General features: G+C 42.1%; 1 protein-coding gene across 1 annotated transcript; it reads right to left on the bottom strand.

Moving 5' to 3' along the window:
* Positions 1 to 34,344: 34,344 nt before the first annotated feature.
* Positions 34,345 to 41,592, bottom strand: LOC134481943 (uncharacterized). The gene is made up of 5 exons (XM_063274762.1): positions 41,370 to 41,592; positions 40,467 to 40,629; positions 39,179 to 39,310; positions 38,544 to 38,720; positions 34,345 to 34,935 (listed from the first exon to the last, which is right to left on the bottom strand). The coding sequence occupies exons 1-5, from the start codon at positions 41,518 to 41,520 to the stop codon at positions 34,851 to 34,853; spliced, it is 708 nt and encodes a 235-aa protein (XP_063130832.1). The 5' UTR covers positions 41,521 to 41,592; the 3' UTR covers positions 34,345 to 34,850.
* Positions 41,593 to 71,389: the final 29,797 nt, after the last annotated feature.

Here is a 71,389-nt window from a genome sequence, read left to right as displayed (position 1 = left end):
AGTTGCATCCAGAATACTCCAGGCCACCTCCCTCCCCACCCACCACTTGTTTGGGCGGCCTTAAAGAGTTGAGTAAAATCAAGCTGGTAACCAACCATGGTTGAAGGATCCCTGTGAATGTATTTGCTCTCATGAACGCGCCATGAGAAGACTCATCAATCTGCTCCGGCAGTCCCGGGCCTATTGTACCAACACAGAATGCCTTCGGGAATTGCCAGGGCCCTCCGGTGACAGTGGCATCAGCATCACTGTGATCTTGATGGCCTGGATGGTGATCGCTGTGCTCCTCTTTCTACTGAGGCCTCCTAACCTGAGAGGCTTCAGCCTTCCTGGAAAGCCCTCCAGTCCTCACAGTGGACAGGTCCCGCCAGCCCCTCCTGTGGGCTAACATCCTGGTGTGGGAAGCAGCGATTGTTTGACACCCTGCACGACCGAACGACTGCAGAGAACATGGCACTACCTGTCTCTCCTTTTCCATCTGCAGTTTGGATGGTATTGTTTTCATGAGCTTCTAGAAGTTTCACTTGCCAACTGCCTTTGTTTCCTGTGTTGCCACAGTCCTTATTTACAGTATACCCGAGTAAATGATTTCTTTGAAAAATCGAGGGCTGTGTTGGTTGGCCTAAGCTTAAACTTTCCACTCGTTCTCCCTGGAACCCTGACCAGAGCGTCTGTGGTGGTTTCTGGCCCAACTGAAGGAAACTTAAGGTTTCTGCATTTAAGTATTTTAAGTGGTTTGGATAGATTTTAATTCTTTTCATAAGGTATTTATTCTGGTTGTCTGGTATGAGTGACAGAGCCATGCCGTAGTCACTTTACTGTGGCAGTTTACCTGTGGGTGGCAGTTTTCTGTAGTCCTTGACAGTGATGCTTTAGATCATTTTTCTTACAAAGTCCAGCTGGCTTATATGGCTAGAATAGGAAAATCGATTTGGTTGTTTAATGATTATTTTTAATTCCCATTAAAAATTTCTGATGTTAATACTTTAAATAAACATGATTGATTAATATTTTTAAAAGAGGTAAAACACTCAGAGACCTAGAAAACCATGGATGGGTTCCTCTTTAGTCAACTGGAGCCACAAAAATGTCAGAATCACACAGTCAATCAGAATTCACCTGAAACCAGACACTACAGACATGGTCTCATTTACATAGAAAGAAGTGGCTGATGGGAAAGGATAAGCAAAGTTGCTCACCATGACCTTGAAAGGACTCTTCACAACTGGGCATAGTGACTCAAAGTGCCAATTTCAATACTTGGAATAAAGAAGTGGGTAGATTCCTGTAGGATCAAGGCCACCCTGTTTCACCCAGCAAGTCCATTATGTTCAGTTCTGTCAGATTGTACTGAGAGGTCCCGTTTTTCCTTTTTTTTTTTATATTTAATTTTTACTTGTGTGAGTACATTGTAGATATCTTCAAACACACCAGAAGAGGGCGTCAGGTCCCATTGCAGATGGCTGTAGGTAGCCATGTGGTTGTTGAGATTTGAACTCAGAATCTCTGAGAGAGCAGTTGGTACTCTTAATCCCTGAACCATCTCTCCAACCCCTGACAGATCCCGTGGCAACATACTAAAACTCTTTATACATTCCTTCAAAGGGTTAATATTTCCAGGCTTGAATGACAATGGTGCATTATAACTTAGATGAAGTATTTCATAAGTGACACTGGTCTTAGATATTGAAGAGGTGAGTAAAGGATCAGAAATAGAAGGACGCCGCAGGCCACTAGATATCTATGCAGGATAGCAGTAGATGTAGTTGCACTTTTTACATTAAAACACACAGAGCTTTCCAAACCTATTTACTTTTATTTTAGTTTGTTTAAGATTTATGACGTATACAGCATTCTGCCTGCATGCATGCTTGCAGGCCAGAAGAGGGCGCCAAATCTCACTATAGATGGTTGTGAGCCACTGTGTGGTTACTGGGAATTGAACTCCGACCTCTGGAACAGTAGCCAGTATTAACTGTGGAACCACCTCTCCGGCACCATTACTTCTATTCTAATCTGCCTGGTGTCTCCAGTAATTTTCTCATGAATGTTCTCTTGGCATGATAAAGTTTGATCTTAACCTATGCGCTCAATAGGGACACACATCTGCAATGACATGTTCATTTTGAGTTTTGTATTTTGTAATCGAAGATCTTTTTGTTTGTATTTAGCATGGAACTATCTATGTAAACAAGGATGTTCTCCTCCCTGCCTCTGCCCTCCTGCTTGAACTCTTGAACTAACAGTGGACCACCACCATGAAAGGCACTTTCTTCTTTGTGTCCTAAATCCACAAAAAAGCAATTAAGTGCCTACTAGGGCATTATGAATATGCTATCACCTTAGATGGTTCACAGCATGGCGTATAGATTAACAACTTGTAGCTGGCCATTTCGAGGCATTGTTCCATTGGACTAGACAGAAGACTCTGGCATGAATTTTCTAATGGCGCTAAGTGCCCTTTCATTTTTCTGAAAGTCCTTTGGACTTATGCCAGAATGAGGGATGTGCACAAATCTCACTGGAAATTAAGTGTCCGTTTCCTTTAAAGCTGAGGTTGGGTTTCTTTTGAGAGAGGAGTGCTTGTGACTGGGATGATTCAGGAATCCTCCAGCCAAGGCAACTGTGGGAGAAGACATCCCTCAGGTGCACTAAATTCTCACTTCCACAAGGTGGCACCCCATACCTAGCAATCCATATCCTCATGTCTTCAGGACAAACACATAAGGGCCATTGGCCAGAAGGGGTCAGAACAACACGACTCTTCTGTTCCCCTTTTATTGAGAACTAAGTGGTGATCACCCTTATAGACAGCAGACTGCGGTGGTCAGAATGGAGGAAGGTGATAATTTAAGGCCTGTCACTAGTAGCAATTAAAGGTTGACATTTTTATCTGCAGATAGTATAACATTTATGAAACATTTATGAAAATTCCAAGGATATAATCATTAAGGAAAATTTTCAAGCTGATTGCCCATTAACTATTATATATCAAATGTATAAAAAAATCAAAGAAAAGCTATTGCTAAGGAGTACTGATCAAAAAGACTGCATGTTTTTATTTTTTCATTTTAATTTGGTTTCAAACGGTGTGTGTGTGTTCCTACATTTTAAACTGATGTGAACAATGAGAAACTGTCCAGAGGGATAAAAAGAAATGATAGAAGAGGTGAGGAAAGGAAGGACAATGGCATTGAGAGGCAGAGATAGGCACAATATATGGTATATGCATATATGAAAATTAGACACACACACACAGACAGACACACACACACACACATATCCACTGGCAAAGAAAACTTTGAAAATTCATAAGCATTTGACTTTAGAGGCACAAGGATCAGGAGTTGGGAATGAGGTCACCCCAACATTCACTCACCTCAGAAAACCCAAGAACCGAGATTGAGCAAAGCTAATGAGTCCGATTAATGTGAGGCAAATTTAAGAAAAAAGAATTTTAATTTGCAAGTATGCATGGCATAAACCACAACAAATATTAGGTTAGAAATATCAAATTGCTGGTCCTTTATATTAGTTGAAAGAAAGAAAGTAACAAAGAAACAAAAAAGAGAGAAAAGAAACTAAATGACAAACTTATGAAGGGAAGTAGAAGCCATCAAAATTAAGACAGGGAATGAAAGAAAATGGGCTGGGGTGCCATGCTTGAAGGAGGAAAAGACTTTAGACTCTCTGCTCTGATGAAGCTGACTAAGGCGGTGTCTGCAGGTCCTTCACAGGTGCTTTTGCGCTGCCTGCTCGGCTTGCGCACAGTTGTTTGTCCTCTTGTATCCTGTGCGGATTCCAGGTAAGGCGGGCAGTGGGAGAGCCAGGTCTCCAGCTAACTGGCTAAGCTGCTGTGCTTCAGAGCACAGGGTGCTTTGTTGCAGCTTGAGCAGGAGCTCCTGAGTCTGCACAGCCGCTGCCACAATGTTTCCACCACACTCCTGCTTTCCTCCCCTGAGAAATCACCTCCTGAGTCATGTTTGCTGCTTGCTGTGTACTGAACTGCTGCCAAAGGAAAACAAGCTCGTTTCCCCACATCCTAATAACTTTTCTCTTCCATTAACTATGATGTGGGCTACTTATTAAAAGTAGTTTGCAAAAAACTTTGCCTCCATCCTGCAGTAGAAATAAGGAAAAAGCAAGCAGGTCCTTTTGTACAGAATACTTTATCAGAGGTCTTAAGCTCCTCAGGCTTCCTCAAAGAAGCTCTGAAGGCAATTTTAGGAAGTATCTAATAATATCCTATGTGATAAAAGAAGAGAGGCACTTGGGTCAACTAAAATCCAACTTTATTAGTCTGCTCTCTTAGTCTTCGGTGCATCTATCCAGGCTCTTCTGGCTTTTAGAGTCTCTAGCGAGAAGTAATGTGTGATTCTCATAGGAGGACTGACTGTGTATGTGAACAGTCCTTTTTCCCTTACAGCTTTTATTACACTTATTTGTTCTCCATGTTTACTGTCTTAGGTAATATATGCCCAGGGGAAATTCTTTTGGACAGTCTATTTCATACTGTGTGCTCCTTTTACTTTGATAAGTCTCTCATTTAAGCTAAGGACATTTTCTTCTATGATTTTGTTGAGAATGGTTTTTTTTTTGTTTTGTTTTTGTTTTATTTGCCTTTGCCCCGAGTGTATTTTCATCCGTCCTATATACTTTATTCTCTTCATCATTCTATTATTATATTTGTTATTTTGCAGATAAATCCTATTTCTTGGATGTTTTCTTCCAGGATTGACTTCCTTCCTTCCTTTCTTCCTTTACTTTTCCTTTATTCCTTTCCCCCCTCCACTCTTTTCCTCCCTTTGGATTTAAGATTCCCTCTATCTACGTATCCATTCCTTCTATCATCTCTTCAATGCCTGAGGTTCTCTATTCCAGCTGTTGGAGTCTGTTATTAAGGTCTGCCTCTGAGAGACTATTTGAGTTCCTACATTTTACTCATCCACATCTCTCTGTTTAGGGTTCCTTCATTCATTTCCTTCCACAGTTAGTGTTTTCACACATTTCTTTATTTTTCTCTTTAAAGACCTCTTTCATATTTGCAAATGCAGTTTTACAGTCTTTTTTATTCCTGTTCTTCGGTCATGTTGACATATTCAGGGCCTTCTGTGATAGTGTTGATGGTTCTAATAAAGATTTTGATGTCATGGCTGTTACTGGTTGTGTTTCTATGCTGGTCTGTAGGTATCTGGGCTTGGGAAGATTGTAATTCTAGGTGCTGGATCTGGTTTTGTGTGGTGGAAAGTATTTGATCCCAACCATCGATTTCTGCCCATCCTTTGTCCATTTAGTTTCTGGATAAAAGGTTTATGATAATCCTTAATTAGCACAAGAACTGGGCAGATAGCTATCCTCTATACTATTATGCATATTTCTCCAATAATTCCATTGTATAATTTGCCATGTGTTTTGTCTAGGTTGCTTTTCACTCCAATTAGCCCACTCACATGGCCATTATTTAAAGATTCTTACCTCATTGTGACTTCTCCTCTGTTTACATTCTTGTTTCTACCCCTGTCTGTAATGGTCTCCTCCCACCCCAAATCTGGGATCACCAGGGAACACCTGTCTTAATTCTGCACAGCTTTTGACTATAGGCATTTTTATTTACAATTCTGAAATAACTTGGTGATAAGGTCACTTAAGAGTATGCATTGGTGTTTTCTTTCTTTCATTTGTTGTTGCTGTTTTTAATATGTCTTTGTCTGGTTGGTTGGTTGGTTGATTGGTTGGTTGGTTGGTTGGTTGGTTTTTGAGACAGCATTTCTCTACTGTATTAGCATTTTCAAAAGCCAGTTGCTTGATTAAGATATCTGCGGTTAGAGAAAGGCCTGAATGTTAGTATTCTGCTAGCAGCCTTCTGATGAAGATATAGAACTCACAAGTCCTACTGGACCATACTTGCTTAGAGGGTGACACGCCCCCACCTTAAAGATATTGGACTAAACATCTTAACCTGTAAGCCAGCTACAATTAAATGTTGTCCTTTATAAGGCTTTCACTGGTCATGCTATATGTTCACAGCAGTAAAACTCTAACTTCACCGTCCTCTGAAGGATCATTTACCCAATGTAGGGGACTGCCAGGGCGTTGAGACAGGCATGAAGATCTGAGTTCAAGGTCAATCTACACAGGAAGATCCAGGACAGGCAAGCTGAGGCAGGCAAGGAGTGGAAAACAGGAAGCTAGTGATAATGGAATAGAACAAGGTGAGCAATTCCAGCACCTCTGAGCAGCAGAAGTCAGCAGCTTTACCCACAAAGCCCTGACTTTAGTGTACAGAATAGAAGGGACTACTGGACAATTGGTGCTGGTTCACTGGAGCTAAGAAATTAGTGCTGATTAAAATGAGACCAGCATCAAAGTGGTAAAATCTTACGGGGAGTGCTTTTTGAGAGCACAAAGAAGCTGTGTTATAGAAAGAGCCAAGGCTGAACCTGGTGCTACAGCTCTCCTTGGTAAAGTCTAACAGTCACCCAGTTGGTACTGGTTTTGAAGACACGAAAGGGTCATGAAGAGGAGGTGAGGCTTGACACTGTGAGATGCCATGGGAGGCCATTAGTGAAGGTGATGACTCCATTTTTCTTGATGGCCCAGGACTTAAGAGGTCATGCAAAGAATCTGGGACTGGGCACCATGAAAAGAGCCGATGGAAGGCTCTGGTGAAGCTTAGTTGCAGTGAAAGACCCCAGTACATTGGAAATTCCAGTGCCACTGGATGATCACCAAGAACAGAAGCATCAGTGGTATGGATCAACCTGAGGTTAGAGTGCTACAGAGGGCAGAGCTGGAGATGTGACCCCAACTCTTCGGAGGAGCCCAGATCATGTGTGGGTCCCAGATATTGAAGGAAGAAGCTGGAACATTGAAGTCGCCTTGGAGACATAAGGATGTTTGAGACGCCAGAGCCATGGACTCTCTACTGAGGAAAGCTGCTAACACGGAGTGCAACCAGCACAGCAGGAAACTTTTCTTGCAATCAACAAAGATCAAAAGGGAGTTGGAGATATGAAGACCACGTTGACATCAGACATGGAGATGCAGAGTTTAAAGTTTACCCAGCTGGGTTCCTGTCTAGCGTGGGTGTTACAGCTAAGTGCTTGGATCGATCTCAGATGAGACGTTCAACTTTACACTGAACATTTTTAAGACTGCTATGAACTATGGGGATTCTGGAAGTTGACCTAATGGATTTTGCATTGTGCTATGTTTAGATGTGGCCCCCATAGTCTCATAGGTTTGATGAAGCCTCTGGAAGCCTCAGAGTGGAATGAGAAGGTTTGTATATGCTTGGCCCAGGGAGTGGTACTATTATGAGGTACGGCTCCTTTGGAGTAGGTATTTGCTTGTTGGGTCAGGTGTTTCGCTGTGGGTCTGGGCTTTAAGACCCTCATCCTAGCTGCCTGAAACTGAGTATTCTGCTAGGAAACATCACATGAAGATGTAGAACTCTCAGCTCCTACGGCACCATATCTGCTTAGATGCTGCCAGGCATCTTGATGATAAAGAACTGAAAATCTGAACCTTTAAGCCAGCTCCAATTAAATGCTGTCCTTTATAACATTTGTCTTAGTCATGGTATCTGTTCTCGGCAGTGAAACCCTAACTTAAAACTTCACATAGATGCCTGGAAGTTTAGATAATTAGCAAGCTTACCCCATAAATGTGTCCCTACATATCTCAAGAAACCCTTTGTTCAGGTATGATCCATTGCAACTAGTAAGGAACACGATGAAGGACAAACGTCCATGGTAGGGGCTGGAGAGATGGCTCATCATTTGAGAATTTGTTTCTCAAAAGACCTGCAGGGCACCTAACAATCCTCTGTCACTTAAGTTCCAGGTGAAACACAGTGACCTCTTCTGGCCTTTGGGGAATAGCACGCACAGACTTACAGAAGGCAAAACACTCATAAATGTAAAATAAATCAACGACAACAACAAACAAAAACAAAAGCACCCAAAGGAGGGAAAAACAAAGGAGAAAACTCATAGGGCACCTTTGCCTGGATATTTTGTCCAGCTTTTAAAGAAATCTAGAAACTGAATTGTAAACTATGTGGTCTGCTTGACTTGAAATCCCAAATGGAACATAGTACATTGTCAAGAACAAATGTCATCATCCTAATCAAGAACAAGAAAACAACCAACCATGAAAACCCTATCCCCTGAAAGGTCTTGCAATTTATTATCTCTTCTGTGCAGTTACAATTGATATCATGTTTGAAGGAAACCAAAAGCAAGCAATTCTGTTGCATGACTCCTTCTATACTCCCTATAATATTGTTTTACTTCCTGGGAGATACTACAGAAAGCCTGATGAATATTCCATTAATATGTTCAACACTCTCATCCACAAAAGAGTATATTTTAGCGTTGGCTAAATATTTGATAAGGATACAGCATTGATAATTTTTTCATCATGAAGTTGGTATTCAGAGTTGGACACACAATCTACACTGAAAGTACAATTTTCTTTGTATCTCAGTCTGACTGGGAAGTAATTATGATGCCCAATCCCTGTGAGAATGCAGAGATCCATCTCTGCCTGAGAGCTGTGGGATTTCAGATGGTTACATCACACTTCAATAAAGAAGGTTCTTAAGAGTGACGAGTTCGAGATCACTGTTTGATTCACAAGGATACATTCGATTTACTCAAAAGTAACAGGACACAAGGATCCAATATCTGCGGTGTAGATGGTCTTGCTGGCCTCCTCACAGAACCTCTTTCCCTCCTCACAGGATGCTTGCAGTTCAGTCTGCTCCACCAGCAGTTTTCTGTTCTCATTCATCAGAATCCTTACATTCTTCTTCAATTCATTGCATTCATTCAGGAGGTGGAAGTTTCTGATGCTGAATCAAAAACAAATAATGGTAAATCCCAGGCAGTTTCTATTTGCCTGCCACTCCTGCAAGTACAATCATCCCTTCAAGGGCCCCATCCCCAGGCATCTCCAGACTAGAGCCACAGTTTGCGTGTTAGCACCAATTAGAGGAAGGTCAAATCCCGAGTCTGCACTCCATGGGAATCAAAGTACTTCAGAAAATCCTGACACTAGAGGGTATGTGCACATCAAAGAAGAGGAAATGGTGCATATGGGTGCTTCTGTGTTCATGGTATTCTACAACCATTGGCAGGTAGAGGGCCAATCCCCTCTGAGGGCTGATAGAAGACCCAGCAGCTATACAATCTTCCCATGTGTTTCTCATGGACCACAGATCTTTTTTCAAAGTCATAGCTGGACAGAAGTATTCCCCGCCTAGTGCTGGGGTCTCCTTTCTGTCAGTGACTCACCGGTAGGAATTGTTCTCTTGTGTGAGCTCCTTGTACTTCTCCATGGCATCACTTATCCAGTTGGTCATCTTGTGCATATCCATCGTTCTCATCTCATGTTGGGATTTAAGCATTGGCAATTCAACACTCAGCCTGTGTTAGAACATGACCCAAGGAACAAATAACTGTCTGAACTCATGATTTCAGAATTAGATGAAGTGTAAATAAAAAATAGCCAATAAAAAATTCAAATTCAAGGAATGGGGGCTAGGGAAGAAAGTGGAAAACTCAAAGACCACAGCAAAAACACAACAGTGAGACTCAAACCATCACTCTCCCATAGAAAATATTTCACTTCAAATCAGCTCACATTTGTTTTGAAATAAGGGCTCCTTAAAAGGCTGGTGAGGTATGGTCCTATAAAAACCCTCTGTATAGGAGGGGGAAAGCCTGAGAGCTGCATGTTTGGGAATATCAAGTGCCAAGAATTTATTGCCACAGTGACCTTTTCTAGGTCACAATAAAACATCCTTGGATAGTTAAAAAAAGAAAAGAAAGTTCAAAGCAGGAAAATAAATAAATAAATAAATAAATAAATAAATAAATAAATAAATAAATAAGTGAAATCAGAGTGTTCTCTGGACTACCTACGCCCATTTATATAACACAAACTTGCTTCTTCCAATGGTGCTGGTTAAACTAATTATCCTGGGCATTGGACGGCAGAGCCAGGGGACCAAATGGAGGGAGCTGACCTTCAAGATCTGGCCAGGTAAGCATGAAGGAATTGAATAGTTGTGTAAGAAGTATTAGATGATTCCTCCAGTCTGTGCCATAGCCTTGGGTCCAACAGAAAGATGTGATGACATTTCTCTTGTTTTGAAAGCAGGGATTCTCAATCCTTGTTACATGACTCCCAGAGGCCGTAACTACTTTTTACAAGGAAGAGGATTCATAACACCTCCTCCCCTCATGAGAGTCCTATGTGCCAGCACGGTAAACAGAAGGAGCAAAGTGCTCTGTTGATCAATGACGGCCTCCACGGACTCATCACTATCATGACCTGCAAACTGTTCATCAAACAAATCCTCAGACCCAATCAAAGGTCCCAGACTCCCTGATCCTGAGCAAAACACACACAAATACTTTCACATCCATCCATACATACCAACCCATATACAAACATAATTAGAATGCCAACTTTATCATAGTGGTGCCATAGAATCAGTGTATAACAACCAAAATCAGAGTAAGAGTGTGGACATTCAGGCATTTCATTCACACACTTAGATGCAGCAAGTGTGACCAGGTCCTTCCAGCTGTTGAAAAAAATCCAATCCAACTCAAAGGAGCTCAGGGTCAAGTACAAGAGAGGTTGACCCTAAACACACAGCACCTAGCTTATCTCACAGGCCAGCACCCGCCAAGGCTCCTTAAAGTCCAGGATGAGAGATGAAACACTTTCTTGATGTCTCTTGGCTTAACAGAGAGAGCACAAGACAGTCAATAGGTTACAGGGCATAATGACTACCTGTAGTTCAAACCATCATTGACATAAAGGTCCAGGATTCGAGAAAGTTCATCCCGCTCGAATTTACACTTCTGGATTTCAAGTTTTAGTTCCTCCAATTTCTTTATACGCTTTTCATGGTTACTGATGAAATTTTCTGATGATGCCTTCTGAATAAACCCTGTAGATAGATAAACACAAGTGAATGTACATATTGGATAGCCCATGGGTAGAAAAGACCATTCTGAGTCTCAAAATGGAGGTTGAGGGAGAGGAAAGGCTGGAGACTTGTTGAATCCCTGAAAGAGAAGAAAAGCTATCTTTAATGTGGACTCTTAAGCTATTTCCCTCTTCCCAACCTCCATTGCCATACATAAGCCTCACTCACTATTACATGATCCCTCATACTGAAAGATAGAATCTACCTCAGACATAAAGATTTGGGACATTGTCAGCAGATATCAGACGTGGAGCAGGTAAATCCTGGAGTTCACAGCACCATCAAACCCTAATCGTGTGTTCAAGCTTAAAGTATCTGCGACCTCAATTCATGACTAGGGGGTTCATCCTTCCTTGTTGTTGTCACCACAGACTTAGTAACCTACAGGAATCTAGAGGATGAAGTGCTTCAACTCCCAACCATGAATGGGCACATTGTTATCCTCATAGGGCTTCCTCCTGCCATTCCTTGGCAGTAGAAATTAAAAAGCTCATAGAAAAGAAACTGCAGGCCTGCCAATTCCTGGCTCTCTGTCAAATTAATCATCAGGACTCTTGACTCTTGATCTGCCATTGACAAATTCCAAGGCTCCTGCTTGTAAGGCCGACTCCTGAAAGGCTCAGCTCAAACCTACCTCCTGGAGGAAGTTCCCCAACTCTACCCAGTACTCACTGTGCCTTCCCCAGAATGATTTCATTCTTCCGTACTTACAAGACAGAAGGCCAGCTTTCTTCTGCCTCAGTCTGGTCTCTCCTTGTTCTCCCCTCTCCTTCTGAACTAGCTTGAGCAGCTGGTGAAACATGCCTGTTTGTGAACCCAAAAGGCACTGAAGTAATTCCACAGGCAGTTGGTGTCACCACAACACTGGTGACGTCACAGAAGATTCTAGTGCTCTCTTAGATACAAGAGATTGTCCAAGGAAGACGTTACTGATGATGTCACTGGGAAGTTCTATGGCCTCCATGCTACCCAGCTCTCCCAAAAGCAACCAATTTCTATGGGGCCCTTTTCTGCAGCCTCTCCTGTGACCCAGGGAATATCCTTTGGCAACTTCTCCTCCAGAGTTAGATATTTCTCTCTGCTTCATCGGATGTCATCAATGCTTTTGATGGGGAGAGTTGGTTACAACCCTGAATTGCATAAGATATTTTTGTTAGTATCTAAATCTCTAGGGACCATAAATGAGGACGATTTCTATCAATAATAAATCTACACCTGAGACGATGCACATACATACAGTCTAATTCCCAAAGTTTTCCTGGTTCCTAGAGGCCAATATATTTCTCCTATAATTTTAATTTTATAAAACCTGAATAATATTTGCTTACTGTGCATTCCTTAATAGCCAGGACTATTTCCACATACACGTCCATGTAGTTCACAAAGTCAATGTTAATAATCCTACTTTTTGCAATAAAAACTCCCTTTTCTTCGGAATATAGGGGATCAACTACAGGGCAAATATAAAATCATAAATTTATGTCCCTTCTTTTACATATTAAGTAGGACATCATTCCTTTCTCAAATACACTCAGACAATTAAATTGGTCATCAGTGAGTAAAGGTCAACCTGGACTGCGTGATCCTACATTGTAGCCCGACAGCCATCACTTCTCCAATATCTGTCTTCCTTAATTTCCAAGTCCAGGCACGAGGATATCGGGGGTTGCCACTTGATACTTTACTCCTAGCAAACATAAGAATCAGCAGGACAGGCAGGGAGTCGAATGGCCTGAGGTCAGGTTAAACCTCAATTTTAGTGGGTCCATAAGTTCAGGGGAAAGTCCATTTGGCATTGTCATGTGTGGCTTCTGTGTTCTTATCCTATGTGTGCTCAGTCTGTGCTATGACGCCTCCTAACCTCACAGATGTAAGAGTGAAAATCACGTCTGTCTTTTCTGGGAAGGGCTCTGCCTCTGACTCCCACCTGGAGTTGGACAACATCGCTATACAAAGCTCAAAACAGAGGAGTGGAGATGATGGACGCCTCAGAAGTTTAGGGTCATTTCTTCCAAATAAGGCACGTATTTTTCCAATGTAATTTTTCCTTTGTTCTTTCACCCATGGTAGCTGGCTTCTTTCCTGGCCTGAAGTATACTGGAGTCCAATCTTTTGGATGACTGAAGCATCTTTTTTTGAGATGACAGGCCCACCAAGGGGCCTGCTGCATACAGGCTCCTATCACCAAGGAAGTTGTTGCTACAGAATCATAGCATGGTCGTAGCAGCACATGTTCTCTCACAGTCTTCTCTGCTGCAATTGCTAAAAGAATAATTGGGTTGTTTGTTTTTTAATATTTTATTGGAAATACCTACAATGCTGGTCAGAGTTGATACATCCTTTAATCCCAGCACCCATAAAGTTTTTTTTTCTTTTTTCTCTTCATTTTTTGCAATTGTTGTTAGAATTCCTGTTGTTTTCTTTGGTAATTCCCTCTATTTGCTCTGTACCTAGAATGTTAAGTCCACACTCTTCATGGCCCTATTCTTCATGGTAAAGATTTTGCTCATACCACCCACACCACACATGATCACATTATTTACTTTCAAAGAAGGAAAACAGGCATGAAGAAGAGAGTTAACGTGTATGGTCTCAGGTAATCAACACATCATGAGTGCAGGATGGCATCCTAGGGTTTTGGATTACCCAAGCTTCTGGTTTTGAGATTGACAGGCCTCTGCAGAAGTCTCCAGTTGAGTAGCAGAGAGTCTGGAAAGGCTGAAATAATGGCTTCCCACGCATGGAAAAGGCTGCCCTTCAGTGCCTCTGCAGCCTGAGCAGAGGTCTGCCAAGAGCACAAGGGCACTTGACCAGAGCTGGTAAGGGACTGCCTTTTGGATGATCCGTGAGACCTGGATGAACAGAGGCCTCCAGAGTCCTGATAAAGGGAAGGAGAGTCACATAGATGTGCTGGAAACAATCGATCTTTGGGCTGCAAGTCATGCATTTATCTTTGCTGTGTAAATAGTATTTGTAAGTGACAAAGGCATCCTACTTTATCATGTCTAGTCACTCTAGTTGTTAAAATGTTCGCTAGTGTAAACATAGTAGAGTTACTACAACATTACACTGTGTCCCATTTTGTTAAAGAACTTTATTTTATTTTTTATTTATACATATTTTACTTATTCACATTGCATGCTGCACACTGCCCCCCGACACCCGGTTACTCTCTCCCACAATCCTTCCACAAATCTCCTAGTATATTCTTCTCTGGGTGTATGAGGGCCAGCTATCACAGTAGATCCCTTCTTCCACCAAAGCCAATTTACCCATCCTGGGGCAGGTGCTGAGGATGCTGGTAATGGACGCCTTGGGCTTTCTTCATGCTCCAATTTGCTGGCTTTGGGAAGTTCATGCAGATCTGTCTGTGAACTTGGTACTTCATATAGACAGCACACAAGAAGCACTGATTTGGATAATGTTCTTGAGAGTATATTTCAACAAACTTACCCCCACTAATATTCTAACAATGACAATGGTAATGGGACACTATACATCTATTCCAGGAGTTTCCATTTCTGAGAGCAGCAGAATAGAAGCCCACAAATTGGCAAAGCTAAGTGAGGTCACACAGGAGACCTAAGAGCACACTGCTGCTTTCCTAAAGTGTATCCTAGAGGCTTATGATATCTATACACCCACAGATCCATATGCACTGGGCACCAGGCTAATTCATTGCTTTTGTCACTCAGTTTGCCACTAATATTAGGAATCCCAAATGTCAGAGAAATTTGGAGGTATGAATAAGTCCCAGGGGCTGGAGTAAGCTCAAAAAGTTGTGACAACAAAGCACTGATTAAGAATCAGAGAAACAAGATGCTCACCAAGACCATAGTCGTATCCCATTAAGAAAATATGAATAATAAGCCACCAGGTGAAAATATAAAGTAGGAGGTCAGAGCCCTAGAAGGTCTATCCTTTGCCCTCAGGGAAGCAGCCATTCTTTCACCCATACCAGGCCCTATGCCACACAGAGACTTCCCCCAACAACTCACTGACCTTTCTCAAAGACCTATCTGGGCTTCTCCCTGTAGAATAGGACATGCAGAGTCCTTGAGGACCCGCCAAGAGGTCTCCTCCACACAGGCTCCTTGTGGGCAAAGGAAAATGTTCCTGCAGAATCTGCCATGGCAGCAGGAGTTTCAACCAGACTGCTCTTCCTTCCAGCATACTGGATGCAGGCCTGAGGCAGTGGGGTATCTTGGAAAAGAAGAAGCACACACTACCTCACAGCTCCCTCTGCTGGCGACTGCTAGAACTGTGATAGGACGTGTGTGTGTGTTTATTAGAAGCATCTACAAAGCTGATGAAAGTTGGCACACGCCTTAATCCCAGCATACAAAATTTATTTTAATCGTTGATGTTCTTTTTTTGTTTGGTTTTTGTTTTATACCCCCCCCAGCTAATTGTTCTATTCCTAGAATATTAAGCACATGCTCTGGAGGGACCTATTCATGTTAGGCGATGCTTTTATTCTTACCAACCACTCCACAGATGATCCCATTATTTACTTTCAAATAAGAAAACATTCATAGAGAAGTGAGTTAACCAGTATGCTCTCACAGAAGAAACACATCACAACTATGGAATGGCACACAATCTTTTGCATTTGTTATGACTTTTTAAATTTTTTTATTCTTTATTTGTTTTTAGTTACATTCAAATGTTATAGCCTTTCTCTGTTTCATGCCCATATCCCCCTACCCCATCCCCCTCACCCTGTTTCTCTGAGGGTGTTCTCCCACCCACCCAACCCTTCCTGCCACCCTGCCCTGACATTCTCCTACACTGGGGCATGTAGCCTTCACAGGACCAAGGGCCTCTTCTCTCATTGATGCCCAACAAGACAATCATTTTCTACACATGCTGCTGGAGCCCTGGGTCTGTCCATGTGTACCATTTGAATGGTGGTTTAGTCTCTTGGATCTGTAGTTGGTTGGTATTATTGTTGTTATGGGGTTGCAAAACCCTTCAGCTCCTTCAATCCTTTCTCTGCCTCCTCCATTGTTCTCAGTTCAATGGTTGACTTCAAACATCCGTCTCTGTATTTGTTATGCTCTGGCAGTGCCTTTCAGAAGACAGCTATATCAGGCTCCTGTCAGCTCACACTTCTTGGTATCACCAATATTGTCTGAGGTTGGTGGATGTATATAGACTGGATCCCCAGTTAGGGCAGTCCCTGGGTAGCCTTTCCTCCAGTCTCTGCTCCAGACTTCATCTCCACACTTCCTCCTGTGAGTATTTTTGTTCCCCCTTCTGAGAAGGACTGAAGCTTCCACACTTTGGTCATCCTTCTTGAGCTTCATGTGGTCTGTGGATTGCATCTTGGGTAATCTGAGATCTTGGGCTAATGTCCACTTATCAGTGAGTGCATACCATGTGTGTTTTCTTGTGATTGGGTTTCCTCACTCAGGATGATATTTTCTAGTTCCTTCCATTGCTGTAAGATTTCCATGAAGTCATTGTTCTTAATAGCTGAGTAGTACTTCACTGTGTAGATGTACCCCATTTTCTGTATCCATTCCTCTGTTGAAGGGCATCTGCGTTTTTCCCAACTTCTGGCTGTTATGAATACGGCTGCTATGAACTTAGTGGACCATGTGCCTTCATTGTATGTTGGAGCATCTTTTGTGTATATGCCCAGGAGAGGTATAGCTGGGTCCTCAGGCAGTGCAACGTTCAATTTTTGAAGAAACTCCAGACTGATTTCCAGAGAGGTTGTCCAGTTTGCAATCCTACCAACAGTGGAGGAGTGTTCCTCTTTCTCCGCATTCTCGCCAGCATCTGCTAACACCTGAGTTTTTGGTCTTAGCCATTCTGACTGGTGTGAAGTGGAATCTCAGGGTTGTTTTGATTTGCATTTCCCTGATGACTGAGGACTTTGAACATAACAGAAGGCATTTTAAGAAATGATGCTACCCTAACTGGTGGTCTGCATGTAGTTGAGTGCCAATGGATCCATTTCTATCTCTTTCTACAAAGTTCAAGTACAAGTGAATCAAGGAAATCCACATAAAACCAAACATGCAGAAGCTAATAGAAGGGAAAGTGTCACAAAGTGCCTAGAACACTTTTGCACAGGAGAAAGTTGTCAGAACAGAATACCAAAGAGTCAGGTTCTAAGATCAACAGTAAATGTATAAAATCTCAACAATCTGAAAACTTTCTTTAAAGCAAAGGACACTGCCAATAGGACAAATCAGCAAGCTACAGATTCAGAAAAGAGTTTTACCAACCCTACATCTGAGAGAGTGCCAACATTCCAAATATACACAGTACTCAAATAGGTAAACTCCCAGCCAACCAAATAACCCGACTTTTAAACTGGGATAGAGAGCTAAACCAAGAATTCTCACCTGAGGATCTCAGTGCCTGAGAAACTCATCAAGAAATGTTCGACATCCTTAGTTATCAGAAAAAGGCAAATCAAAACGAATCTGAGATCCTTCATTACACCAATCAGAATGGCTAAGATAGAAAACTGAGGCAGTAGCAGAGTGGGCTGGGATGTAGAGAAAGTGGAACACTCCTCCATTGTTGGTGTGATTACTAGATGTATAGCCACTCTGGATATCAATGTGGAGGATCAGGAAACATTGCAAATAGCTTTACCTGAAGACCCAGCTTTACCACTCACTTCAGCGCATATACTCAAACCTGATCCACATATGACATGGACGTGTGGTTGAATATGTTCATAGCAGCCTTACTTATATTAGTCAAATGCTGGAAAGAACTACGATAGACCTCAACTCAACTGAGGAATGAATGTAGAAAGTGCGCTCTATTTAAACAGAGGAACAGTACTCGGGTATCAAAAATGAATACACCAGGACCTTTGTAGGCAAAGGGATGGAACTGGAAAATAGTGAAGTAGCAGAGATCGAAAAGGACATAACATGGTATGTATTTAGTGACAAATGGATGTTAGCCCAAAAGTTCAGAAGACCCACTATACAAATCATTGATCACATGAAGGGTAACATGTCAGAAGGCCAAATTGTGCATGCTTGAAACCCACTTAGAAGGGGGAACAACATAATCATGGGAGGCAGAGGGATTGAGGGACCTAGGTAGAGGCAGGGAAGGATGGACAAGGGGCGGGGGGAGTAGCAACAATGAAAAGAGACAAGAGAGAAACCCAGAGGAAAAGTGGAATCAATGACAATAAGCATCAGTGATGGGTGGTGAACTTGGGTAACCCAAATGAAAAATGAAGAAGTCAAAATGTCCTCATTTACAGATGACCTGATTCTATTTTAAAAACTCTAAAAATATATGACCGTCTCTTAAGACTGATAAATACATTCATAAAAGCACAATACAATGTGAACACACAAAATTTCTTATCCTTCCTTTATGCCAATCCAATTCATACCATGAGAAAATCTGGGAAAAATTCCCCTCAAAATCATCTGAAAATATAAAATAAAATGATGTGGATTAAAATATTTAATGCAAAGACAACTATGAATTAGCTAGAAGTGATGCTAAACAGACAAGTTGTCTCTAAAAAATTAAATTTCTTAAAGCTGAAAATACATTCATTAAAGTAGTAGAATGCAAAATAACACACAAAACTCATTATCTTTCCTGTATACCAAAAACAAACCATGGGAAAGAAATCAGGGAAATATTCTACTCAAAATAGTCTTAAAATATATAACAAAACACCCTGGATAAGCACACTTATAAAGCATACTATTAGTAAGAAGACATAGGAAGTACCCACGATCCATCCTGAATACATATAAGAACTTTCCAGCTGATGTTCTGAAAGACATTAAAGACTGGAATAAATCAAAGCTTTTATATCTTTATGGATAAGTAGATAATATAATAAGGTCAGTTTTTGATGAATTAATAAAATTAATACAATAAATAGTGACTAGAAAATTTTACTACAATAAATCACCCACTTTTATGAAACGCATGAATTTGAATATAAATATTCTACTATGGGAAAAAGGACAACTTTTAAAGTACAAAGAGCTAACATGTTTAGAAAGATAATTTTAAAGAAAAAAAAAGAGGAAGGAAAAATTGTCATGAGAAAAAAGTGTGATAGTTACTTAAGCAGTGTCATGCGGTTGGCAGAGCGAATATTTCAACAGATTAGAGTGTCCAGGAACTGTGTGTATTGATTTAAAAACCTTCAGGAGGAGGGATTATCAGAGCAGATCTCAAGAAAATTCCGAATGTTCAAATTAGTTTCTTATTGTTATAGGAAACATAAAAATGCCAATGTGGGAAAGTGAAGGTTTTATTCACCCCATAAATTACAGTTCATCATCAATGGAATACGAGATAAGAACACAAGGCAGGCTCTCGCCGCAGAGAGCCCTTGGGCAGCACCCCGCGAGCAAACTTGAGCCTCGGGACCACAGGTAAGACCAACTTGTCTGCTGCAAGAGAGCTGCCTGGTGAGATCGGGACACACAGAGGCAGAGTTCATCTAGGACCTGGCACGTCCTGTGTTTGCCGGAGGTCCCACGCCCGCGGATCCCGGCCCGAGCAGCTCTCTGCTCCCAGACCCTGTGGGAAAGAGACCTCACCACCTGGTCAGGTGGGCACTCCTAAGGCTGCAGAGTGGAAGAGACCACCAACACTGCCCACCCCTGCCCACATCCCTGGCCCAAGAGGAAACTGTATAAGGCCTCTGGGCTCCCGTGGGGGAGGGCCCAGGAGCGGCAGGACCCCTGCCTGAGACACTGCCGGAACCTGAAGGAAACAGACCGGATAAACAGTTCTCTGCACCCAAATCCCGTGGGAGGGAGAGCTAAACCCTCAGAGAGGCAGACAGGCCTGGGAAACCAGAAGAGACTGCACCATGCATACACATCTCGGACGCCAGAGGAAAACACCAAAGGCCATCTGGAACCCTGGTGCACTGAAGCTCCCGGAAGGGGCGGCGCATATCTTCCTGGTTGCTGCCGCCACAGAGAGCCCGTGGGCAGCACCCCACGAGCGAACTTGAGCCTCGTGACCACAGGTAAGACCAACCTTTCTGCTGCAAGTGACCTGCCTGGTGAACTCAAGACACAGGCCCACAGGAACAGCTGAAGACCTGTAGAGAGGAAAAACTACACGCCCGAAAGCAGAACACTCTGTCCCCATAACTGACTGAAAGAGAGGAAAACAGGTCTACAGCACTCCTGACACACAGGCTTATAGGACAGTCTAGCCACTCTCAGAAATAGCAGAACAAAGTAACACTAGAGATAATCTGATGGCGAGAGGCAAGCACAGGAACCCAAGCAACAGAAACCAAGACTACATGGCATCATCGGAGTCCAATTCTCCTACCAAAACAAACATGGAATATCCAAACACACCAGAAAAGCAAGATCTAGTTTCAAAATCGTATTTGATCATGATGCTGGAGGACTTCAAGAAAGACATGAAGAACTCCCTTAGGGAAACACAGGAAAACATTAATAAACAAGTAGAAGCCTACAGAGAGGAATCGCAAAAATCCCTGAAAGAATTCCAGGAAAACACAATCAAACAGTTGAAGGAACTAAAAATGGAAATAGAAGCAATCAAGAAAGAACACATGGAAACAACCCTGGATATAGAAAACCAAAAGAAGAGACAAGGAGCTGTAGATACAAGCCTCACCAACAGAATACAAGAGATGGAAGAGAGAATCTCAGGAGCAGAAGATTCCATAGAAATCATTGACTCAACTGTCAAAGATAATGTAAAGCGGAAAAAGCTACTGGTCCAAAACATACAGGAAATCCAGGACTCAATGAGAAGATCAAACCTAAGGTTAATAGGTATAGAAGAGAGTGAAGACTCCCAGCTCAAAGGACCAGTAAATATCTTCAACAAAATCATAGAAGAAAACTTCCCTAACCTAAAAAAAGAGATACCCATAGGCATACAAGAAGCCTACAGAACTCCAAATAGATTGGACCAGAAAAGAAACACCTCCCGTCACATAATAGTCAAAACACCAAACGCACAAAATAAAGAAAGAATATTAAAAGCAGTAAGGGAAAAAGGTCAAGTAACATATAAAGGCAGACCTATCAGAATCACAGCAGATTTCTCGCCAGAAACTATGAAGGCCAGAAGATCCTGGACTGATGTCATACAGACTCTAAGAGAAAACAAATGCCAGCCCAGGTTATTGTATCCTGCAAAACTCTCAATTAACATAGATGGAGAAACTAAGATATTCCATGACAAAACCAAATTTACACAATATCTTTCTACAAATCCAGCACTACAAAGGATAATAAATGGTAAAGCCCAACATGATGAGGCAAGCTATACCCTAGAAGAAGCAAGAAACTAATCGTCTTGGCAACAAAACAAAGAGAATGAAAGCACACAAACATAACCTCACATCCAAATATGAATATAACGGGAAGCAATAATCACTATTCCTTAATATCTCTCAACATCAATGGCCTCAACTCCCCAATAAAAAGACATAGATTAACAAACTGGATACGCAACGAGGACCCTGCATTCTGCTGCCTACAGGAAACACACCTCAGAGACAAAGACAGACACTACCTCAGAGTGAAAGGCTGGAAAACAACTTTCCAAGCAAATGGTCAGAAGAAGCAAGCTGGAGTAGCCATTCTAATATCAAATAAAATCAATTTCCAACTAAAAGTCATCAAAAAAGATAAGGAAGGACACTTCATATTCATCAAAGGAAAAATCCAATAAGATGAACTCTCAATCCTAAATATCTATGCCCCAAATACAAGGGCACCTACATATGTAAAAGAAACCTTACTACAGCTCAAAACACACATTGGACCTCACACAATAATAGTGGGAGATTTCAACACCCCACTCTCATCAATGGACAGATCATGAAAACAGAAATTAAACAGTGATGTCGACAGACTAAGAGAAGTCATGAGCCAAATGGACTTAACGGATATTTATAGAACATTCTATCCTAAAGCAAAAGGATATACCTTCTTCTCAGCTCCTCATGGTACTTTCTCCAAAATTGACCATATAATTGGTCAAAAAACGAGCCTCAACAGGTACAGAAAGATAGAAATAATCCCATGCGTGCTATCGGACCACCACGTCCTAAAACTGGTCTTCAATAACAATCAAGGAAGAATGTCCACATATACTTGGAAATTGAACAATGCTCTACTCAATGATAACCTGGTCAAGGAAGAAATAAAGAAAGAAATTAAAAACTTTTTAGAATTTAATGAAAACGAAGGTACAACATACCCAAACTTATGGGACACAATGAAAGCTGTGCTAAGAGGAAAACTCATAGCGCTGAGTGCCTGCAGAAATAAACAGGAAAGAGCATATGTCAGCAGCTTGACAGCACACCTAAAAGCTCTAGAACAAAAAGAAGCAAATACACCCAGGAGGAGTAGAAAGCAGGAAATAATCAAACTCAGAGCTGAAATCAACCAAGTAGAAACAAAAAGGACCATAGAAAGAATCAACAAAACCAAAAGTTGGTTCTTTGAGAAAATCAACAAGATAGATAAACCCTTAGCCAGACTAAAGAGAGGACACAGAGAGTGCGTCCAAATTAACAAAATCAGAAATGAAAAGGGAGACATAACAACAGATTCAGAGGAAATTCAAAAAATCATCAGATCTTACTATAAAAACCTATATTCAACAAAACTTGAAAATCTTCAGGAAATGGACAATTTCCTAGACAGATACCAGGTACCGAAGTTAAATCAGGAACAGATAAACCAGTTAAACAACCCCATAACTCCTAAGGAAATAGAAGAAGTCATTAAAGGTCTCCCAACCAAAAAGAGCCCAGGTCCAGACGGGTTTAGTGCAGAAATCTATCAAACCTTCATAGAAGATCTCATACCAATATTATCCAAACTATTCCACAAAATTGAAACAGATGGATCACTACCGAATACCTTCGACGAAGCCACAATTACTCTTATACCTAAACCACACAAAGACACAACAAAGAAAGAGAACTTCAGACCAATTTCCCTTATGAATATCGACGCAAAAATACTCAACAAAATTCTGGCAAACCGAATTCAAGAGCACATCAAAACAATCATCCACCATGACCAAGTAGGCTTCATCCCAGGCATGCAGGGATGGTTTAATATACAGAAAACCGTCAACGTGATCCATTATATAAACAAACTGAAAGAACAAAACCACATGATCATTTCATTAGATGCTGAGAAAGCATTTGACAAAATTCAACACCCCTTCATGATAAAAGTCCTGGAAAGAATAGGAATTCAAGGCCCATACCTGAACATGGTAAAAGCCATACACAGCAAACCAGTTGCTAACATTAAACTAAATGGAGAGAAACTTGAAGCAATCCCACTAAAATCAGGGACTAGACAAGGCTGCCCACTCTCTCCCTACTTATTCAATATAGTTCTTGAAGTTCTAGCCAGAGCTATCAGACAACAAAAGGATGTCAAGGGGATACAGATCGGAAAAGAAGAAGTCAAAATATCACTATTTGCAGATGATATGATAGTATATTTAAGTGATCCCAAAAGTTCCACCAGAGAACTACTAAAGCTGATAAACAACTTCAGCAAAGTGGCTGGGTATAAAATTAACTCAAATAAATCAGTTGCCTTCCTCTATACAAAAGAGAAACAAGCTGAGAAAGAAATTAGGGAAACGACACCCTTCATAATAGACCCAAATAATATAAAGTACCTCGGAGTGACTTTAACAAAGCAAGTAAAAGATCTGTACAATAAGAACTTCAAGACACTGAAGAAGGAAATTGAAGAAGACCTCAGAAGATGGAAAGATCTCCCATGCTCATGGATTGGCAGGATTAATATAGTAAAAATGGCCATTTTACCAAAAGCGATCTACAGATTCAATGCAATCCCCATCAAAATACCAATCCAATTCTTCAAAGAGTTAGACAGAACAATTTGCAAATTCATCTGGAATAACAAAAAACCGAGGATAGCTAAAGCTATCCTCAACAATAAAAGGACTTCAGGGGGAATCACTATCCCTGAACTCAAGCAGTATTACAGAGCAATAGTGATAAAAACTGCATGGTATTGGTACAGAGACAGACAGATAGACCAATGGAATAGAATTGAAGACCCAGAAATGAACCCACACACATATGGTCACTTGATTTTTGACAAAGGAGCCAAAACCATCCAATGGAAAAACGATAGCATTTTCAGCAAATGGTGCTGGTTCAACTGGAGGGCAACATGTAGAAGAATGCAGATCGATCCATCCTTATCACCCTGTACAAAGCTTAAGTCCAAGTGGATCAAGGACCTCCACATCAAACCGGACACACTCAAACTAATAGAAGAAAAACTAGGGAAGCATCTGGAACACATGGGCACTGGAAAAAATTTCCTGAACAAAACACCAATGGCTTACGCTCTAAGATCAAGAATTGACAAATGGGATCTCATAAAACTGCAAAGCTTCTGTAAGGCAAAGGACACAGTGGTTAGGACAAATCGGCAACCAACAGATTGGGAAAAGATCTTTACCAATCCTACAACAGATAGAGGCCTTATATCCAAAATATACAAAGAACTCAAGAAGTTAGACCGCAGGGAAACAAATAACCCTATTAAAAAATGGGGCTCAGAGCTAAACAAAGAATTCACAGCTGAGGAATGCCGAATGGCGGAGAAACACCTAAAGAAATGTTCAACATCTTTAGTCATAAGGGAAATGCAAATCAAAACAACCCTGAGATTTCACCTCACACCAGTGAGAATGGCTAAGATCAAAAACTCAGGGGACAACAGATGCTGGCGAGGATGTGGAGAAAGAGGAACACTCCTCCATTGTTGGTGGGATTGCAAACTGGTACAACCATTCTGGAAATCAGTCTGGAGGATCCTCAGAAAAATGGACATTGAACTGCCTGAGGATCCACCTATACCTCTCTTGGGCATATACCCAAAAGATGCCCCAACATATAAAAATGACACGTGCTCCACTATGTTCATTGCAGCCTTATTTATAATAGCCAGAAGCTGGAAAGAACCCAGATGCCCTTCAACAGATGAATGGATACAGAAAATGTGGTACATCTACACAATGGAATATTACTCAGCTATCAAAAACAACGACTTTATGAAATTCGTAGGCAAATGGTTGGAACTGGAAAATATCATCCTGAGTGAGCTAACCCAAACACAGAAAGACATACATGGTATGCACTCACTGATAAGTGGCTATTAGCCCAAATGCTTGAATTACCCTAAATGCCTAGAACAAATGAAACTCAAGACAGATGATCAAAATGTGAATGCTTCACTCCTTCTTTAAAAGGGGAACAAGAATGCCCTTGGCAGGGAAGAGAGAGGCAAAGATTAAAACAGACACAGAAGGAACACCATTCAGAGCCTGCCCCACATGTGGCCCATACATATACAGCCATCCAATTAGACAAGATGAATGCAACAAAAAAGTGCAGGCTTACAGGAGCCGGATGTAGATCGCTCCTGAGAGACACAGCCAGAATACAGCAAATACAGGGGCGAATGCCAGCAGCAAACCACTGAACTGAGAACGGGACCCCTGTTAAAGGAATCAGAGAAAGAACTCGAAGAGCTTGAAGGAGCTCGATACCCCTTATGAACAACAATGCCAATCAACCAGAGCTTCCAGGGACTAAGCCACTACCTAAAGACTATACATGGACTGACCCTGGACTCTGACCTCACAGGTAGCAATGAATATTCTAGTAAGATCACCAGTGGAAGGGGAAGCCCTTGGTCCTGCTAAGACTGAACCCCCAGTGAACGTGTGTGTTGGGGGGAGGGCAGTAATGGGGGGAGGGTGGGGAGAGGAACACCCATAAAGAAGGGGAGGGGGAGGGATTAGGGGGATGTTTGCCTGGAAACCGGGGAAAGGGAAATGTAAATAAGAAACACTCAAGTTAATAAAAAGCTCTCTTTGTTAAAAAAAAAAAAAAAAGAACACAAGGCAGCAGCTTGACAACAGATAGGAACTCTGATTATTCATCTGCTCAGCTACCTTTCTCTATGACCTCTCCTCCCCTTACTAGGGCTGGTACCACCCACAGTGGGCTAAGTCCCCATACATCAATTGCCATCAAGAAAATGCCAAAGCCACAGCCTGCTAGCCATTCTGATGGCGTCAATTGCTCAAGACTGCATCATTTAGACAGCTACAATTAGCCATCACAGCAAGGTATAAAAGGAAAATACAAACCTTAGCCTATTCCAGAGAAAAGTAACACTTCATGAATAGAATTTGAGGTCACAAGTGAAGTTTCATGTGAGGAAGAAATTAGAAGGAATTATGACAGAAATCGAACTTTATTTAAAATAAAAAGTGACAACAAGTCAAAGCCACAAATAAAATGTTGGTAACTTTGACCTCTTCAAACCTCTTCTGGAGGCTGCAGGGTGGACGCAGGGCATGGTTGTTGGCTGGCACCACCATGGCCCATTCACTGTTTTGGTGAAGGATTTTCCATCAGAAGCCTTAGCCTTACTACAGAGGGTAGGTCCCAAGTACTAATCATAGTCAGTCAATTGGATGACAGATCTTGTGCTCCAAAGAAATGGAAGAGTCCATTTAGTCATGATTTCAGGATGGCTCTAACTCATTTTAGAGTCATAGATATTGCAAGCATCTAGAACACCAAAAGACCCATTTTCTCACACCAGTATTCTCTGCTGTGCCCTCAGTCACCACGGTAATAATCAGTGGTGAGCTCTATAGTATTATTTGTTCCAGTTTCCTGGTGGTGCTGCTTCCAAATACTGTTTCTTTGACCCAGACAGAAGCTTCAAGTAAAATAATAAATAATTTTTGTATTGAAAGCCATTGGTAGCTAGTAGTTGTAGTTAACTATGAAGACCTCAAGCAATCTTCCCTCAGTCCTCCTGTTTTAAGTTTTTTGTTTTTTGTTTTGTTTTGTTTTTTGCTTTTGCTTTTGCTTTTTTTCCATTTTGGTGATTTTTTATTTTATTTTGTTTTGTTTTGTTTTTCTATTTGTTCTATTCTTCTCAGGATGCATGGAGTGATCAAGAAGTTGTCTGAAGAAGTTCAAGTCCAAATTCAGATGTGCAGAAAGACCCCAGCATTTCTGGCAGGTCCACTGTGTTTGCTGCATTAGGGCTTTTTCCCTTTTGCCTTAAATGTTACCCATTTCCACTCTCTAGGAGCCTTTTATCAAGGCATAATTAGTAACATAAATATCATTATTATTTGAATTTCAATTATCCAATTCTAACTACTCTGTCTCCCACTTTAAACCAGAGACAGGCGTTGAGTCCTGTAGGGTGTGGTTTTGATGCTTAGATCAGGAATCTTCCTGTGAACACTGATTCTTGAGAGTTCAATAAAGATGCTGTTGGCCAACCAGCTGGGTGGCATAGGCAGGTCTTCTAGTTTTCCTCCAGGCAGGCTAGGAGACACAGGAGAGGAGAAGGCATTTAATACTTCAGAGGGAGTAAGAACTACCAGCCATTTGAGATCTAGGGTTGAGTGGCCATTGGTGGCCTCCCAGACTGGGCTTGGTGTAGCAGGCAGGAGGCTATAAACACAATAAGTTGAGAGCAGATTTGGGCTCTGAGCTATGACTAAAGGCAACTGAGCAACTGCGCTGAGGGCAGACTTAGAGGTGCTGAGTTGGGAGTAAAAAGGAGGGCATCCTATTTGGAGGAGGCTTAGAAGAACCTGGCCACTGAGCCATCTCATCAAAAGTATCTTAATGTATGTGTCTTTTATGTGCAATCCAAAGAGACCTGGGCAGGTTTGATAGCTTGGTCTGCCTAGAGCTTAAAGTGAGGCAGTAGAAACAACACTCTACAGACTCCTATGTGAGCAATCCATGGGCATTAAGGTGCGTATCTAAAGTCACCTTGACTAAGAGTTAGAGCTGACCCAGATGTAGCTTTTGATTCTAACCATTCCTTCGTTTTGATCTTTTAGTGTGCCATTTGTTCAAGTATTTTAGTGAGGAGGAGAATATGATTCTAAAGGTTATTCTTGGTTGTTGAATTGTCTTCATCTGAGATTAACAAAACCACAAAAATAGAGGGGAAACATGTGAGGGATTTCCATTTAATGTAAATTCAAATTTACTTCTAGTCTGGATGTTTGAGGTAGGAAGTCACACCATTAACCCAGAACTTTAATCCTGATCTTCTTTTTTCTTTTTTAGTCATCTACAGATACATCATTATTAGGAATGTGTCCTTCTCACTGGAGACCAGAGAAGAGACCTACAGTTCCATGATACTTAAATGTCATAGCAAGACATCAAAACAAAATGTCAAAGTGTGAATGGAGGAAATTCTTTAGGACAGTGTTTTGCAAACAAGTTTTGATACAGATATTCTTGGTAGGAGAGCTCTGCAATTTTGCATTTCATATTTGACTTTGCTGGTACTCTGACTAGGATCAACATAAAACTTCTTGGGATTTTCTTAATCTCCTTTACGAATAGAGATGAATGAACCATCAGCTCTGTCGTCTATGTTATTATGGCTACAGTGAGGACCAAGTATGCTAAAGCTCTTCATCTGATTTTTCAAACAGCGTGCTCATACAAGTGTGAACTTCCGTGGGTTGTGGGAGGGCAAGGTTGAGAACACTGGCTGAGAGCTGTGAATGCAGAAGTGGGACGGTGCTTGCAGGAGGGAGGGAAAGGCCTGAGTGTGGCTCATGAACAAATTCACAATATCCATTGATTTAATAACCATTCAGGAAGTAGACTTCTGCAAAATGACTTGAGCTGACCAGCATGGCAGGAAACCAGAGACAGATTCAATGGGGATTTAGATCAACTGGATGGGAAACATGGGCTTAGAGGCAGAGACGTGTCAGCACATGAAGAGTGGAAAATCAAGCCAGTGTTGTCTGTTAAGCTTCTCAGCCCCATGGTTAAAGGCAAACGGCAACAGGTTTTAGCACTGAGGAAAAGAAGAAATAAAAGCCAATTTGTTGAAAATCCCCATCACCAAAAAGTAGTGAGATCCTCTGTGATGCACATCATCTCTCAGGGGCACTGGCCGTCGGAATGGCTGGATGATGGCTCTCGGCATGGGCTCTGCCTGCACCCCTTTCCTAACGACAGAGCTCTAATCTGCTTCAGCTGGGTCATCAGCTCCCCATTCTGTTGCATGTAGATCAGATCGCTGTGTCTGCCTATGCAGTCTTTCTTTACCTATGAAGACCTGAGGGACTGTTCTCCATCCAGTGAGCTGTTGTAATTAATCTTGAATCTCATTGATGTTGTTAGTGGCTGTGATGTTCACGAATCCATAAGACCAGGTTTGAAAGTCAGTTGACTGAGGATTTCTTGGGTCTTTCTGCAATAGGGGCAGGTGGGCTGGATGAACACGACCACCTTCCCAGATGGGAACTTGCAGTTCACAAACCACTGAGCCACGCTGACGGGCTGCAGCTTTCCAGGAAGGAACATTCGGTCGAAGGTACTGGTCCCGTGTCAAATGTGATTGGAAAACCTGATGTCTTTGCTTCTGTGGACCAAGACCGGAAAAATCCAACTACATAAAAATCTGAGGACAAGTTGTGAGAGGTTTGTTCTTTCCGTCAATCATGTAGGTCCTAGGAAGGAGCTCAGGTGTAGGGAGTTGGCAACAATCACCTTTATCTGCTGCCATCTCACCTGCTGAATCCCTCATTCATGGAACTGAAAAAACTCTGTATCCATCCTGGTATTCTTTGTAGATATCTATGTATCATTCGCAGAGTGGATACTTTTGTCTGTTGGTTGGAAAGCACCAGTCTGGTGGGCTCATGGTTGGTCTCAGTAGTCCAGTCCAGGAGCTGCTTTACAAGAACCATTCATTGATCTGGAAGAAACTCTTTTTTTAGGCAGTGAGATCTACTGGAACAATATCAACCATCCTTATCCCTCCCCAGTTTTGAACTGAATCATTCTCCACCAAAGGCCTGTGGTCTCTGCTGCAGGCTGCATCCCCCCAGACTGTCTGAAGCTTGCTCATAGCAGTGCATTTATGGGACGGCAACATGATTTCCTTACCACCTCACCCCCAGGAGAGTTTTTCAATTCTTTATTTAATCTGATGGGTCTAATCTACATCGTCACCCAGGATGAGATGGGGGAGTTATGCTCCAACCCTTACAGTAAGAGATGCTGAGATATGATGCTGTACCCACTAATGCTGTACATGGACGCCAGCAGTTTAGACAATAAGCATGGCTGTCCAATATATGTGTTTCTACTGATCTCTAGTAAGAGAGAGTGAGAAAATATGCCTTGTCCATATGAAGGCAGAAAAGAATGTGTGGTTCTAGAAGACAAGGTACGAAGGACTGCATGTAAATCCCAGTGACTGAGAAAGCAGTCTGGAACCAGTTGTGTTATTGAGACTTCCGACAGCTTGGCCTTTACACATGTGACACAGCAGACTTCCATGAGCAAATCCTTAGCCTGGAAGATGTAGTTATGGTAGCCCAGAAGAACAAACACAGAACTGTCCCCTTTGCCCGCCTCTTACTACTCTGATCTCCCACATCACAGGAGGCTGAATGGTCTTCCGCATACCCTGGGATGCAGCTCACAAGGGACAGCGCCTGTCTTCAACAGAGCTTCATCTGAGCCTGCCCTTGGCCTGTGGTGGATGTGCAGGAAGTGAGCTGACAGGTGAAACGTAGCCTGGCTGGGTCTCAAAGTGCAGCTTGAGACTCACCCACTGTGATTGTCAACACTTCCATGTCTCCATTGGGAGGGCAATGTCACAATGTCCTCCTACTGTCTTCTCACTCCATTCACATGCTTCGTGTGACACAAGCTCATTCACAGTTCCACAGGATGCAGCATAGCTTCAGAGCCCTCATGTCTGGCCACAGAAGCCAAGAGAGCAATGTCACAGTTCACAGTGATAATGTAGATATGCCAGTGCATTTCGTCCAAGTTTTACTTTCAAGTATATCCTTTTATTGCAGTTTACGGTACTCTTTCTAGAAGGCCAGGTTGCGGGAGAGCATTTGGATGACGTCACCGGGAACTGCCAGGGCCTCCTGCTAACCAGCTTTCCTTATGGTGACCAGATTCTGAGGTGCCATCTCCAGGAGGCTCTCCAGTGACACAATGGAACCCTTTCCATGTCTCCTCCCTCTAAAGCTAGAGATTTCTCTTTGCTCCATTAGTAGTTACATGCTCTGAAAGGGCAGATTGCGTCAGGGGCTTGGCATGGGGAGAAAACATCACGGGACATGGGGTGGAAGACATTCTTCTGGATAATAATTTTATTCCCAGATCCATTCCTGTGACATACATTCCAATTTCCTACGTTTTCCTGGTTTCCCAAAAGTCAGTATTTCCCTCCAGACCTTTAATTTATTGGATATTGGATTTCATTTTCTTATTGTGCATTCATTCCAAGGTGTCTTTCTTTACATATATTCATGGATGTGTACTCACAAAGTCTCTGTTTTGCATCCCTCTGTTGCAATGATCTTGGTAACATAGTGAACCCAGTTACACAGTGAATATAAAACTTTAAATGTTGTGCACCTACTTCAAATGATAAACTTTCAAATCCTTTCTCCAAAAAATAACCAGATATCAGTGAGCAAAGGACAACGTGGACGGAGATTGGTCCTCTGCAGTTCCATTAGACGTCACTTCTCTAGTGTCCACCTTCCTGAGTTCCCAGGGACAGGCCTGAGGGTGTTAGAGTTTGGACCATGACCCTGTATTCATGCCAGACATAAGATCCAGGAGGTTGGGCAGGGAGTGGAAGGGCTTGAGGTCAGGTGAAAGCTCAACGTTAATAGGTCCAGAAGTTCTGGAGGGAGTCTATTTGGCATTGCCATCTGTGGCTTCTATATTCTTGACCTAGTTGTGAGGAATCCATGTTAAAATTCCACCTAACCTCATAGCTGTAAGAGTGTAAAACATCGCCACGTAAGTTCATTGCAAATTGCTTTCATTGTCCTTTCGTTGCCCACTACCACCAGGTCCAAATTAGGGGATATTGTAGATAGATTTAGAGGTTCACTGGGTCTCTCTGATAGTCAAAGTAATAGACTTTACAGAGAACTGGACAGACAGGATTTCAAGAATAAAATAGTTGAAGAATTCTGCCAAGTGCTGATCTCTAAGACTTAGAAGCAATGGGGCGTGTATTCTAAACATAATATTATAGGGTTCAATCCCTCCTTGTATTTAGTACAGCAGGCCCAAAAGAAGAAAAGAGCCTTTCCACCTTTCCTGGACTCTAATGAGAGTTTTCTTAGTGTCTCCTTTAATGTCTTGTTCATTATTTCCACCTACCCAGAATTCTGCACAACAAAGACTCCAAACTATTCATACATCTTTGACTGTTATTCATAGGCTTTGGCCGTGAGAGCTGGGCTATTATAGGACAGCATTCCTAGTAAGTGGCAAAATTAGGATGAAAGTTCCTAGCAGAGCTTTCTAGTTGCTCTATGATCAGTTTCAGTCCGATGTAGTGAGCTTCTACTCACCCAGAAAGGGTATCAATAAAAACAAGCAGGTACTTTTATCTTACTCTAGGAGGCCATGTGTCAGTTAATTCAGGTTCCAATAATTTATCATAGCGTTGGCTACCTGTATGCAATCCTTTCTGGGTAAATGATTTCTGTTTTTTATTTACATAGGTGTAAATGTGACATTTGGCTTTGACATCTCCTTCTACACTGTCCAGTGTATGTAGGTGTAACATACCTTGGTGTTGGCAACTCAGAGAGTTCTGTGGACCCAAGACAAGTAGTCTGGTAAAGCTGAGTTACCAGAAGCCTGCCAATTCTTTCTGGAAGAATGATCTTTCCCTCTGGTGTTCACCACTAACCTCTGGCCTCAAGCTATCCATTTGATTCTTTTGCATCCTCGCCTCTTAGTTATACTCGAAATACACAAGATCTAAGGCACAAACCACATGAAACTCAAGAAGGATGATGAAAATGTGGATGCTTCACTCCTTCTTTAAGGGGGGAACAAAAATATTCACAGGAGGGGATAGGGAGGAAAATTTTAGGGTAGAGAATGAAGGAACGGCCATTCAGAGCCTGCCCCACATGTGGTCCATATAGATAGATAGATAGATGGATAGATAGATAGATAGATAGATGATAGATATATAGATATAGATATAGATATAGATATAGATATAGATATAGATATAGATATAGATATAGATATAGATATAGATATAGATATAGATATAGATATAGATATAGATATGGATATATATCCACCAAAACTAGATAAGATGGATGAAGCTAAGAAGTGCATGCTGACATGAACTGGATATAGATCTCTCCTGAAAGACACAGCCAGAACATGTCAAATACAGAGTCAAATGCCTGAAGCGAACCACTGAACTGAGAACGGGACACCCATTGGAGGAACTAGGGAAAGGACTGAAGGAGCTGAAGGGGCTTGCAACCCCATAAGAACCAACCAGAGCTTCCAGGGACCAAACCACTGCCCAAAGACTACACATGGACTGACCCTGCGTAGGTAGCAGTAAATAACATTGTTGGGGCAACAGTGGAAGGGGAAGCCCTTGGTACTACCAAGGTTGAACCCCCAGTGTAGGGAATGTTGGAGAGGGCAGTAATGGGGGTTGGACAGGGAGGGGACACCCATTTAGAACGGGAAGGGGAGGGGTTAGGGGGCTGATGGACAGGAAACCGGGAAAAGGAATAACATTTGAAATGTAAATAAGAAATGCCCAATTTAATAAAAATGGGAGAAAAAGAATAACAACAAACAAACCAACAAAACAATAAAGAAAATGTTCCAGGGGCAGTGCAGGGGAATAGTGGTGAACAATAAGGGGGATGTATAGGGGATACACATATGGGGAAGGGAGAGGGAAAGGAATGGGGGTTTAAGGAAGGAAATAAGGATGGGGAATAACGTTTGAAATGTAAGTAAAGAAATATATCTAATAAAAATTTTAAAAATATCGTTCCCCCAAAATTGCTGGAATTCAATAAATGTGCAGTTATAACCGATGCTTTATTATAAGGAATGCAGAGGCATACAGCTCTGTGTGTCCTGATCGCTTTTTATATTCCTATACTGAATGTTTTTATTTCCTCTAATGTATTAGAGAAATACTTGTGTTTCTCCTTTGTTTGTCATTATAAAGGAAGCTAAATTTGTGAGCACAAGGATAAAGCAAGGATAATTTTCGTCATGTATGTGGGATCCACAGAGCACGATACACTGTCTACATCAAAAGCACAGTTTCCTGTGCAGCTCTGGCTGGCTGTGAACTGATGGTGAAGCCTAAGCTGCATGAGACTTGCAGAAAACCACTGTTGCCTTACACTTGTGCTGTTACAGGAGGAAGAACCACACATGACTCAGGACGGTCTTGTGAGTGAAGGGTTAAAGGTCACATTTTTATTTATTGGCAAAAATTAATTTATTCGAGAACATTTTAAAGTGGGGAGTCAATGAGTTCAATGTATATAGCCTTAAGAATATAGCATATTAATTAAAAAACTAAAGTTAACAAATAAATAACAAAACTTCAAACGTAAACAAATAAAACCAAATGCATAAAACCAAACTTCAAACTAAAAACAAATATAACAAGTAAATTAGTCAGCATTCAATTCCTGCTGATTCTTCAACATATAACTCCAGCCTGTTGCTGGCCTTGCAAACACAGCAGAACGGCAGGTAAGATGGTAAAAATCTCCTCAAGATGAATGTAGACCTGCCTCACTCGGAGTGGTTGGTTGTTGATGGACAAGTCCTCAAAAGGTTAAACGTGAGGCGTGTTCCAGGCCACATCTCAAGGTCTTTCAAATTTAGCCCAAGATTGGTATGGTTACAAGGACTGAGATGTGGGAGGTGGTGTCAATCTTTGCACCCTCAGTGCTCCTGGTGGACAGTTCTGTCTCTGAGAGCTGTAATCCTGCTCTGTGCCCTGGGAAAGCTTCTGCTGCAGTGTTCAGACCTAGGGGTGGAAAAGGCCTGGTGAGAACCTGCCATGTCACTTATCCCATACACAGCAGCACAATTCAGCAGGATAATCCAGTATGATCTTTCATCTGAGGTCATTCTCTCATGCCCAAGAGAGAAGGGTAAGAGATCCCACAGGCCTGCATATTTGCCCAGCTTTTAAAACTGCTAAAAATTAAACAGTGAACAGCAGATAATTCCAATCATACGTATACATTATATTTTAATATCATGTAGCAATGTCTCAATGTCAGATGAGGAGAGATATGAACAAACTAGAAAACAATAGGAAGGCCTTGGAAGTCTGGCCATCACTGAAATGAAGACTATTATTATTCCTCCAGTGCAGGAATATGCCTGGGGTCCACATGACAACCTCAAAATCTGCAAAGACCCAGAGAAACAATATCTCAAGAAGTACATGCACACTGAAGTGATATTATACTTGGCAAGAATAAGCTGCATGGAAATCTTGCCGAGGGTAGGCATTGAAGTCCAAAGGAGATACTCATGCAGAAAATAAACTATACCACTCCTTTGTTTATGGGTATCGTAAAACTATTTGTGGGGAGACCTAAAGGCACTGGGCTCAGATAATACAAGAGAGCACAGACTGGAGGGATCAGTACACAATAGCCAGAATCTCTATGGATCACATACACTTCATGGACGGAATTTCTTTTAAAATGGACAAGAAAAATATTCTGAGCTGCTCCTAGGTGACAGGTGCTGAGAACTATGGAGAAAGTCACACACCCAATAAGACAGTTTATAAGTACAGGGAATCTACTTGGGTCCTCTCATCCTGTGCTTTCAAATCCTCTCAGTGACACCGAAATGATGCTGCATCTTCTCAGACAAGGCCTTTTGCTCAGTGACCAGTTTTTGCTGATTCAGGGGGTCCTGCAGACTTTCCTCCATTCTCTCCTCATCCTGGTCATTAGAAGATTATATTGTCCATGGAGACATACATGTATACAGACACAGACAGACAGACACCCAGACATACACACTTTTGAACTCACCCAAATATATTTGTTCACATATACAAGCAGAGTATTTTGCAGAATGTGGTTAGTTTCCCAGTTAATGGTAATAGAAGGGATCACCCAGTCTACTATTGTGGCATAAGAAAAAAAAAACCTGGAGTGGAGTAAGTACACTGAGCATAGCCTAAAGACAGCTCAGCCAATAAAGTGTATTCCCCTGAAAATCAGAAATTAGAAATGTGACATCTAGGCCTGTTAGCCAAGCCTGCTTAGCAAGGTCACAGGAGGCTGATTTCAGGAAACAGAGCACTGGGGGGGGGGGGGGGCAGGTGAGCCTCTTCAGTCCTCTGCTCACTGTTTCCCAGTGCATGCAAAGTGAGCTGCATTTTTCAATATGAGGTCCCTTTACCATACAGTACCTGACAGGGGAAACAAACTACCAGCACAAACAGCTAGGAAATCTCCATAACCACAATCCAAGGTAAAACTTGGACTGGGATGCTATCAGATATAATTCAAGTAGGAGAAGGCTAATTCAAAGCCAAATGCTGGCAGATATAATCAAACTCAGCCGCAGTCCATGAAAGGGCTGGACAACATTGTACCTTTTCACTTTCTGACTGATGGACATCTGGGTAATTTTGCTTCATGGCTGCTCTGAGGTGAACCACTAAACACTAATGTGCCACAGTTTCTCTGCTCACACCTACTTCTTGTTCTGCAATCGCTGTGTCAAAAGGTTGAACTTTCACAAGAGTTGTACATGGCTTCTCACAGGGCTACCCATTTGACACCTCCAGCAATGTCTGAGGGTCATCACTTTTCTAAACCCTCCTTACAGATGATTTTCACTCAGATCAAATGATTTTGAATAACAATGGTTAAGATTGCCACAACACAACACAGGGTGAGAGCTGTGGACTGTTTTGAGCCTAAGTTTCTGTCTGAGGCAAAGATGTGTTTACACCTCAGCATAACTCCTGGACATCTTCTGCCTGAAGATTCAACTCTAAGCAAATTAATCTTTCAAATAACAAATTCCAGACCAAATTCCAAAGCCAAGGTGTATTCAACCAAGTTTAGGCCAATCTGGAGAGAAAGTGGTGGCAGGTAATGATTAACATAACCAGGATGCTGAGAAGACACAACAAGCCACATGACCTTCCAGTGTTACTATACACCGAGAGGAAAGAAGGCAGAAGAGCTCTGAGTCATCAGTTTCTATACTGAGGTATATAGATTTCACACAGCAGCCTCTCCTCACATCCCTGTACCCTATTCCTGAGTTTTCTCCAAGTAATATCAATGTTTATGAATAGTTTTCCCAGTGTAAATAGTTTGAATAGTGATCAAGACCCCATTAAGAACAGTTTAAAATGTAATTGGAAAGATTATGTTTTCTCTTCTTCTTTCTTTCTCAGAGTGTTTGTGGCGTGTGTGTGTGTGTGTGTGTGTGTGTGTGTTTGTGTGTGTGTATACTTTTACATGTTTCTAAATATGCACATATAGACTTATACAATATATATAAATATATATATGTGTCTGTGTTCAGAAACTTGATGACTTCACACACATGTGAAAAAGCACACATATACACACACTTATATATATAAGACCCCCATATCACAAACAATTAAAACAAACAACTTCCAAAGTACAATATACACCATAGTCATAAACATGATCACACATATATGTACCCACAAACACACAAAAAACACCCCCCCACACACAGAGTCAGAGAGAGATGGAGAGAGGGAGGGAGAGAGAGAGAGAGAGAGAGAGAGAGAGAGAGAGAGAGAGAGAGAGAGAGAACAGAAATCATAAGTGAGAAGCAGAAAAGAATGGGGAGGCCATCATGCTGGAGGAACAGTTGTTGAATACAGATGAGGCAAAGGAAATGTGTCAAGTGAGAGCTTAGACACTGCTGTCCATCCCTTATAGAGTAAACCTGTGTAGGGAATGCACTTTTTGGGCACACTAGGTTGAGAGAGCTGGACAAAAATATCCCTCTAATCCTCACATATCTCACACAAACCCTCACCCTGAGAGAAGTCTTTCCTACATCCCTGTTCATCCAGTCAGCTCCAGGACATAAGCCAAAGGAAAGAACACCAAAACACTGACATAAAACAGGACGGACAAACTGCTTCTCAAGCTCTGTCACTAGAAACCACGATTTGGACAGGCAGGAGGGACCATTTTCAATGTACAGGGAAAAGGAGAGAAAGTCCACAAGCCCCATCATGATTGACAATGAGAGCCATTCTTTTGGCAATTGAACTGAACTCTAATCAGTTCTGTGCACTACAAAGACGGCTACCACATGGCATCCCGCTAGCATAATGGCATGTAAGTGTGCAGTGTGTGATCGATCAACAGATCCCCCTTAAGGAAATGCATTTTCTAGTTGAGCAGGAGGATTTGGTTGTCAATCCTCCAGTTTCTTGCATGAAGTTAACATCACAGAAAGTTTTGTAAATGTTCAAAGAGATGAACAACTGGATGAGACCTAGGAGAGTGTCTGGATAAGGTGGAGAAAGGTTAAACTGGTTTGACTTGGTTTATGCTTAGATATCAGGAAAACCTGCCCTTGATGCTTCATTCATCCTACCTGAGGCTGCTTGTTACACGGATTTTCATACTGGCTTCCCCAAAGAACCTTGTTGTTTCCTTAATGGACTCTTCCAGTGCAATCTGTTCCCATAGAAGCTCCCTGTTCTCATGCCGTGCTCTCTGGGCATTGTTCTTCAGCTCAAACAACTCAGTTAGGAGGGGGCAGAAGCTGCGGCTGAGACACAAAGAAAAAATGGTGACTCCCAGCCGGTCTCCAACTTCCTCCCACGTCTCCAAGTCCATTACTCCTTCTAGGGTCCTGATCTGAAGAGAGCCCCAGATTATAGTCCAAGTCCACAGTAGCCATGGAGCATGACCTAGAGACAGGTCAAATGGAGAAAAGAGCCACATTCCAGAAGACTCAGGGCACTTCTCAAAAACCTGACACCATTGATTCAAGTTTTTCCCAGAAGAGGACTTAATCCCCATGTGTGCTTATTTGTCCATTTTATTAGAATATCGCTTGGAGGCCAATCTTTCTGTGTCCTGTGTGTCCTAGAGCCTTCCTTAGACACAGGCTTCCTGGTCCGCTTCAAACACTAAAAAGCCTGAACCTCACTTTACTTCAAAGATAAGAATGGGCTGACACATGCTGTGCACTGTGCTGGGGTCACAACCTTGTAAGTTACTCACCAGTACCAGTCATTTTCCAGTGTGAGGTGTGTACATTTGACCAAAGCTCTATTGACCTGCTCGCTCATTTTCTTCATGTCGGTCATCACTTCCTGGTGCTGCATCGTGAGCATCTCAGACTCAAAGTTGTTCCTGTGGTAAGGCATGGTCCAAGGATGAAATAACATTATGAATGAAGGATTCAAGAATTACATGAATTCAGACTGAATCCTGAACTACCCCAGCCTAGGACATGCCACGCCCTTGCTTCTTGGTACTGGGTCATTTGATATTTATTAAGTTTATTATTGTGAACACGGAGACAGCAGTGCCAGGAAACAGAAGGAGGGAGCTGATTTGCTTGAGCTCCCTGAGGGGGTTTGAAGGAATAGACTAGCTTGCCAAGAACATTCGAGGACCCTGTGTCACAATCCAGGCTCCAACTTAAGCCCATGAAGACTATTCTCCTGTTCTTAGGTAACAATTCTCAATCATAGAATCTATTGCTACATGAAAACCCAAAGGAACATGAACAGTATTTACAGGGAAAAGAATTTATAACACGCGCCAGGAGATTCCCATGTGCGTCCACCTGAGCAGATGTGAAATGTTCTACTGCTCACAGTGAGGCTCTCACCCTCATCATTATCATGCCATGGAAATTGACACAGGATAATTCTCAGGCCAAATCAGTACATAGAATACCCAGATCTTAAGTGATACACACAAACACACTCACACATGCATACACACATACAAACTCACACAAAACACACACACACACTCTCTCTCTCTCTCTCTCTCTCTCTCTCTCAAATACAATTAGAATGCCAATTAAATATAAGGATGTGGCATTATCTCCAAATACAATGAATAAAATCAGAGAAAACTAATGATCCCCTGTTGTCAGTCCAGTCACACACTGTGAGGCAGCAAGTGGGATTGGGTCCCTCCAGCTCTTCACAGGACCTATTGAACCCAAAGCACCTCCACATCAATTACAACAATGATTGGTCATAATCAGAGCACCTAGAAATTCCCACAAGCCAACACCTGTCCAGTCTCCTTAAACCACACAATGAGAGCTCACACACTACTACCCTCACTCCCAGACTGTGATTCAATCAGGCCACAGGCTATGATTTACGTTTGTAGGAATTAAAATAGCCTGTGCCACCATCCCATTCCCATCTGAACTTCACATTCTGATGCAATCAGGAAAGTGATTTTGACCATGAGGACACCCTGGAGTTGTAGCCTACTGTGATGTGAGGAAATGTGGATTTAACAGAACTTGCATTGTGACTACCTGTCATTTAAATTCTTTCCCGGGTAATCGGCCAGGATACTCCTGAGTTCATCTCTCTCCTTCTGCATCTTCTGGAGAGCAATTTTGATGTTCTCCAAACGCTTCATTCTCTCCTCTTCAACAGGTGTCGTGGAGGGTTGGGACAATGCCTTCTGATCAAACTCTGTAGGTAGATAAACACCAGTAAACAGGCATATATGTGGACACAGTGTCAAGGAAAACTATGCTTAGTCTAAACAGAAGTCTGAGGATGAACAGTTCTACAGATACAGTGAATCCCTGACAGAGCAAGAAAGCTATCTTTAAGCTGAACTCAGCTAGGTCCTTGTTCCCACCATCATAGCCATATGATGACATATGCCATCATAGATATAGACCACACCTCCTAAATTCATTCCTCTGTCACTGAAATTCTAAAGCTGGCCTAAACAAGAAGAATTGGAGGACCTTCTCAGCTAATGTCTGATGTGAGGCAGGTAAGTCCTTGAGTTCAAACTGCTTAACATCTTGAATCCCTAATCATGTGTGTTCAAGGACAAAGTAACTGAGACCTTGATATATGACCAGGAGAGTATCCCTCTTGGCATCAATTACCCAAGTAATCTACAGGACACTGCTGAGAATGAAGTGTTTCAACAGCCGATCCTGGAAGAGACACTTTGTTATTCTTATAAAGGTTCATCCTGGTACTCTTTGACACTGCCCAGGACACTAAAGAGATCCAAGGAAAGCCCCTTGACATATAACAGTTCTTGGTTTTCTGTCAAACTAATGATCAGAAATTATTGTGTCTGGGTCAGCCATTAGGAAGACTGAGGCTCTAAATCATACGTCCTACTCCTGGAAGGACCAACACAAGCCAACCTCCTCCAGGGAGCTCCCCTTGCCCTGCCCAGTACTCACTTGACCTCCTCAAGGACCTTTCCATTCGTCTTCTTCTCCAACATGATAGAAGGCTGGCCTCCCTCTGCCTTGGTCTGGTGCCTGCATGGATATGATTGTCCCTCCGAAAGAGACTGAGGATCCTGGAGAACATGCCTCCTCGGGAACCCATTAGGAAATGAAGGGAAATCGCTCAGGCAGTTGGTGTCACCACAACACTGCTGACATCACAGAACATTCTAGTGTCTCCTGGATACAAGAGAATTTCCAAGGAAGACACTACCGGTGATGTCACTGGGAAATGCCATAGCTTACTTGCTAACTACCTCTACCAGACTGACCAGGTTCTGCAGTGGCTTTTCCAGAGACTCACATTTGAGCCAGGGAACACCCATTCACTCACTCTCCTTCCAGAGCTTCAGAGTTCTCACTCCTTCATTACAACTCAGTTGCTGAGGAGAGGGAGAGTTGAATCAGGCCTTGAAATGGATAGAACATCTTTGTTAACAGCCAAAGGTCTAAAGACCGTGGATGAGGGATATTCTTCTTCCTGAAATGTATAAACCCAGTGTCCATGCATGTGACATATAGTCCAATTTCTACAGTTTTTACTGTTCCCTAGAGGCCAATATTTTTTCCTACACCTTTAAATGTATGCAAGCTGGACCTGTTGTTTCATGGATTGTGCCTTGAGAGGGGTCATGGTTTCAATATATTCACCCATGTTTTTTCCTGAAATCTCTGTCTCACCATCTCATTTTGTGCAATGGAAACTCCCTTTTCCTGGCAAAAAAGCTTCTCAGGTATAGAGCAAACATCAAATTGTAAACTTTCTGTCCATTCTTAAAGTTAAAATCCCCAAAAGTGAGGGAGGAACTGAGACCCAAGCGAGAGCCATGGAGGGGCAGAATGCAGAGGTGCTGCTGGCCAAGGAAGAGCAGGAGGAAGCAGAGAAGCTGTAGCACATCATGGTGCACTGGGAGCTAGAATTGGAGTTCGACCTGGGCAACCTGCTGGCTTCACTCTGAGGACCTACAGGGTGCTTAACCATCATTTATAACTCAGTATCTGGTGTCTCTCTGGCCACCGTTGGAACTGCATTCAGAGGAACCACAGACAAAAGTCATCCAAAGAACAATTCACCAAAATAAATAAAAATTAGTACATTTTTCTTTCAAAAAGGCATACAAATGTATGGTCAAGTCAAACAAAACCCAAGGAAACACAAGAAATGAAATATTTCACAACAACCCAAGAGTGCAAGAAACAGTATAAAAACAATCTCTTAGGGGTTGGGAATTTAGCTCAGTGGTAGAGCAAGGCCCTGGGTCGGACCCAGCACCAAAAAAAAAAAAAAAAAAAAAGAAAAGGAAGAAAAGACCAATCTTTTAAATCTATAATAATTCTATATGTATTTCTTGAAATAGCAGTTGGAGGAAGCAGGCTGTCATGCTCTTATAAGTTCCAGAGCCTCATCAACCCTTGTGACAATCTCCACCTGTTTGATTTTTTCTTAAGCACAGATATGTGTGAGTTAGAATCCCGAGGTCTGTCTGTGATCAGACTGTAAACTGTAGTCAATGTAACACTGGCAATCATTAGCCACAATCTTTAAGTTTCCCTTGTAACATCAGAGCACAGCCATATCTTTGGAAAGCAAAACTCACCCTCCACCAAACTATCCTCCAAAATCCAGTCTCCCCAAAACACCAAGTCCATTCCTCATGCTATAAAGTATGACGGCCAAGCCTTGCATATGAAGGATCGATATTGCAGGCTCTAATACCTCACCAAAGAGACATTGCCCTAAATTCTTTTACAAGTCCGGTTTCCATGATAAGAGTTATATTAAAATATTATCCCAATCTAGACCTGTTTCCCTGGGTTGGCACATGCCACGTGTTTTCTCGAATGACTCCTTTTTTAAGCCAACATTCTATTACAAATATTACAAATTTTCAACCATACCCAATAACTTAAAAGCCAGTCACCTATAGCCAAGACATGTAAAGCTTATTATACATTTAAAACCAAACAGAAAAAAATGAAGTGACTACACATATCTTTAGTACTTAGATCAAACACCATTTTTACTTCTTTAGCTGTCATTTTAAAAGAAGCACCTTGTTACCTGTTGATTCCAAATATCACAGTCAAAGATTTCTCTAAGAGAAACAGCTAACAGCTCCATTACCATAGAAGCTTTGAAGCTGCTGGCACCTTTAAGGCCAGCTAGTGTAGACATTGAGCCAGCCCCTTGGGGAGCTTCCCCAGTGGACAGACCTAGGCTCCTAGCTACATTCCTCCATTGAGGCAGGATTCAGTCAGAGACACACATGACAGTTAACACCAGAGATAACCAGTTATCTAGGATGCTGGGCTCCAAAGGTCAATTGAAACTGTTTTATTTATTTGTTCCTTTCTTGAAAGGACTTAAAACTAAATCAAGGGGGAATCAACCAGCATTTAAAGTTTTCACCATTTTTTCTTTTAAACATGAAACACAAAACATTCAAGCAACAAGAAGCACAACCCAGACATACATTGACATCCATGGACAGCTTGGTGCAACAAGGACAGACAATAGACATAGAGGGAAGGAGCTAGATGGTGTCCCACCAAAAGGACTCAGATACCCTACCTAAAGGACACAGAACCAGAAATAAGCACTTCTCCAATAGGAGCCAGCAAGGAGGCAGGATGTCCCTAGGAGAGCTCTTAAAAAGCTTAATCTCACTTTCCTTCTTTTGCCAAAGCATCTGTGGAGAGTCTGGGAGGAATGTTTTTCTCAAACCATTTTCTCTCTTGTCTAGGGTGTAAACTGTCTCTAATCAGGGTCCAAAGACTAAAAGCATCTATGAGAATTAACTTTGCTTCTCTAGATTTTAGCATAACTCTAAAAGAACACACACACAAAAACATTTGACCATTATTACCTTGTCCCTTTTTACAAGGTTTACTCACCAGTACCCCAAATCTTTATTTTTCTTTGCACGTGCTTTCAATGCCCACGGTGCTTCTGTATCCTGCTTACTGGGACCTTTCCTGGCCCATTTTCCCCAATACGTTCCTCCTTCACTGGCCGGCTTCCTGGGACCATCTCGTCAGGTTGTCCTCTCTTTTCCAATCTTGGTGGGACCTCCATTTGATGATGCCTGTGTCATCAGGACACTCAGAACCGGGCATAGGCCTATAAGAGTTAAGAAGAAACACACACTCGGGTCATTTGTGTTAAAAGAACACTTTACTGAGATCTCCTTATATACCAGAGGCAAAAGCCGTGGAAAAACAATAAAGCAGGTGAAAACCCCAACCAGGAAAATAGGAAAACAGGAAAAATCTGCATCGTGGCAAGTCCCGGCCCCAACACAGGGGTGTAAACAACTTCTTAACAATAAGAAGCTGAAAGGCTCAGCAAGAGGAATGGGTGCCATGGAAGGTCCTGGCCCCAAATCAGGGACCGAGAGAAGCTGCCAAGGGTGTAAACAACTTCTGGCCATAGTAGGCTGAAAGGCACAGCGAGGGGGAAGGGAAACACTCCAAGGTAGGGCCCAACAGGCTAATATAAATATATATTGGAAAAACTAAAACACTCTATATGAAGAAAAATAATTAAAATGTGCTACATATCTAAGCATAACATTCATAATAAAAGAAACTCAAATGACAGAAATTCATAAGAAATATTCACATCCTTCTACATCACACAAATGCAAATCAAAATTACTCTGAATCACTTTTCACACTTGTCAGTATGACTAAGGATAATAACACATGTGACAACTCAAGCTGACTGGGTTATGGAGCAAGGGGAACATTCATAGTCTCCTGGTGGAAAGGCAAACTTCTACAGCAACTTCGGAGATCAGTATGATGGTTCTTCAGGAAGGTGAAAATTGTTGTACCTTAAGATACAACTCCAGGTCTCATGTCCAGATGTTGATTCATCCTAGAATACAGACCCTTGCTCAACCATGTTCAGTGAAGCTCATTTATAATGCTTAGAATTTGGAAATATTTAAGTTGTCCCTTAACGGATGAATGCAAAAAGAAAACGTGGTGCATTTACAGACTGCATTGCTGCTTAACAATTACAAAAGGCAAAAAGGAAGCATGCACTATGCAGGACAATGAATGGATCTAGTAAAAGTCATTCTGGATGAGGCAATCCAGACTGAAAGAGACAAATGGGATACATATTCACTGAAATGTGGGTGTGGGTGTTAGCTGTTGATTCTTCAATCTGTGTGACTGTATGATCAGTTTAGTGTGAGGGTCTAGGGACGTGGGCCAGACTGTCCTCATTTAGGGAAGTACAAGTTCACTCATGGATGGCTGAGGGACACTGTCAGGGATAGGAATGTGAAATGTGAAGAGACAGGGAGAGGGCAGCAATGGAGGGAACATAGAGAGGGAAAGTAAAATGAGGCGCTGTATCGAAGCCTAAGAGAGTAGAAACCCTAATTGCTTTTTAAATTGTTTTATAAAGGTAACTAATGATTTATTATGGGTGCAAGGAGAGAAGTTAAAATGTTGATTGTGTTCATCTATGTGAAATTTCAATAATAAGTAAGTCACAACAGTTATGGATTTTGACTTTCAATGAACCTGTTACAGATAATGAATATCTAGTCCTTATGGAGACATCTGTCACCATCTATTATACACTAGTCATTTTATTTGTTTACATTTCAAATGTCATCCCCATCATTGGTCTCTCCACTTGAACCCCCATACCCTCCCAATCCTCTTTGTTTCTAAGAGGGCACTCCTCCATCTACCCACCCACTTCCACTTCACCCCTCTAGCATCCCCCTTCTCTGGGACATCAAGTTTCTACAGGGCCTGTTGCCTCCCATCCCAGAGATGTCAGATGAGCCAGTTGTTGCTACACATGCTCTACACTATATGTATCAGGAGCCATAGCCGGGACCATATATCCTCTTTAGTTGGTAGTTTAGTCCTGAGGAACTCTGAAGGCTCCAGTTAATTGATATTGTTGTTCTTCATATTGGGTTCCAAACCCCTTCATCTCCTTCAGGCTTTTCCCTAATTCTTTCATTGTGGTCCCAGGCTTAGTCCAATGGTTGGCTGTGAATATCTGCATCTATGTCTTGAACAGAGGCACATGCGAGGCTAGAAGGAAGCCTCAGACTCCAAAGTAAGGTAATAGGATGTAATTCTGTATTTGCCCAGAAGATGGCGACATAGGATCCTTTTCACAAACTTGTTTCTCACTAACCTCTTAGTTCTGTCCAGCATGTCAGGAAAGTTCCGCAATGTGCTCTGTGACTGAAGATCCTTCTGCTTGCTGGAACTCGATCCGCTCCGTGGAATACTCTCGATCGGCGATGGACGTCTGGGTCGGTGGACGCAAAGACTCCAGGAACTGTGAATGAATGGACTGAGTTGAGCAGACATTGAATTCATCTGAGGGGTTGGCACCTCCAGAACCTGCAGCTTAGCATCCATGGATCCAGGAGAGCACAGTGTGCAGGGCTGAAATCAGATTCTGTAATGGGGAGGAGGGAGAAACTAAGTTTTTGAAGTATTTGTTCTTTTTGAAAGCACAAAGTGGGAGATCAGTCAGTTTTCCTCTTTTTGCAACATCTTACTCTGAGCTGCAGGACATATCCTGGGGTATATTGCTTTCCATATTCAATGGGCTTTTCAGAAATTCCAGTTTCCTGAAACGGCATGGCCCTACTTTGGTGGACTGACTGGTAGGAAGTGGAAAGGTTCTCTGAGGGGCAGATGAGGAAAGACCAAAAGAAGAGGAAAGAGACAGCTATGAAAGGGCTGCTGGTGGGTACAAGGAAACAACAAGCACATTTCTCAAAGCCCTATTTTACTATAGCACTGTGGGAAGCATAACCACAAGCTGACAGAAACAAATTGTTAAAATAAACAATGCATTCGTTCCCATCCCCCAAACTACTCTGTTTTTAACCACCAAGGTCAATAGAAATTTAAGCCTCAAGTACACCTTCTCTTAAGGTTCCATACCTCAGCAGGCTGAAAAATCTGCCAACAGGCCTTGACCTACCTTGACTATGCCTAGCAGGCAGACCTTCTCTCTCTTTCTTTTCCTCTGTTTGAGAACAGGAGCAAATGACTTTATACTGTGGGAGGATTTCCATTATCAACAAACATAAATTTTTCGAAGTCATTAAAGCTAGAAGGCCAATCATTGATGGGCAGGTGTGGTCAGGTCACTCTACCTAAACTATCCCATGGAGAAAAGTAAAAGTGACAGCCATACCTGTGTTTAGGAAACAAGATGTCACAGGTGATTTGAGTATGGGTGCTGTGTGGGAGAGAGGAGGTCATGAATCTAGCTGGAAAAGCCCACTCCACTTTTAGATGTGTTTTGAAAGACATATAATAGAAATTTAACTGCAACAAAATTTTGTCAGCAAATGTGCTCTAATGATAGGTGGTTAGGTTTTGGGGGTCATATTGACACAGAAACTGGATTAGTGGTAATATCTTGGGAAGTAGCTTGTGTTACAAGGAGAACTTCAGTTATCCCTTGCCTAGGCCATCTACTGTCTTCTCTACTCTTTTTCCTCGTTCACTCTTCTATCTGGGCTGATGTAGCAAAAGGCTCTTCCCAGAGACAAGTCAAAGGAGAATTAAGGTGACATCTTTAGCCTGTTTTCTTATAGACACATTGGACTGCGAAGGCTGTGAGGGAACCAGGCGGGAGGAGACTGCAAAAGGCAGAAGGAAGCAGTGACTGCACTGGTCGTGTTTCCCATTCTGTCACAGAAGCATTTTAAGAAAAGAGGGTTCCATCGGCTCAGAGTCGGGAAGCACAGACTCCATCCTAGAAGGGGTAAGTGTAGCCGTGAGAGGTGCAGTTGGTAGAAGTGGACTGGCTGGCAGGATGCGAATGAGACTCTTACCATGTGGGTGGAGCAGGGAGCAGAAATAGGGAAATTCTAGCTCTTAGCTTCCTCTCTGTGCCATTCAGTGAAGGCACCTGGCCTGAGAGTTATGGTGTTACCACATTCAGAGTGAGCTTTACGTCGATTCTCTCCCCAAAACCCCTCAGAGCGACATTCAAAGGCCTGCTTCACTAACACACTAGGCAATTTTTACCTTCCTCAAGTTGTCAGTGACCAGCAGCAGAGCAAGGCAAGAAGGTTGCACGGCCATTTAGAGGGAGGAATCAAGGAGTGGTATCCGTGCAAGCCAGAAGAGACCTACAGGAAAGCTGGACATCAAAGAGCCACACACATTCTCTCATGGATTCTCATGGTTTTCCCAGGGCGAGATTCAGATGCATGTAGTAGCTAAAGGCATTTCTGGCTGAAGCCGGTTTTCCTATGTGACATTAGGAAACAGTTGTAATAAAAGAAAGTTTCAAACAGCAAACTGTTCTGATTCTGATGGACACAAGTCTGATACTAGGCTGGAATTCTCTTCATAACTTTCGATACTTTTGAAAATAAAGGATAGTATAATGTACTCGAATCCTAAAATACTGTGAAGTATGCATTTCATAAATATGCATTACATGATATTCAGTTGAAATTGCTGGGAATTGTACTTTCTTCTATCCCTATAACCACTTGGCTCTGGACAGAATTACTAAAGAATATGATGACTTGGGCTGTGTGTGTCTCTGTGTGTCTTTGTGTGTTCTGTGCGTGTGTTTATGTGTGTCTCTGTGTTTCTTTAGGTATGTATGTGTTTATATATTTATGTGAAAATGGAGGCTCTGTCAACTTATGGTATTTTTCACAGTAGCTATTGTCCACAGTGTTTTATGAGATGAAGTCTTCATTATGGCAGATGGAGTCAGAGAGACTACAGAAAGATCAAAGTATGGGGTTGGGGATTTAGCTCAGTTGTAGACGCTTGCGTAGAAACCGCAAGGCCCTGGATTCGGGTCCCCAGCTCCGGAAAAGAAAAAAAAAAAGAAAGAAAGATCAAAGTATAGAGGAAGGGGCAGGGAAGATATCACAGCAGTTCAAATCACTTACTGTTCTTCCAGAGGATCTGGAATTGGTCCCTGGTAACCATACAAAGACTAACACCAACCTTGATAGGCAAAGCTGTCTCCCAGATTCTGCCCACACTTGACAACCTCGTGATCCACCCACCCATACAAAAGGCAAAACACAGATCCGGGTCTAGCGGCTAAGAGTGACATTGACTATCTAATCCGGAGGGGAGGAGGGTGGCGGCCAGCAGCAGGGCAGCGACAGGGGCATCCAGAACACTCCAGGCCACCTCCCTCCCCACCCACCACTTGTTTGGGCGGCCTTAAAGAGTTGAGTAAAATCAAGCTGGTAACCAACCATGGTTGAAGGATCCCTGTGAATGTATTTGCTCTCATGAACGCGCCATGAGAAGACTCATCAATCTGCTCCGGCAGTCCCGGGCCTATTGTACCAACACAGAATGCCTTCGGGAATTGCCAGGGCCCTCCGGTGACAGTGGCATCAGCATCACTGTGATCTTGATGGCCTGGATGGTGATCGCTGTGCTCCTCTTTCTACTGAGGCCTCCTAACCTGAGAGGCTTCCGCCTTCCTGGAAAGCCCTCCAGTCCTCACAGTGGACAGGTCCCGCCAGCCCCTCCTGTGGGCTAACATCCTGGTGTGGGAAGCAGCGATTGTTTGACACCCTGCACGACCGAACGACTGCAGAGAACCTGGCACTACCTGTCTCTCCTTTTCCATCTGCAGTTTGGATGGTATTGTTTTCATGAGCTTCTAGAAGTTTCACTTGCCAACTGCCTTTGTTTCCTGTGTTGCCACAGTCCTTGTTTACAGTATACCTGAGTAAACGATTTCTTTGAAAAGTCGAGGGCTATGTTGGTTGGCCTAAGCTTAAACATTCCACTCGTTCTCCCTGGAACACTGACCATAGCGACTGTGGTGGTTTCTGGCCCAACTGAAGGAAACTTAAGGTTTCTGCATTTAAGTATTTTAAGTGGTTTGGATAGATTTTAATTCTTTTTATAAGGTATTTATTCTGGGTTGTCTGGTATGAATGACAGAACCATGCTGTAGTCACTTTACTGTGGCAGTTTACCTGTGGGTGGCAGTTTTCTGTAGTCCTTGACACTGATGCTTTAGATAATTTTCCTTACAAAGTCCAGCTGGCTTATATGGCTAGAATAGGAAAATCGATTTGGTTGTTTAATGATTTTTTAAAATAATTCGCATTAAAAATTTCTGATGTTAATACTTTAAATAAACATGATTGATTAATATTTTTAAAAGAGGTAAAACACTCAGAGACCTAGAAAACCATGGATGGCTTCCTCTTTAGTCAACTGAAGCCACAAAAATGTCAGAATCACAGAGCCAATCAGAATTCACCTGAAACCAGACACTACAGAAATGATCTCATTTATATAGAAAGAATTGGCTGATAGGAAAGGATAAGCAAAGTTGCTCACCACAACCATGAAAGGACTCTTCACAACTGGGCATAGTGACTCAAAGTGCCAATTTCAGTGCTTGGGTACATTCCTACAGGATCAAGCCCACCCTCCTCCATCCAGTAAGTCCATGACATTTACGTCTGCCAGATTAAAGTGAGAAGTCCTATTTTTCCTTTTTTTTAGTATATAATATCTACTTGTGAGTACATTGTAGTTATCTTCAAACACACCAGAAGAGTGTATCAGATCACATTGCAGAGTTCTGTAAGTACCCATGTGGTTGTTGTGATTTGAACTCAGGATCTCTGGGAGAGCAATTGGTACTCTTAATCCGTGAAGCATCTCTCCAACCCCTGACAGATCCTGTGGCAACATACTGACTAAAATTCTCTGTACATTCATTCAAAGAGTTAATATTTCCAGGCTTGAATGACAATGGTACATTTATAACTTAAATGAAGTATTTCATAAGTGACACTGGTCTCAGATATTGAAGTGGTGGGTGAACTATCAGAAATAGAAGGATGCTGCAGGCCCCTGTATATCTATGCAGGATAGCAGTAGATGTAATTGCACTTTTTATATATAATACACATAGCTTTCCAAACCTATTTATTTTTATTTTAGTTAGTTTAAGATTTATGACGTATAGAGCATTCTGCCTGCATGCATGCTTGCAGACCAGAAGAGGGCGCCAGATCTCACTGTAGATGGTTGTGAGCCACTATGTGGTTGCTGGGAATTGAACTCAGGACCTCTGGAAGAGTAGCCAGTATTAACTGTGGAACCACCTCTCCGGCACCATTACTTCTATTCTAATCTGCCTGGTGTCTCCAGCAATTTTCTTGTGGATGTTCTCTTGGCATGATAAAGTTTGATTTTAACCTGTGCGCTCAGAAGGGACACACATCTGCAATGACATGTTCATTTGGGGTTTTGTATTTGTAATCCAAGATCTTTTTGTTTGTATTTAGCATGGAACTATCTATGTAAACAAGGATGTTCTACTCCCTGCCTCTGCCCTCCTGCTTGAACTCTTGAAGTAACAGTGGACCACCACCATGAAAAATCACAAAAAATCCACAAAAAAGCAATTAAGTACCTACTAGGGCGTTATGAAATATACTATCACCTTAGATGATTCACGGCATGGCGTATAGATTAACAACTTGTAGCTGGGTATTTCGAGGCATTGTTCCATTGGACTAGACAGAAGACTCTGGCATGAATTTTCTAATGGCGCTAAGTGCCCTTTCATTTTTCTGAAAGTCTTTTGGACTTATGCCAGAGTGAGGGATGTGCACGACTCTCACTGGAAATTAAGTGTCCGTTTCCTTTAAAGCTGAGGTTGGGTTTCTTTCGAGAGAGGAGTGGGATGATTCAGGTCTCCTCCAGCCAAGGCAACTGTGGGAGAAGACACCACTCAGGTGCACTAAATTCTCACTTCCACAAGGTGGCACCCCATACCTAGCAAAACATATCCTCATTTCTTCAGGACAAACATGTAACACCATTTGGGTAGAAGGGGTCAGAACAAGACCACTCTTCTGTTTCCCTTTTATTTATTAAGTGGTGATCACCCTTATAGACAGCAGACTGCTGTGGTCAGAATGGAGGAAGGTGATAATTTAAGGCCCGTCACTAGTAGGAATTAAAAGTTGACATTTTTATCCACAGATAGTATACTAACATTTATGAAAATTCCAAGGATATAATCATTAAGGAAAATTTGCAAGCTGATTGCCCATTAATTATTATATATCAACTGTATAAAAAAATCAAAGAAAAGCTATTGCTAAGGAGTACTGATCAAAAAGACTGCATATTTTTATTTTTTCATTTTAACTTGGTTTCAAATGGCGTGTGTGTGTTCCTACATTTTAAATTGATGTCAACAACGAGAAACTATCCAGAGGGATAAAAAGAAATGATAGGAGAGGTGAGGAAAGGAAGGACAATGGTATTGAGAGGCAGAGATTGGCGCAATATATGGTGTATACATATATGAAAATTAGACACACACACAAACACACAGACACACACACACACACACACACACACACACACACACACACACACTTGTGCAATAGCAGCAAGGTCCTTAGCAGGTAAAAGAACTTGCTACACTAGTATGATTATCTGAGTTCAATACCTGGGACCCATGGTACAAACATGGACTGAATATTGTGGCACATATGTGCACACACACACACATATCCACTGGCAAAGAAAACTTTGAAAATTCATAAGCATTTGACTTTAGAGGCACAAGGATCAGGAGTTGGGAATGAGGTCACCCCAACATTCACTTACCTCAGAAAACCCAAGAACTGAAATTGAGCTAAGCTAATGAGTCCGATTAAAGTGTGGCAAATGCAAGAAAAAAGAGTTTTAATGTGCAAATATGTACGGCATAAACCACAACAAATATTAGGTTAGAAATATCAAATTGCTGGTCCTTTATATTAGTTGATAGAAAGAAAGTAACAAAGAAACAAAAAAGAGAGAAAAGAAACTAAATGACAAACTTATGAAGGGAAGTAGAAGCCATCAAAATGAAGGCAGGGAATGAAAGAAAATGGGCTGGGGTGCCATGCTTGAAGGAGGAAAACACTTTAGACTCTCTGCTCTGATGAAGCTGACTAAGGTGGTGCCTGAGGGTCCTTCACAGGCGCTTTTGAGCTGCCTGCTCGGCTTAGGCACAGTTGTTTGTCCTCTTGTATTCTGTGCAGATTCCAGGTAAGGCGGGCAGGGGGAGAGCCCGGTCTCCAGCTAACTGGCTAAGCTGCAGTGCTTCAGAGCACAGGGTGCTTTGTTGCAGCTTGAGCAGGAGCTCCTGAGTCTGCACAGCCGCTGCCACAATGTTTCCACCTCACTCCTGCTTTCCTCCCCTGAGAAATCACCTCCAGATTCAGGTTTGCTGCTTGCTGTTGTCCTGAACTGCTGCCAAAGGAAAACAAGCTCGTTCCTGAAGAACTATTGCTGAACAGGTCCTCTTCCCCCATATCCTAATAACTTTTCTCTTCCATTACCTATGATGTGGGCTACTTATTAAAAGTAGTTTGCAAAAAACTTTGCCTCCATCCTGCTGTAGTAGAAATAAGGAAAAAGGAAGCAGGTCCTTTTGTACAAAATACTTTATCAGAGGTCTTAAGCTCCTCAGGCTTCCTCAAAGAAGCACTGAAGGCAATTTTAGGAAGTATCTAATAATATTGTATGTGATAAAAGAAGGGAGGCCCTTGGGTCAACAAAAATCTAACTTTATTAGTCTGGTCTCTTAGTCTTCGGTGAATCTATCCAGGCTCTTCTGGCTTTTCGAGTCTCTGGGAGAAGTGATGTGTGATTCTCATAGGAGGACTGACTTTGTATGTTGCCAGTACTTTTTCCCTTGCAGCTTTTATTACACTTATTTGTTCTCCATCTTCACTGTCTTAGGAAATATATGCCCAGGGGAATTTCTTTTCCACTCCAGTCTATTTCATACTGCGTGCTCCTTTTACTTTGATGAGTCTCTTGTTTAAGTTAAGGACATTTTCTTCTATGATTTTGTTGAGAATTTTTGTTTGTTTGTTTGTTGGTTTGTTGGTTTTTGTTTTTGTTTTTTGTTTTATTTGCCTTTGACCCAAGTTTATTTTCATCCTTCCTATATACTTTATTGTCTTTATCATTATTATATTTGTTATTTTGCAGAAAAATCCTGTCTATTTCTTGGATGTTTTCTTCCAGGATTGACTTCCTTCCTTCCTTTCTTCCTTTGCTTTTCCTTTATTCCTTTCCCTCTCCACTCTTTTCCTCCCTTTGGATTTAAGATTCCCTCTATCTACGTATCCATTCCTTCTATCATCTCTTCAATGCCTGAGGTTCTCTATTCCATCTGTTGGAGTCTGTTATTAAGGTCTGCCTCTGAGAGACTATTTGAGTTCCTACATTTTACTCATCCACATCTCTCTGTTTAGGATTTCTTTATTCATTTCCTTCCACAGTTAGTGTTTTCACAGATTTCTTTACTTTCTCTTTAAAGGCCTCTCCCATATGTGCAAATGCTGTTTTACAGTCTTTTTTATTCTTGTTCTTCAGTCATGTTGACATGTTCAGGGCCTTCTGTCATAGTGTTGATGGGCTCTAATAGAGATTTGAATGCCCTGGCTGTGACTGGTTGTGTTTCTATGCTGGTCTGTAGTTATCTGGGCTTGGGAAGATTGTAATTCTAGGTGCTGAATCTGGTTTTGTGTGTAGAAAATATTTGATCCCAACCATGGATTTCTGCCCATCCTTTGCCCAGTTAGTTTCTGGATAAAAGATTCAACTAGCTTTATATCTATGATAATCCTTAATTAGCACAAGAGCTGGGCGGATAGCTATCCTCTATACTATTATGCATATTTTTCCAATAATTCCGTTATATAATTTGCCATGGTTTTGTCTGGGATGCTTTAAACTCCAATTAGCCCACTCACACGGCCATTATTTAAAGATTCTTACCTCCTGGTGGCTTCTCCTCTATTTACGTTCTTCTTTCTACCCCTGTCTGTCATGGTCTCCTCCCACCCCCAAGCTGGAACCACCAGGGAACACCTGTCTTAATTCTGCACAGCTTTTGACTATAGGCGTTTTAATTTACAATTCAGAAATAACTTGGTGGTAAGGTCACATAAGAGTGTGCATTGGTGTTTTCTTTCTTTCGTTTGCTGTTGTTATTGTTGCTGCTGCTCCTGTTTTTATTTTGTCTTTTTTTTTTTTTTTTTTGAGAGCTGAGAACCATATCCAGGGCCTTACGCTTGTTAGGCAAGTGCTCTACCACTGAGCTAAATCCCCAACCCCGTTGCTGTTGTTTTTAATTTGTCTTTGTTGCTTTGGTTGGTTGGTTGGTTTTTGAGACAGTGTTCTCTACTGTATTAGCATTTTCAAAAGCCAGTTGCTTGATTAAGATATCTGGGGTCAGAGAAAGGCCTGAGTGTTAGTATTCTGCTAGCAGCCTTCTGATGGAGATGTAGAACTCACAACTCCTGCTGTGCCATACCTGCTTAGAGGGTGACACGCCCCCACTTTAATGAAAATGGACTAAACATCTGAACCTATAAGCCAGCCCCGATTAAATGTTGTCCTTCATAAGACTCACTTTGGTTTGCTATATGTTCTCAGCAGTAAAACCCTAACTTCACGGTCCTCGGAAGGATCATTTCCCCAATGTAGGGGACTGCCAGGGTTTTTAGGGCACATAATTTAGGGCAAACATAGTCATGAGCCTATTGGGTAGCGCTGACCTTAAATATTAAATTATCATTTTTCAGTTCTGTAATCGCTGCCAACTGTAGGCTGGATACAATGGGGGCTAGAATGCCATATACATCTAATGCAGGGCAAAGGGAAGGAGGGTCATCCAGGCCCACCAGTCTCTAAGGCTAATTTAGTTAAGGTCTAATTTAGAGTGCTATGTATCCTTTCTACCTGCCCTTAACTCTGGGGGATGATATGCATAATGAAGCTTCCAATTAGTCCCCAAGATCTTAGTTAGTCCCTGACATTTCTGAAATATGAAGGCAGGCCCTTATCTGGTCCTATTACCTTAGGTGCTCCAAACCTGGGAAAATCTCTTCTAGTATCTCTATCCGTCTATCCAGGAGGAAATGTCCACAAAAACCAGCAGGTATTTTGAGCCATGTCTTTCTTCCTTAATCTCTATAAAGTCAATTTCCCCAGTAGAGGCCTCCAAGCTCTTACCTCTCAGTCAGGAGTTTGGATATTTGGGGTGACTGGGAGTGTTGCTCAGCTGATAAGCTTTAAAGTTTGTCATTCGTTTTACCCCCAAGTGAGTGACTCTGTGGATCTTTCTGAGAAGAGTTCTTGTTAAAGAGATGGATAATATTAGCTTACATTCAGTCGATCATCACCATCCCATTTAATTTCTTTTTCTGCATGTATCAGTTGATCTAGGTGGTTCAGGTAGAACAGTATCCAATCTAGAGATGCTGTTTTCTTTAAGACTATGTCTTTAGCGGCCTTGTTAGCCCATCTGTTATCTCTAGCCATTGGTTTCTTTTCCCATGATGAGGGCCTGTGTTAATGTTATTAGCTTGGCCCTTTGAATTGAAGTGTCTGGAGGAAGAGGCTGAGTCCAGACTACCTCCATTTCCAGTGTCACCACTGCCCCTGCTCTCCTCTGACCCTCATGGGTAAAGCTGCTTTTGTTAATAAACCAGATCTGTTCTGTCTCTGACAGAGGAGAACCACTTTGATGGAGTGGACAGTCCAAGTCAGGGTCAGGCAGCAGAATTGCACGGTTCGGGGAAACAGGTGGCTGGAAAATATGTAAGCCAAGATAGATTAATAAAGTCTGATAATGAAGCCTGTAGGCATTACTGAACAGCAATCAGTATTGTGTGTGTGTGTGTGTGTGTGTGTGTGTGTGTGTGTGATGAGTCCCAAAGTTAACTTATCCGCATCTTTATCCAACATCAAACAGTGCTGTGGCAACAATAATAAGCAGGCAATCCTGCTGTCGCTGAGTCCAGTTTCTATGTTATATGAGACATTGGCCATTTCTATGGTAGTCTTTTCTCCTGGATCCAGGGCTTTGTTGGCTAGAGGGGCTCTAATTCATTCTTCTTGTCTAATTTGTACTCTTCTATACTCTCTGCAACTTTTATTAGCTTGTATCTGTAACTTTATCTAATATTTGGCACTAACTAATTGAAGAACGCCCTGTACTAGAGTTCTCTGTTTTCTCTTATTTCATATCATATCTAAACACTGGCCAATTATTGTTTAAATCTGCTTGCAGAACCTGGTGGCAAATCTGGAGGAGATCCCTAACCCTTACACCCATTAAATAACCAATCTGGGTGGGTTCCCTGTGGGCCCAAGGGCCAGTTTCTTGGCCTATGTCTGTGGTGAAGAGAACCTGTAAGAACTTTTCGGGGGAGTTGGTGTCATGTCCTGAATACAGTTTATTCTACATTATGCCATCCGTGGCTGGTCCCTCAGGGGAAGAGAGGCCTCAACATGAGCCTACCAGAGGCATCCCCTTTCTTTATATAAAATAAATCTTTTTCATCTTAAAAACTCAGAGACCACATTTACTCGGACAGGGAGCAAGCATTTCTCTTGGCAAGAAGGATATTCATTTACTGAACAAAAGATGTGAGCAGGAGTCAGTTGCAAACTCTGTTAATGGATACATATGACCACTTGGGGCCTCTCCTGTCATGGACCCTGGATGCCAGACTGCACTGTGTCTGCCCTAGGCAGAAGGAGAGGGGAAGAGGGGATAAACCGGTGAGAAATGTAAAGCCTGGAGCTGGTCCTGAGGGAAAAAGAAACTCAACAAATGACTGCTGAGAATTGAACTCAGGACATCTGGAAGAGCAGTCAGTGTTCTTAACCACTGAGCCATCTCTCCAGCCCCAAAGCTAACACTGTCAACACGGATGGAGCTAAACCGCTAGGCTGGACTCAGATTTTGTTCCCGTTGACAAAGAAGTGTTAGCAGGGAGGAGGAGGGACAACTTCTGAAACACTATATCCTCTACTGCTGACACCTTGGGGAGGTCCTGTGGCCATTTAACATCAAAAGCAGGCCACTCTAAGTTACATTAAGTGGTCTTTAGTCCTAACAACCTGTCCCATGTCAAAAAATTTCGTCAGTCCAAGTCCAAGAACACAGAAAACAAAAGAACAACTAACACAAAGTGCCCTCCTTGGCAGCTGAAGTACACAGACCAGCCTGTCCATGCCACGGACAGGATAACTCAGGCCTTCTGCTCCAGCCACTGGCCAGATCAAAGTCCTGTTACTGAGGCTGTCCGAGCCCTCCTTAAGCTTGCACATATGAATCTAACCAAAAGCAGAACACATGGAAGCTAGATAGAGGAGACGTAGACAACTGTGGTACATCGCTCAAGCTGTCACTTCCCCGATTCACACTCTCCTGTGGGTCTCCTCCAAGAGGGGAGTTTACTGGCCAATACACAAAATGTGAGGTACAAATTGAACCACTACCTGAACCACCTGAAATGTCACTCACAGAGGAGGAAATCTATGTAAAGGCAAGAGTTTAGTCATTCCAAAATATCAGGGTCATCCCATTTCAGAGAGAGAAGTCCCTGAGCAGAGTCTACCAGGGAGTTATATACTTGCAATTAGGGTAGAATTCAAACAATTGGGGCAGAATTTGGACAAAGGTAACTATATAGGGTACAATCAGGGGGGAGAGGCAACCTCCAAATAGACTTGCAGTCAGTGGGCTGTTCTGGGACTTTCTGAGGGAGTCGGATGGGGAGTCACAGGAGGCTTTTTCAACAGTCTGGTTTGCAGCTGTTGCAGGAACTACACTAGCTCTACTCCTCCTGGAAGGGAGGGGTCCTTCTGTGCTCAGAGGTTGGTGGTGGAATTTTCCCGCTGGCCTCAGATTGGCCCCAACTCGGGCTCTTTCATGGGGACTTTGGATTTGGAAAGCTGTGGGAATGCTTTAAATAGGGCTTAATGGGCTATCCTAGAACAAATATGGAAGACTTTGTTGCTGAAAGTGGTTTAAATTGTGTGACTCTGTCCCAAGCCTTCTGTGAAAAATTTCAATATTTGCTTAGAGACACTTTGGGGAGATTTTATGGTAAAGAATGTGGCTACCTTTTGCACTTGTCTGAAGATTCTGCGTGAGACCTAGATTAAGAAAATCAGATAAATTGAATTGAAAAAGGAAGTCTCAGAAACACCACTATGTGGCCCCCATCGTCTCATATGTTTGAAGAAGCCTCTGGAAGCCTCAGAGTGGAATGTGAAGGTTTATATACGCTTGGCCCAGGGAGTGGTACTATTATACGGTATGGATCTTTGGAGTAGGTATTTCCTTGTGGGGTCAGGTGTTTCGCTGTGGGTCTGGGCTTTAAGACCCTCATCCTAGCTGCCTGAAACTGAGGATTCTGCTAGCAAACATCAGATGAAGATGTAGAACTCTCAGCTCCTACAGCACCATATCTGCTTAGATGCTGCCAGGCTCCCACCTTGATGATAAAGAACTGAAGATCTGAACCTTTAAGCCAGCTCCAATTAAATGCTGTCCTTTATAACATTTGTCTTAGTCATGGTATCTGTTCTCGGCAGTGAAACCCTAACTAAAAACTTCACATAGATGCCTGGAAGTCTAGATAATTAGCATGCAGACCCCATAAATGTGTCCCTACATATCTCAAGAAACACTTTATTCAGGTATGATCCATTGCAACTAGTAAGGAACACGATGAAGGACAAAAGTTCACAGTAGGGGCTGGAGAGATGGCTCATCATTTGAGAATTTGTTTCTCAAAAGACCTGCAGGGCACCTAACAATCCTCTGTCACTTAAGTTCCAGGTGAAACCCAATGACCCCTTCTGGCCTTTGGGGAATAGCACGCACAGACCTACAGAAGGCAAAACAATCATAAATATAAAATAAATCAACAACAACAGCAAACAAAAACAAAAGCACCCAAAGGAGGGAAAACCAAAGGAGAAAACTCATAGGGCACCTTTGCCTGGATATTTTGTCCAGCTTTTAAAGAAATCTAGAAACTGAATTGTAAACTATGTGGTCTGCTTGAGTTGAAATCCCAAATGGAACATAGTACATTGTCAAGAACAAAAGTCATCATCCTAATCAAGAACAAGAAAACAACCAACCATAAAAACCCTATCCCCTGAAAGGTCTTGCAATTTATTATCTCTTCTGTGCAGTTACAATTGATATCATGTTTGAAGGAAACCAAGAGCAAGCAATTCTGTTTCATGACTGCTTCTATACTCCCTATAATATTGTTTTATTTCCTGGGAGATACTACAGAAAACCTGAGGAATATCCCATTAATATGTTCAACACTCTCATCCACAAAAGAGTATATTTAACGGTGGCTAAATATTTGATAAGGATACAGCATTGATAATTTTTTCATCATGAAGTTGGTATTCAGAGTTGGACACACAATCTACACTGAAAGTACAATTTTCTTTGTATCTCAGTCTGACTGGGAAGTAATTATGATGCCCAATCCCTGTGAGAATGCAGAGATCCATCTCTGCCTGAGAGCTGTGGGATTTCAGATGGTTACGTCACACTTCAATAAAGAAGGTTCTTAAGAGTGACGAGTTCGAGATCACTGTTTGATTCACAAGGATACATTCGATTTACTCAAAAGTAACAGGACACAAGGATTCAATATCTGCGGTGTAGATGGTCTTGCTGGCCTCCTCACAGAACCTCTTTCCCTCCTCACAGGATGCTTGCAGTTCAGTCTGCTCCACCAGCAGTTTTCTGTTCTCATTCATCAAAATCCTTACATTCTTCTTCAATTCATTGCATTCATTCAGGAGGTGGAAGTTTCTGATGCTGAATCAAAAACAAATAATGGTAAATCCCAGGCAGTTTCTATTTGCCTGCGACTCCTGCAAGGACAATCATCCCTTCAAGGGCCCCATCCCCAGGCATCTCCAGACTACAGCCACAGTTTGCATGTTAGCACCAATTAGAGGAAGGTCAAATCCTGAGTCCGCACTCCATGGGAATCAAAGTACATCAGAAAATCCTGACATTAGAGGGTATATGCACATCAAAGCAGAGGAAATGGTGCATATGGGTGCTCATGTGTTCATGGTATTCTAAAGCCATTGGCAGGTAGAGGGCCAATCCCCTCTGAGGGCTGATAGAAGACCCAGCAGCTATACAAACTTTCCATGTGTTTCTCATGGACCACAGATCTTTTTTCAAAGTCATAGCTGGACAGAAGTATTCCCTGCCTAGTGCTGGGGTCTCCTTTCTGTCAGTGACTCACCGGTAGGAATTGTTCTCTTGTGTGAGCTCCTTGTACTTCTCCATGGCATCACTTATCCAGTTGGTCATCTTATGCATGTCCATCGTTCTCATCTCATGTTGGGATTTAAGCATTGGCAATTCAATGTTCAGCCTGTGTTAGAACATGGCCCAAGGAACAAATAACTGTCTGAACTCATGATTTCAGAATTAGATGAAGTGTAAATAAAAAATACCCAATAAAAAATTAAATTCAAGGAATGGGGGCTAGGGAAGAAAGTGGAAAACTCAAAGACCACAGCAAAAACACAACAGTGAGACTCAAACCATCACTCTCCTATAGAAAATATTTCTCTGCAAATCAGCATGCATTTGTTTTGAAATAAGGGCTCCTTAAAAGGCTGGTGAGATACGGTCCTACAAAGACCCTCTGTATAGGAGGGGGGAAAGTCTGAGAGCTGCATGTTTCGGAATAACAAGTGCCAAGAATTTATTCCCACAGTGACCTTTTCTAGGTCACAGTAAACCAACCTTGGATAGTTAAAAAAAAGAAAATAAAGTTCAAATCAGGAAAATAAATAAATAAATAAATAAATAAATAAATAAATAAATAAATAAATAAATAAGTGAAATCAGAGTGTTCTCTGGACTACCTAAGCCCATTTATATAACACAAACTTGCTCCTTCCTATTGGTGCTGGTTAAACTCATTATCCTGGGCATTGGACGGCAGAGCCAGGGGACCAAATGGAGGGAGCTGACCTTCAAGATCTGGCCAGGTAAGCATGAAGGAATTGAACAGTTGTGTAAGAAGTATAAGATGTTTCCTCCAGTCTGTGCCATAGCCTTGGGTCCAACAGAAAGATGTGATGACATTTCTCTTGTTTTGAAAGAGGAGATTCTCAATCCTTGTTACATGACTCCCAGAGGCCGAAACTACTTTTTACAGGGAAGAGGATTCATAACACCTCATCCCCTCAGGAGAGTCCTATGTGCCAGCAAGGTAAACAGAAGGAGCAAAGTGCTCTGTTGATCAATGACGGCCTCCACAGGCTTATCACTATCATGACCTGCAAACTGTTCATCAAACAAATCCTCAGACCCAATCAAAGGTCCCAGACTCCCTGATCCTGAGCAAAACACACACAAATACTTTCACATCCATCCATACAGACCAACCCATATACAAACATAATTAGAATGCCAACTTTATCATGGAGGTGCCATAGAATCAGTGTATAACGACCAAAATCAGAGTAAGAGTGATGACATTCAGGCATTTCATTCACACACTTAGATGCAGCAAGTGTGACCAGGTCCTTCCAGCTGCTGAAAAAATCCAATCCAACTCCAAGGAGGTCAGGGTCAAGTACAAGAGAGGTTGACCCTAAACACACAGCACCTAGCTTCTCTCACAGGCCAGCACCTGCCAAGGCTCCTTAAAGTCCAGGATGAGAGGTGAAACACTTTCTGGATGTGAGGAAATCTTGGCTTAGCAGAGAGAGCACAAGACAGTCAGTAGGTTACAGGGCATAATGACTACCTGTAGTTCAAACCATCATTGACATAAAGGTCCAGGATTTGAGAAAGTTCATCCCGCTGGAATTTACACTTCTGGATTTCAGATTTTTTCCTCCAATTTCTTTATACGTTTTTCATGGTTACTGATGAAATTTTCTGATGATGCCTTCCGAATAAACCCTGTAGATAGATGAACACAAGTGAATGTACATATTTGATAGCCCATGGGAGGAAAAGACCATTCTGAGTCTCAAAATCGAGGTTGAGGAAGAGGAAAGGCTGGAGACTTGTTGAATCCCTGAAAGAGAAGAAAAGCTATCTCTAATGTGGACTCTTAAGCTATTTCCCTCTTCCCAACCTCCATTGCCATACATAAGCCTCACTCACTATTACATGATCCCTCATACTGAAAGATAGAATCTATCTCAGACATAAAGATTTGGGACATTGTCAGCAGATATCAGACGTGGAGCAGGTAAATCCTGGAGTTCACAGCACCATCAAACCCTAATCGTGTGTTCAAGCTTAAAGTGTCTGCGACCTCAATTCATGACTAGGGCATTCATCCTTCCTTGTTGTTGTCACCACAGACTTAGGTAACCTACAGTAATCTAGAGGATGAAGTGCTTCAGCACCCAACCATGAACGGGCACATTGTTGTTCTCATAAAGGCTTCCTTGTCAGTAGAAATTAAAAGGCTCATAGAAAAGAAGTTGCAGGCCTGCCAATTCCTGGTTCTCTGTCAAATTAATCATCAGGACTCTTGACTCTTGGTCTGCAATTGACAAATTCCAAGGCTCCTGCCTGTAAGGCCTACTCCTGAAAGGCACAGCTCAAACCTGCCTCCTGGAGGAAGTTCCCCAACTCTACCTAGTACTCACTGTGCCTTCCCCAAAACGATTTCATTCTTCCGTACTTACAATACAGAAGGCCAGCTTTCTTCTGCCTCAGTCTGGTCTCTGTATAGCCACTCTGGATATCAATGTGGAGGATAATGGGAACAATGCAAATAGCTTTACCTGAAGACCCAGCTTTACCACACACTTCAGCGCATATACTCAAACATGATCCACATATGAGAAGGACGTGTGGTTGAATATGTTCATAGCAGCCTTACTTATATTAGTCAAATGCTGGAAAGAACTACGATAGACCTCAACTCAACTGAGGAATGAATATAGAAAGTGCGCTCTATTCAAACAGAGGAACAGTACTCGGGTATCAAAAATGAATACCAGGACCTTTGTAGGCAAAGGGATGGAACTGGAAAATAGTGAAGTAGCAGAGATCGAAAAGGACATAACATGGGATGTATTTAGTGACAAATGGATGTTAGCCCAAAAGTTCAGAAGACCCACTATACAATTCATTGATCACACGAAGGGTAACATGTCAGAAGGCCAAATTGTGGATGCTTGAACCCACTTAGAAGGGGAAGAACATAATCATGGGAGGCAGAAGGATGGAGGGACCTAGGTAGAGGCAGGGAAGGATGGACAAGGGGTGGGGGGAGTAGCAACAATGAAAAGAGACAAGAGAGAAACCCAGAGGAAAAGTGGAATAAATAACAATAAGCATCAGTGGTGGGTGGTGAACTTGGGTAACCCAAATGAAAAATGAAGAAGTCAAAATCTTTTCATTTGCAGATGACGTGATACTATTTTTAAAACTAAAAATGTATCACCATCTCTCTTATTTTTTTCTTTTCTTTTTTTTCGGAGCTGGGGACCGAACCCAGGGCCTTGGGCTCGCTAGGCAAGCACTCTACCGCGGAGCTAAATCCCCAACCCCAATATCACCATCTCTTAAGACTGATAAATACATTCATAAAAGCACAATACAATGGGAACACACAAAATTTCTTAGCCTTCCTTTATGCCAATCCAATTCATACCAGGAGAAAATCTGGGAAAAATTCCCCTCATAATAATCTGAAAATATTAAATAAAATAATGTGGATTAATATATTTAAAATGCAAAGACAACCGTGAATTAGCTAGAGGTAATGCTAAATAGAAACAATTTGTCTCTAAAAAATGTTCTTAAATCTGAAAATACATTCATAAAAGTAGTAGAATGCAAAATAACACACAAAACTCTTTATCTTTCCTGTATACCAATAAAAAACCATGGGAAAGAAATCAGGGAAATATTCTACTCAAAATACTCTTAAAATATATAACAAAATACTGTGGATTAGCTTACTTATAAAGCATACTATTAGTAAGAAGACATATGAAGTACCCACGATCCATCCTGAATACATGTAAGAACTTTCCGGCTGATGTTCTGAAAGACCTTAAAGACTTGAATAATCAAAGCTTTTATATTTTTATGGATAAGTAGATAATATATTAAGGTCAGTTTTTGATGAATTAATAAAATTAATACAATAAATAATGATTAGAAAATTTTACTGCAATAAATCACCCACTTTTATGAAATGCATGAATGTAACTATAAATGTTCTACTATGGGACAAAAGACAACTTTTAAAGTACAAAGAGCTAACATGTCTAGAGAGATAATTTTAAAGAGAAAAAAAAAGGAGGAAAAAATGTAATGAGATAAAAAATGTAATAGTTACCTAAGCAGTGTGATGCGGTTGGCAGAGCGAATATTTCAACAGTTTAGAGTGTCCAGGAACTGTGTTTATTGATTTAAAAACTGAGGTTCCATACCTGCAGGAGGAGGGACTATCAGAGCAGATCTCAAGAAAATTCCAAATGTTCAAGTTAGTTTCCTACTGTTATAGTAAAACATAAAAATACCAATTTGGGAAAGTGAAGGTTTTATTCACCCCATAAGTTACAGTTCATCATCAATGGAATACAAGATAAGAACAAAAGGCAGCAGCTTGAAAACAGAGAGGAACTCTGCTTACTCATCTGCTCAGCTACCTTTCTCTATGACCTCTCCTCCCCTTACTAGGGCTGGTACCACCCACAGTGGGCTAAGTCCCCATACATCAACTAACCATCCAGAAAATGCCAAAGATATATGCCTGCCAGCCATTCTGATGGCTCAATTGCTCAAGAATGCACCATTTAGACAGCTACAATTAGCCATCACAGCAAGGTATAAAAGGAAAATACAAACCTTACCCTACTCCAGATAAAAGTAACACTGCATGAATAGAATTTGAGGTCACAAGTGAAGTTTCATGTGAGGAAGAAATTAGAAGGAATTATGCCAGAAATTACACAGTATTTAAAATAAAATGTGATATCAAGTCAAAGCCACAAACAAAATGTTGGTAACTTTGACTTCTTGAAACCTCTTCTGGAGGCTGCAGGGTGGACTCAGGGCATGGTTGTTTGCTGGCACCACCATGGACCATCCAGAGTTTTGGTGAAGGATTTTCCATCAGAAGCCTTAGCCTTACTACAGAGGCCAGGTCCCAGGTACAAAACATAGTCAGTCAATTGGATGACAGATCTTGTGCTCCAAAGAAATGGAGGAGTCCATTTAGTCATGATTTCAGGGTGGCTCTAACTCATTTCAGAGTCATAAATATCGCAAGCATCCAGAACACCACAAGACCCGTTGTCTAACACCAGTATTCTCTGCTGTGCCCTCAGTCACCATGGTAATATCAGTGGTGAGCTCTATAGTATTATTTGTTCCAGTTTCCTGGTGGTGCTGCCCCCAAACCCTGTTTCTTTGACCCAGAGAGAAGCTTCAAAGAAAATAATAAAAAAATTTTTGCATTGAAAGCCATTGATAGCTTGTAGTTGTAGTTAACAATGAAGACCTCAAGCAATCTTCCCTCAGTCCTCCTGTTTTAGCAAGGTTTTTTTTTTGTTGTTGTTTTGGTTTGTTTTGGTTTGGTTTTGTTTTTTGTTTTTTGTTTGTTTGTTTGTTTCTTTTGCTTTTGGTTTTACTTTTTGTTTTGTTTTGGTGGTTTTGTATTTTATTTTGTTTTGGTTTGTTTTGCTTTTGTTTTTGGTCTATTCTTAGGATGCATGGAGTGATCAAGAAGTTGTCGAAAGAAGTTCAAGTACAAACCCCAGTCTTTCTGGCAGGTCCACTGTGTTTGCTGCATTAGGATTTTTTTCCCTTTTGCCTTAAATGTTACCAATTTTCACTCTCTTGGAGGCTTTTATCCAGGTGTAATTAGTAACATATCTATCATAATTATTTGAATTTCAATGATCCAATTCTAACTATTCTATCTCCCACTCCAAACCAGAGACAGGCGTTGAGTTCTGTAGGGTGTGGTTTTGATGCTTAGAATCTTCCTGTGAACACTGATTCTTGATAGTTCAATAACGATGCTGTTGGCCAAGCAGCTGGGTGGCATAGGCAGGTCTTCAATTCCCTGCAGGCAGGCTATTATAAACAAGGGAGGAGAAGGGATTTAATACTTCAGAGGGAGTAAGAGCTACCAGCCATTTGATATCTAGGATTCAGTGGCCATTGATGGCCTCCCAGACTGGGCGTGGTGTAGCAGGCAGGAGGCTATAAACACAATAAGCTGAGAGCAGACTTGGGGTGCTGAGCTATGACTAAAGGCAACTGAGCGACTGAGCTGTAAAAAGGAGGGCATCCCAATTCGAGGAGACTTAGAAGAACCTGTCCACTGAGCCATCTCATCAAAAGTATCTTAATGTATGTGTCTTTTATGTGCAATCCAAAGAAACCTGGGCAGGGTTGATAGCTTGGTCTGCCTAGAGCTTAAAGTGAGGCAGTAGAAACAGCACTCTACAGAGTCCTATGTGAGCAATCCATGGGCATTAAGGAGCGAATCCAAAGTCACCTTCCTAAGAGAGTTAGAGCTGACCCAGATGTAGCTTTTGATTATAACCATCCCTTCCTTTTGATCTTTTAGTGTTCCATTTGCTCAAGAATATTAGTGAGGAGGGGCATATGAGTCTAAAGGTTGTTCTTGGTTGTTAAATTGTCTTCATCTGAGATTAACCAAACCACAAAAGTAGAGGGAAAATCTGTGAGGAATTTCTGCTTAATATTAAGTCAAATTTACTTCTAATATTTGAGGTGGGAAGTCACACCTTTAACCCAGAACTTTAATCCTGATCTTTTTTTTTCTCTTTTAGTCTCCTACAGATACATCATTATTGGGAATGAGTCCTTCTCACTGGAGACCAGAGAAGAGACCTACAGTTCCATGATAATTAAATGTCATAGCAAGACATCAAAGCAAAATGTCAAAGTGCAAACGGAAGAAATTATTTAGGACAGTGTTTTGCAAACAAATTTTTATACAGATATTCTTGGAAGGAGAGCTCTGCAATTTTGCATTTCATATTTGACTTTGCTGGTACTCTGACTAGGATCAACATAAAACTTCTTGGGATTTTCTTAATCTCCTTTATGAATAGAGATGAATGCACAATCTGCTCTGTCGTCTATGTTATTATGGCTACAGTGAGGACCAAGTATGCTAAAGCTCTTCATCTGATTTTTCAAACAGCGTGCTCATACAAGTGTGGACTTCTGTGGGTTGTGGGAGGGCAAGGTTGAGAACACTGGCTGAGAGCTGCACCCCTCAGGCTGTCTGAAGCTTGCTCATAGCAGTGCATTTATGGGACGGCAACATGATTTCCTTACCACTTCCCCCCAGGAAATATTTTTTTCAATTCTTTATTTAATCTGATGGGTCTAATCTACATCGTCACCCAGGATGAGATGGGGGAGTTCTGCTCCAACCCTTACAGTAAGAGATGCTGAGATATGATGCTGTACCCACTAATGCCCTACATGGACGCCTGGCAGTTTAGACAATAAGCATGGCTGTCCAATATATGTGTTCCTACTGGTCTCTAGAAGGAGAGAGTGAGAAAATATGCCTTGTCCATATGAAGCCAAAAAAAGAATTTGTGGTTCTAGAAGACAAGGTATGAAGGACTTCGTGTAAATCCCAGTAACTGAGAAAGCAGCCTGGAGCCAGTTGTGTTGTTGAGACTTCAGACAGCTTGGCCTTTCCAAAAGTGACACAGCAGACTTCCATGAGCAAATCCTTAGCCTGGAAGATGTAGTTATGGTAGCCAAGAAAACAAACACAGAACTGTCCCCTTTGCCTGCCTCTTACTACTCTGCTCTCCCACATCACAGGAGGCTGAATGGTCTTCCGCATACCCTGAGATGCAGCCCACAAGGGACAGCACCTGCCTTCAACAGAGCTTCATCTGAGCCTGCCCTTGGCCTGTGGTGGATGTGCAGGAAGTGAGCTGACAGGAGAAACGTAGCCTGGCTGGGTCTCAAAGTGCAGCTTGAGACTCACCCACTGTGATTGTCAACACTTCCATGTCTCCATTGGGAGAGCAGTGTCACGATGTCCTCCTACTGTCTTCTCACTCCATTCATATGCTTCGTGTGACACAAGCTCATTCACAGTTCACAGGAGGCAGCATATCTTCAGAGCCCTCATGTCTGGGCACAGAAGCCAAGAGAGTAATGTCACAGTTCACAGTGATGATGTAGATAAGCCAGGGCCTTTCCTCCAAGTTTTACTTTCAAGTATATCCTTTTATTGCAGTTTACGCTACTCTTTCTAGAAGGCCACGTTGCGGGAGAGCAATTGGATTTTGCCTGATCCACAATTTACAGATTACTTACATAGACTCCTAGAGGATTTCAGTGGCAAGGTTTCCCTAAAGTTGTATGCAAACTAACCACACACACACACACACACACACACACACACACACACGGTGCAAGGATAATAGAGACGTGCATGTTGAAGTAAAGTTAGGACAGTGGATCTAGAAGTTAAGATGTGAAGTGTTATGCTAAAATCTAAGACCCTAGGATAGAGGATGGGAAACAATTGTGAGTGGTGCTTTCCCACAACTTGGCCACATGAACAATGAAGTATGAGACAACAGACCTGCATGGTCAAAGGCAAACCCCAAGAATGTACACAGTCTATTGAATGTGATTGCAGCTCATCTCTCTGATCTGTAATAGAAGAGTTCAGGTGTTTCCCACACACACTTACATGTAGCAGCTGAGGGCCAGCACCTCTCCTGCATACTACTTCATTATAGTCCACCCCTAGCATCCTGAAGGATATTTAAGAACGGACCTGACAGGTGATCTTTTGACCTAGCTGAATATGTAGCTGAAGCTGAGGATGTCAACATTCCCAGAGCTCTGTTGAGCAGTGGGTGCTGATTTACTCTGGCTCCCTTAGCAATGCTTCAGAAAACCAAGGAGACAGCCTCCTCAGGCCTATTCACAACTGCACAGGATGGAACTTGGCTTCAGAACACCATAGTCTGTAGGTACAAAGCCAGGATGAAAATACAAACTCCATCAGCACTCATTTGCTGTGGTGATGCCCAGAATCAAGATAGATCTCTCTAGACCCCAGGACTGTAGTAATAGATGCCTTGTATTGGTAGAACATGATCGTTTAGTACACCCACTTACTGCTCAGGACACCTAGAGAGGTCAGGAAGGAGCCAGTCCCGGTTCTGGTTCACTGACTAACAGTTCTTCACTGCACTAGAAAACTGCATGACACTCACACGTGTTGACTGAGAAATCTAAGGGGACCACTATCAGGGAATGGCAGTCAGAATAACTCTAGCGGAAAGCCTGAGATGATGGGGTCTATCTAGAAGTCTTCCCTCTCCCAGATATTAGTGTCAGACACAAACTGAACCAATCCAAAGGGGGAAGAGTCAGCTCTGAGCCGAGGATACCACACTAGTCTCTCCCTTCTTCCTAAGGACCTTTGTCTTCTAGATAAAAGGAGTAAAAGGCATAATGTCTCAGGAAAACAGTGGTGCCCTTCCCAACAACTGGCTTCTGAAATAGAGAAATTAATGATGTAAAGGCTCTGAGTTCCAGGAACCATAACAAGCAGGAAGTCCAGCTGCTTCTTATAAGCTCCCGGCTCCAGATTTCCATGCCTGGAACGCTCAGCTCAAGGCTGTCTCCTCAAGGAACCTCCTCACCCTTTGCCCAGAGCTCACTGAGCTTTCCCGTGGACCATTTATTTCTTCCTTTTTTACAACAAGACAGAAGGGCAGCTTCCTTCTCCCCAACTCTCATCTCTTCATGCTCTTTGTTCTTTCTCACGAACGGCCTGCTTAGCCTGGACAACAGGTCAATCAGTGAACCATAGAGGCACTGAAGGAACATCCCACAGGCAGTTGGTGCCACCACAACACTTGTGACACCACAGAAGATGCCAGGGCTCTCCTGGATACAAGAGATTGTTCAGGGAAGGGTCTACTGACGACGTCACTGGGAACTGCCAGGGCCTCCTGCTAACCAGCTTTCCTTATGGTGACCAGATTCTGAGGTGCCATCTCCAGGAGGCTCTCCAGTGACACACTGGAACCCTTTCCATATCTCCTCCCTCTAAAGC

The sequence above is a fragment of the Rattus norvegicus genome, chromosome 15 (genome assembly GCF_036323735.1).
Source record: "Rattus norvegicus strain BN/NHsdMcwi chromosome 15, GRCr8, whole genome shotgun sequence".
In the NCBI taxonomy this organism is placed as follows: domain Eukaryota; kingdom Metazoa; phylum Chordata; class Mammalia; order Rodentia; family Muridae; genus Rattus; species Rattus norvegicus.
This window is presented reverse-complemented; position numbering and strand designations above follow the sequence as displayed.

Excerpts from the sequence above, each read along its gene's own strand:
- LOC134481943 (XM_063274762.1), bottom strand. The coding sequence starts at position 41,520 with ATGGGTTCCCGAGGAGGCATGTTCTCCAGGATCCTCAGTCTCTTTCGG. Across the intron at positions 39,311-40,466 it reads GGAAAGAATTTAAATGACAG|GAACAACTTTGAGTCTGAGA; the intron begins GTAGTCACAATG and ends GCCTTACCACAG. Across the intron at positions 38,721-39,178 it reads CTGGAAAATGACTGGTACTG|CCGCAGCTTCTGCCCCCTCC; the intron begins GTGAGTAACTTA and ends TTTGTGTCTCAG.